Here is a 72089-nt window from a genome sequence, read left to right on the forward strand (position 1 = left end):
GAGTGGGGTTTTTGTTTTTTGTTGTTTGTTTGGAGGTGGGTGAGGTGGGGACATTTATATAAAATTTTCAAATACTTGAAAATCTAGAGGTAGACAATTGTGTTGTTATACTCAATGTGTTATTTCCTACGCTTTTTATAATAGGGCCAAGTTAGAAGTTCTACCATGTAAGCCAAATTTAAGGACACTGTTTACTAAGATGCACTAGCATTTTTAGTGCATGCTAATTTTTAGTATGCCTAACGCTAGAGACACCCATATATTCCTATGGGTGTCTCTAGTGTTGGTGCATGCTAATTTTTAGCATGCTACAGGGCAGCTTAATAAACAGGGCCCTTAGTCAATGTTTATTTTGCTGGAATTTTTTCTGATGTTCTATGTTTACTCAATTGTTTAATCTCTGAAAATAAAAAAAAATAATTAAAAACTTTGATATAACTCATTTTCTGAGCTTTTCAACTGCTTTAGGATTGATAGCATCTCTCCACACTTTCCAAAGTGTAATTAAAGACCATCAGGCTTATTTTCGAAAGTGATCGCCGACGATCTTCTGACATAAATCGGGAGATGGCCGGCGATCTCTCAAAAGCGGCGAAATCGGTATAATCGAAAGTGGTTTTTTTGACACCATCGCTGCTTTCCCGCCCCACGCCGGAGAAAGTTCAAGGGGGTGTGTCAGCGGCGTAGTGAAGGCGGGACATGGGCGGGCATGGGCGTGGCTACCAGATTGTCGGCTTTCGCGGATAATGGAAAAAAATGGCGTTAAGCAATATTTTGCCGGGTTTACTTGGTCCTTTTATTTTCATGACCAAGACTCAAAAAGGTGCCCCAACTCACCAGATGACCACCGGAGGGAATGGGGGATGACCTCCCCGTAGTCCCCCAGTGGTCACCAACACCCTCCCACACTAAAAAAATAAAAATAAAAACCTTTTTTGCCAGCCTGTATGCCAGCTTCAAATGTCATACCCAGCTCCCTGACAGCAGTATGCAAGTCCCTGGAGCAGTTTTTAATGGGTGCAGTGCACTTCAGGCAGGCAGACCCAGGTCCATCCCCCCCCTACCTTTTACACGTGTGATGCTAAGTGTTGAGCCCTCCACCCCCCAAAAAAAAACCCACTCTACCCACATGTAGGTGCCCCCCTTCACCCATAAGGGCTATGGTAATGGTGTAGAGTTGTGGGGAGTGGGTTTGGGGGGAATTTGGGGGGCTCAGCACCCAAGGTAAGGGAGCTATGCACCTGGGAGCTATTTGTGTATTTTTTTAACATTGTTAGAAGTGCCCCCTAGGGTGCCAGGTTGGTGTCCTGGCACATTAGGGGGACCAGTGCACTACAAATGCTGGCTCCTCCCATGACCAAATGCCTTGGATTTCACCGGGTTTGAGATGGCCGGCATTTTTTCCATTATCGCTGAAAAACAAAACCGTCGATCTCAAACCCGGCGAACTCTGGCATTTGGCCGGGCTAAACCGTATTATCGAAAAAAAGATGGCCGGCCATCTTTTTTGATAATACGGTCCCGGCCAGCTGTTGTGCCACCGCCAAAATAGATCGCTGGTGATGCTCGATTATGCCCCTCCGTATAATCAATTTATCATGAAAATAACAATGAATTATCATCAAGTAACTTTTCATCATATCACATATATCCTATTAAATAAAATAAATCATTCCCTCCCAAATGAATCAAAGTATATCAAAGAGTCATTGCGTGCTAGGGTTTGAAAATTCATGGTAATAATTGATTCCAACACATGCCTGCAGCCCCAACCATTGCAGACAGCTCCTAAAGATGCAAGTCCTGATTCATTCCCTGGGTGGATACAATTACTCTCTTCCAAGCCCAAAAGACAAAAGAATATCCACACATCAAAAAAATTCTATCAGAGAAGGTAGTGAAAAGGAACTGCAAAATAATATAAGCACAAACATATCTAGTGAATATAATGCTTGAAAGCACCTGAAAGCCAGTGCTCCAACTTCTGAATCACATGCACTGAAAACCTTTTTCCCCGCTGTAAATGAAGCAGTCACAATTCTAAAAGAATGAGTGCCAAATTGCCTACGATTGAAACCTGCAACAGGTAAACAGTGCTTCAAAATTACTCCAAATTGCCATCTTTTGACCATCTCAGTCATAGGCGCCTGGTATAAGAGACTTGGAGAGGCTAAGCCTCCCCTGCTGTGCTCTGAGGGGTTTAAATTGTTGATTTACCTCCATCCTCACCGCAGGAGCTGCAGTGAAAGCCCTCTAGCCTTGTGTAACCAGTTGTAGAAATTGGTTTATGGTTTGTTTATCTTACTGCTGGGAGAGCAGGGGGGGGGGGGGGGTTGGCTGGAGGTGACCTGGGTTGCCAGGGAGATATTTAACGAGGATGACTTCCTGACCTGCACTGAGGACAGATAGCAGCAGAATCGGATACTGGGCCAGCATGATCAGAAAAAGTCACCAGACAACAAAGGTAGGAAAGATAATTTTATTTTCATTATAATGTTTGGAATATGTCCACTTTGAGAATCAGGTGCTCAACATTAAAAGTTTATATTTATTTACTTATTTATGGCATTTTATCCCACATTAAACATGAATTAGGGTGTTTTGTGGCTCTACATGAGAATTGTGATGATATGATCCCTTGTTTCATATTGTTGACAGTCTGCATTTTCCGTATGGGTGGTATATTGGTGTATTAGGTTCTGCCCAGTGTAATATTTATGGTACAGTAAGGTTCTGAGAGTGTTTTTGCACAAAGTTGTGCATAGTGTTTCGCAGTTGAGCGATTGTGCTTAGAATATGCTTTGAGCAACCACTTTATTCTTTGACATATGATACATATCTAATATCTAAATTTAATAAAATGTATTAATTGTGACTTTTATTTTTATTTATTTTTTCTGTGTGTTATCAGACAATTATGGATTTAAGCTCCACCCCTGGTCCCACCCCTAACCCCGCCCCCTTTAGCCTCCCCAAACAGTTGGGCCACCGACCGCCTATGATCTCAGTTGTAAGAAGGGCTTAGCAGTGTGGTCTGGAAAAGTCTCTAATCCAGGTGCTCTGCACAAATACACTGACACCCCTATTTCAACTTGATCCATTTTGGATCTTTTAATCCTTAAATTCACTCCATTTTGAATGAAACACACATCATAAAGTAATAAACCAGTACACCACATATAAATTATTCCCAGAGCTACCAATTCAGTTATTCACAAAGTTGCAAAAAAACAGTGCCACCTCAAAGGAGAGAAACAAACCTGTGGCAGCCCTCTAAATAATTGTCACAAGGTGTCATGGACACCATGGAGGCTTCTGCACTGCCTCCCTGTACCATCCCCTATGAAAATCCTTTCACCAGCAAACAGCAAATCAGAATCCAAAGATTGTCACCTGTCGCCCCCTGCAAGCGGACTTCACGGGTTACATTCACCTTAAGATGGCATGGGCCACTCCCAGAGTCAGAAACAGGATTATCTTGGTACTCCAAGTCTATGAAAACACTTTTAGAGACATACTCCACCAGGGCATAAGGATGGCTATGTTTAATTCCAGTCAGTTTTTATAATTTCTCTGACCTGAACTGCATCATCTTTACACAGTAGGTAATAGAATCCATGTCCTGATGGTCTGGCCCTACATGGGTGTTCAGTTTACTTCCACAAAATGTAGCCTGGCTCTGTCCCAATATAATCTTCTACCTAAAGTTCAAAACTTCAAAAGAAAATCTTTACAGTGTCCCCACCCTCAAGGGCTGACCCATCACTTAAGTTTTAGCAAATCTGGCCCAGACTCTTACATTCATGTGATTATTCTTAGTTTGCTTTTCCTCAATTCAACTCTCAGTACTTCATACCAGAAACATTTAAATCATACTCTGATAGATGCAGTCCCTAGTAAATGTCTTGTCCCTCTGGGGCAAAAAAAAAAAAAATGGACACAGGGACCTTCCCCAGGACTTCCTGGCAGCAACAAATAAAAGCAAAGCTCAGCAGGCCCAAATTCTGCCCTGCTTAAGGAAAAAAAACAACAACAATAATAACTACTACTACTACTACAAAAAATAAAAACTACATCCCACAGTTCAGCATTGGATGTCTTTACTGGTGCCTCCCAAAGGAAAAAAAAATTAAAAACCCAGACCAAAGCTCAGCTCAGGCTATTGTAACTTATTATTTTTTTTTTTACAAATCAACGACCCCACTGGTAGAAAGTTTAAGCAGCCAGAACTACTGCCTTTCTGGTGCAATAGAGGCAAACAATCCAGTCCAGGTTTTATCTAGCTGCTAGCTTCTCCTAATCAAGGTCCATGCCTTATTTTAGTACAGTTCACATAATGGTTCAATTGGCTCTGGAGTCTGGGATAGGATAGCTTTCCTTTCCAATGGCTGGAATGCTCTCTCTACTCTCTGTCTCAGAAACATTTTCAGGTCTAAGCCTGAGCCCATGTGGGCTTTCAGCTTCTCCTCTGCCAGTTGCATGGGGATCCTAAGAAACAGATGGGCAAACGATCCACAAGATCCAGACCGGATGTTGTCAACCCCCCCCCCCCCCCCCCCCCCGCCCCGCAGATCACGATTGTTGTTATGCAATATATAAATAAGACCTTTTCTATCTTCATACAACATATAAAATGAATAATTAAAAGCCTGACATGACCATATTCCTGGACAAATTGGATATGGAAGAGTTTGAAGGAGAATGAAAGTGGGTCAGGTAGGAGTTATCAGGTTAAAAAAAAGCTGGATGTGGAATAAAAAAATTAACAAGGTATTAATTAGATGCTTCTGAGATAATACATTTTTGAGAAGTTTGAGGAGGGTGGTAAAGAGGATAGATAAAAAAAAAAGTGGCTATGGGCTACATCCAGGGTTTTTAAAATACCCAGAGGTGTGCTCAAAAAGTATATCACCTACTGGTTTCACAAACTGGACCTCAACCCTTTCATCTGTGCTAACGATATCACAGTCTACATCCCCTTTCGCACCACCCTGTCAGAAATTGCTACCCTCATTGATGCCTGCTTCTCCACCATAGAGCATTGGGCTCGGGTATTCCGTTTCAAGTTAAACACAGACAAAACACAGTGTCTCATCCTCTCATCCATCCACACCCCAGTAACTGATACAGTGCTCCCAGCAATGGGCTCCGCTCTTCCAATTGCCAACAGCCTGCGGCTTTTAGGAGTGCATCTGGACACACACCTCCAGTTGGACAACCATGTGCACTTAGTCTCCAGAAATATGTTTCACGCCATGTGGAGGCTCCGGCGCATCAGATACTTCCTTACTAGAGATTTGTTCCGCACACTTGTCCACTGGCTTGTCCTCTCCCACTTGGACTATTGTAGCGGAATTTATGCGGGCTGCCAGGCCTCTCTGTTGAAAAAGTTCCAGACAGTTCAGAACACTGCCGCGAGACTCATCCTAAGAGAACGACGCTTTGCACATGCTGAACCCTTGTGTTTCAAATTACACTGGCTGCCTGTACAAGAGCGTGTTGCCTTTAAGCTCTGCTCCTTGACCCATAAAAACATCTATGGGGCTGCCCCAGATTACATGCACCCCTTGATCGACCTTCCGCCCAGAAATGCCAATCCTGCTGCTCGTTCCTATCTCCATCTGCACTTCCCAAACTGTAAGGGTGTCAGGTACAAGAGGATCTTCGCCTCGTCCTTTCGCTATTGGAGTCCTAAGCACTGGAATGCACTCCCGCAACACCTTAAAACCCAAGCGGACCACTCCCTCTTCAAGAAGTTGTTAAAGACCTATTTCTTTGTCAAGACCTACTCCCCACTTTTCACCATTGACTGATGCACTTTCCTTGACCATTACCCTGCTTGATCCACCCTGTTAGATGTTTTTCATCCTGTCTCCTCCTTGTATACTTTTCTAAGTTTCCTATTTTGTGATTTTATTTAACTTTTTGTAAGCCACATTGTGCCTGCATGTGTGGGAAAATGTGGGATATAAGCAAACCATAAATAAATAAATAAATAAATAAACTCCTTATCCAAGCAGCAGCAGTGTGTGGTGAATGACATTCTGCTGTTGCTGCTGCTGCTTGGTTAAGGATTTTGTGAAACCAGTAGGTGATACATTTGTTCAGCACACCTCTGGGTATTTTAAAAGCCCCTGATGCAGCCCATAGCCACTTTTTTTTATATCTATCCTCTTTACCACCCTCCTCAAACTTCCAAAAATGTCTTATCTCAGAAACATCTAATTAATACCTTGTTAATTCTTTTATTCCACATCCAGCTTTTTTTATCCTGATAACTCCTACCTGACCCACTCTCATTCTCCTTCAAACTCTTTCATATCCAATTTGTCCAGGAAACTGTCTTTCTAATTCCCAATCTGCACTTGTCCATCAACCAACATCACTTCATCTTCATATGCAAACTGCCCTTGAACATCCTCCTTGAAATCTTCTTCCCAAACTCCTACCCCTACCACCACAATTCACTTAGAATCTACGGTCTGTGCCCCGATCGTGGCTGAACAGATTTGGATGGACTGGAGTGGGGCTTTTCAGAGGCTTCGATGACAACTTCAGAAGTTTTTGAACAAGGACAAAGCCAGGCAGATTTCTACGGTCTATGCCCTGAAAATGGCGTGGACAAATCAAGATCAGATATATATTTGAAGTATCACATCTTACCTTATGTAATGAGTTTATCTTGTTGGGCAGACTAGATGGACCATACAGGTATTTGTTGTCATGTACTGTGCGTAACTACCAGCACTGGAGCACCTGTGTACCACCTCAGACAGCCACTCTGACAAAAAAATTACTTCCCCCATTTTAAGACCCTAATCTGATTCCAATGTGGGAAAAGAAAAAGCAGATTAGTGATCAGTTCAAACCACTAGAAACTCACTTTGAATGGGCTTTGTGAGCATTGCTGCGTGGCAGCTGCTAGCGCAGTTTAGTAAACATGGGGGTGGATGAATCATGCTAGGTTTTTTTTATCTACTGTCATTTACCATGTTTCTAACAATGGTGTTCTGTTATTAAAGTGCATTAAGGGCTCCTTTTACTAAGCGGTGGTAAGCCGCTTGCTATAACTGAAATACTGCCAGGCTACAGCAGCAGCCCGGCTGTACTTCCCACCCCTACTACACCGTCATTTCCGGCGCTACAAAAATGTTTTTGCACGCTGCAGTTAGTGCCGGGTTAGCGCCTGAGCACTTACCGCCACCTCAGTGGGTAGCAGTAAGGGCTCCCCCCCCCCCCCCCGAAATGGCCACGCGGCAAGTGCTTTACTTACCGCCCAGCCATTTCCTGCAGGAAAGCGAGACCTTCCCTTTTATCAACTGCTGTAAAAGGGGCCTTGGCACTCATGTAAAACATGCACTGACAGTGCCGGCCCCCTTTTGCCACAGTTTGCTAAAAGAGGCCCTACGGTTTGGGCTTAACATGCCGTAACACAGGAATTCAACATGTGACAGCCCAAAACTAACATAGCAGCAAGAAGGAGGCATTCTCAGCATTTTCAAATTCTGGCCCTGTGGTAAAGTTGTTGGCAATATATGGGACCAGCACTCTGTACATCTGAGATATAAAATATCTCCTATTTAAGTGACTTAAGTGCTTCTGCATTAACAGTGCTTTAGTCAGTTAGCAAGCAACAACTCCAGTGCAGTTAACGCACTCCACACCTATTCTCTGCCCAGTAATTCTTCCTATCCAAAAATTTCATGTGCAACTTATTGCTCACTAATGAAGTTTTTGCCATAAAGGCAAGCTAATCTGTCCTTCCTTGTGTTAGCTATTATAGGGGCCCTTTCAAAAAGCGGCGGCTTACTGCTCACTCTTCCGGGACTACCGCTGGCCCAATGCGGCTGCCGGTAGTAGTCCCGCCCTTAGCGCACGCCATTTCCGTGGGAAAAAGACCCCCCCCCCCCAGAAATGGCTTGCACAGTGATAACCCAGCAGTAATTGGGCATAACCCGCACTGCCAGGTTACCGACAGGATAGCGCGGGAGCCCTTATTGCCACCTCAATGGTCATGTGTGTATGGGGGCTTTTATACCCACTGCAGTAAAAAGGACCCTGGTGTGTGGCAAAAACAGCCCCACCACTAGCGCAGGACCCTTTTACCCGCAGCTTGGTAAAATGACCCCACAGTCTGCTAAAACATGTTAACAGCTTGAAGCAGCTTAGTAAAAGGGTCCGTATATAATGAAAGAAAATAAAACACTGAAATCAGATGGTCATTTATATAATATTTAGATCCTATTTTAGTTAAAATTCTGAAAGCTGATCATGCCAAATTTTTAACCTTTACATATAAAAATCAAAAAGTGCTTGAAGTGTATAGAATGCAAGTTATAGTCAGAGCACTAGGTGTTGTAATTACACTAAATTCAGCTAGGATAGAGAGCTTTAAAAACTTCAGAAACATCAATTAAAACCTAGGATGTATGCAAAAAGCATCAAAAATTGATAAAAAGCCCCTCAATTTTAGGTTTTTTGATTTAGTGTTTAAATCAATCAACTGCAAACAAGATTTAATTAAAGAATATTATTTCAAAGTGTAATTACCTACTGGGATTAGAATGAACCTCTATTGCCCATAATGTTCTCCTACTGTGATCCCACACTGAAAAATGTTGAGTTTTAGATTAATATGCATCTTGTAAGTACAAGTCCTAATCTCAATCTTAAAGGACATTTAAAACACACTTGGAACCTTCTATGCAATCAAGCACAGTGTGACTACAATGTCCACCATGCTAAATTTGTGATTACATTTTTTATGTGCATGATTTAAATCGCTTTAGCAGCAGTCCAGGGAGCATTTTACCCTGCATATTAATTACACAAAGGCTTTGTCATGTGATGGTCTCAGTGGTCATGGTCTGTAATCCAGCTCATTTGAACTGTGAGTACAGTTTTTGAACATGCTGTGCACATCAAGTCTGGCTTTAAAGCTAGAATACGCTCAGATGGTTAACAGGTATGGTTCCTGCTTCAGGAATGAATGCCATTTATTTAGTGACATCTGTAAACTAATTGCCTTAAAATCTGAAACTGGAAAGCATACTTCTAAATCTATTGTTGTTTTTTTAAAAATACATTGCAAAAGTACATTTTTTTTAGGTTCTGTAAACTAATGCATTAATATTAAAATTTTAAAACAATTAAATTGACCTGCCCCAATCAATATAACAAAATGAAAAAAATGACTGTTGTTTTAATGTTATAATTTACTATTATTTCATTGTCTATTTAATTTAATTTTGCAATGGTATCGGAAAAAAGCAATAGAAACTAGCGGGTCGATATTAACTGGCCAGAAACGACTCTTGGCTATTTTGGGGGTGTTCCAGGGGCGGAGTCGGCACTTGTCCGGTTAAGTGCCAGTATTCAGCACTTAACCGGCCAATGCAGCGATATAAATAGGACCGCATAAAAGTCAATCCTATTTTTTTTGCAGTACCCTTTAGCCAGTTATGGGGTCCTTTTATGAAATAGCAGTAAATGGTGGCCTGTAGTGGCGTCGGTACATGGGTTTGCGAAGCACCAAGGCCACCTTTTCCTGCTGTCAGTAAAGGGGTCTTTTTTTTCCAAAGGAATGGTAAATGGCCGTGTGGTAAGCAAAATATTGCAGTGCAGCAATTTACAGCTGGAGCCCTTACCACTTCCTATTGACAATCAACTGTGTAACTCATAGTCTGTCAAGGTCTTAAGACCAGCACAAAATATATCAACAGGCAAATGTGTCACAGATAACATCAGTTATGCCGTGAGACTACGAGTTACTCAGCTGATTGTCAATAATCTTGCCAGATATTTGTGACCTGGATTGGCCACTGTTGGAAACAGATTGCTGGGCTTGATGGACCTTTGGTCTGTCCCAGTGTGGCAATACTTATATTCTTGACATGATAGAGGTATATAAAATATTGAATGGAGTAGAACAGGTGGATGTGAAGCGTCTGCTCATGCTTTCCAAAAATACTAGGACTAGGGGGCATTCGATGAAACTACAGTGTAGTAAATTTAAAACAAATCGGAGAAAATGTTTCTTCACCCAACGCATAATTAAACTCTGGAATTCGTTGCCGGAGAACGTGGTGAAGGCGGTTAACTTAGCAGAGTTTAAAAAGGGGTTGGACGGTTTCCTAAAGGACAAGTCCATAAACCACTACTAAATGGACTTGGGAAAAATCCACAATTCCAGGAATAACATGTATAGAATGTTTGTACATTTGAGAAGCTCACCAGGTGCCCTTGGCCTGGATTAGCCGCTGTCGTGGACAATATGCTGGGCTCGATGGACCTTTGGTCTTTTCCCAGTGTGGCATTACTTACCATATTTTTCGGACTATAAGACGCACCGGACCATAAGACGCACCTAGGTTTTAGAGGAGGGAAATAGGAAAAAAATTTTTTTCCTTTTTCCCAACTCTAAAACCTAGGTGCTCCGGTGCGTCTTGTCCGAATCCCGCCCTCCCCCCGGCCCTGTCACCACTTCTCCCTACTCACGCGATCTTCCCTGGTGGTCTAGTGATGTCGGGGCAGGAAAGAGCCCCCTCTTTCCTGCCCAGCGCGCTGCTCTCCATCCTCCTGTATGCAGCCTGACGGTCTCGGCGAGATTCAAAATGGCCGCCGAGAATTGAAGTCTCGGCGGCCATTTTGAATCTTGCCGAGACCGTCAGGCTGCATACAGGAGGATGGAGAGCAGCGCGCTGGGCAGGAAAGAGGAGGCTCTTTCCTGCCCCGACGTCACTAGACCACCAGGGAAGATCGCGTGAGTAGGGAGAAGTCTACCTTCGGACTATAAGACGCACCCCCCATTTTCCTCCCAAATTTTGGGGGAAAAAAGTGCGTCTTATAGTCCGAAAAATATGGTATGTACTTATGTAATAATCAGTGCTTTTTTTGTAGAAAAAAAGGTGCCAGTACTCATTATGGGCGTGGTCACCACATATGGCTCCGCCCCATGATAGCCACACCCCTTATACCAGCCATGGTGCATATAAACAGATGTCATTGAAAATATTATACTAGTATAGGAGAAAAAAATAACGTGATTTTTTCATTATAAATCATTTCTGTAAGCTGTTACAGCTCCAGTATACCCAGTGCAAAATAAGACAGCAGATGTAAATTCTCAAATTTGACATATTCCAAACACTAAAATGAAAATAAAATGATTTTTTTCTACCTTTGCTGACTTTGTTTTTCTATCCATATTGGTCCTAGTCTCTGATTCTGCTGCTCTCTATCTGTTCTCTTAACTCCATTTCCACCCTAACCTGCCCGCTATCTTCCGGTGGTGCACCCGGCTGTGCTCCCTGTGTTGCAAAACTTTTGTTTACCCGAAGTCGCAGCGAACTGGCAGTGAAAGCAGCAGGCAGGCAGGCAAGCTCACCTCCTTGTTGCTCGCATCCCTTCCCTCTCAGCGCATCCCGCCCTTGTGGAAAGGAAATTACATCAGAGGAGGGCAGGATGCGCTGAGAGGGAAAGGAAGCGAGCAACAAGGAGGCGAGCTTGCCTGCCTGCCTGCTGCTTTCACTGCCGGTTCGCCGTGACTTCAGGTAAACAAAAGTTTTGCAACGCAGGGAACACGGCCGGGTGCACGAATGGAAAGGAGTGGGCAGGTGAGCCGGACCGCACAAAAAAAGCACTGGTATCAATATACATCTGAAATACAGAACCGTATCGAGTCTTTTAGGTGTGCTCAATAAACACTTTGTACAAGGATATTCTGTCTTCCTCATGCTCTTGGAAGCATAGGCGGTCGGTGGCCCAACTGTTTGGGGAGGCTAAAGGGGGCGGGGTTAGGGGTGGGTCCAGAGGTGGAGCTTAAATCCATAATTGTCTGATAACACGCAGAAAAAATAAATAAATAAAAATAAAAGTCACAATTAATACCTTTTATTAAATTTAGATATTAGATATGTGTCATATGTCAAAGAATAAAGTGGTTGCTCAAAGCATATTCTAAGCACAATCGCTCAACTGCAAAACACTATGCACAACTTTGTGCAAAAACACACTCAGAACCTTACTGTACCATAAATATTACACTGGGCAGACCTAATGCACCAATATACCACCCATACGGAAAATGCAGACCGTCAACAATATGAAACAAGGGATCATATCTTCACAATTCTCATGTATAGCCACAAAACACCCTAATTCGTGTTTAATGTGGGATAAAATGCCATAAATAAGTAAATAAATATAAACTTTTAATGTTGAGCACCTGATTCTCAACGTGGACATATTCCAAACACTATAATGAAAATAAAATTATCTTTTCTACCTTTGTTGTCTGGTGATCATGCTGGCCCAGTATCCGTTCTGCTGCTATCTGTCCTCAGTGCAGGTCAGGAAGTCATCCTCCTTAAATATCTCCATGGCAACCCAGGACACCTTCAGCCAACCCCCCCCCCCCCCCCCTGCTTTCCCAGCAGTAAGGTAAACAAACCATAAACCAATTTCTACAACTGCTAGAGGGCTTTCACTGCAGCTCCTGCTGTGAGGATGGAGGTAAATCAACAATTTAATCCCCTCAGAGCAGCTGGACTCCACACCTGATCCATTCTGCTGCAGCAGGGGGAGGCTTAGGCTCTCCAAGCCTCTTATACCGGGCGCCTATGCTTGGAAGGGTCATACCCTACTCCTTCATTCTTCATTTGATTTACACATAAGGACTGATGTTTCTCCACTTCACATGGTTGATCGCCTTCTGTTTCTGCAAAAGCATGGCCTCAGATCAAAAATGGATCCCTGGCAGGAAAATCAGGCTTTTGGGTGCCAGAGCAAAGGTCCAAATATTTCTGCAAAATCACAGTTTCAGATCAAAAATGGCTTCCTGATAAGAAAGCAAAGTCTCTCAAAACATCGTCACTTTCTTTAGCACTTCCTTTCTGCAAAAGTTTCTGCTGTATAGACAAAACAACTTGTTTCCTCTTTCAACTGGCCAAAAATTGATGCCATGCTATAAAAGCAAGGTCTCAGTTTAAACCTTTTTCAATGGTTCCCTTGCTGCAAAAGTGGGGTTCCAGGTCCAAACATTACTGCCATGCAGTAATGTTATAAAAGCAAGGTCTCAGCTTTAGTTTTTTTTCAATGGTTACCTCACTATAAAAGTGAGGGTCTAGGTCCAATAATGTACAGTCATGCTGTAATGTTACAAAAAAGCAAGGTCTCAGCTTAAAACTTCTCAGTAGGAGCTGAGATTTAAAAGGCCAGTGGCAGGAAAACCATCTGGATGCCCGATGATCACATCACGAGCTGGGCCTTTATAAGGTCTCTCCTGCACTGCCTTTGCAACTGGTCGTCTAACTTCTGCCTGGTGTGAGTTGCTATGCTTGGTTTCTGTTCCCTTCTGTTGTCATGATCCAGGCTGCTCTTGTTCCAGTCAAAGTCTCCAGCCAGCCTACCCTTGTTCCAACCGAATCTCCAGCCAGCTTGCTTTTGTTCCAGTCAGTGTCTTAAGACAGCCTGCCCTTGTTCTAGTCTGAGTCTCCAGCCAGCCAGCCTGTCGTTGTTCCAGTCTGTCTCTCCAGCCAGCCTGCTCTTGTTCCTGCTCCCTTAATTGGACTGACTTCTTGGCATTGACTCCGGCTTGTCTCTACTCCTCTGGATCACCACCTATCCTGACTCTAGCTTGCCTGACCGTGCCTTGAACTTAGCCAGCCCTGACCACCAGTATTGTTTGGACTTTCCTGGCCCTCTCCTCTGGCAGGGTTCTTTGCACTTTCTTGGGCCTAACCAGTACCATTGTTGGTATCCAGTCCAGCTCGTCTGTCACCAGTTGGGGCCAACTTAGCCCCCAGGTTAGATAGGCAGCGTAAACTCGGCTGCGGCACAAGGGCTCACCCTCCCTGGTCCATGACAAGGCCTCAGCTTAAAACTTTTCAATAGTTCCCTTGCTACACATGCAGGGTCCCAGATGCAAAAATTATAGTTCCCTTGAATAGAACCATGATCTCAAAAAATATTAATACATGAAAGCATGGTCTCAAATCAAAAAGCGGTTCCCTTGCTACAAAAGTGAGATCCTAGATCCAAAACTTCATGCATAAAAGCATGGGCTCAAATCACAAACAGGAAGATAAGCCATGACCTTCATAACTCGGATAAAGGATGCTTGAAGGTGTATCAGCTGCAAAGCACGATTTCCTCACTGAGATGCATGGTCTCATCTCAAAAAAGGCTCAAAGATGGCTTCCTTGCAGCATGTACAGCTGGAAAACAGGAAGAGGAGCCATACACTTCTTAATGCCAATGTAATGATGTCACCGAGGGGGGGAGCTGTCGTATATGCCAGGTGGTTGGATTAGTGAAGTACACATAATCGAGACTGTACTGTAATTGTACATCTAGTTTTTGACTATCCCCAATTTTGTTATATCTTGACCAGTTCATTTTAACTGATTAGCTAAAATTTCCACATCGCTAGAATTCAAAGTACCCATGCCTGCCCCAGGCCTCCCAACAGAGTATCATACCATTCTCATTTAAATAAACAATGGGATGCCGGGCAAGGCTGCAAAAGTGACATTAAAATATGGAAGTGGTATTCCTCTGGATTCTATATAGCACGACTGAAATTTCATATGCAAATCTGGTTGTATTCTGGATTTATGTGTGCAATTTAATTTTTAACAAACCAATTAGCACTGATAATTACTGAAGCAATTATTGACACTAACTGGCATTAATTAGAATTTAAGTGCACAACTTGCTGGGTGTGTTCTGTAAAGTGGTGCATGTAAATTTTCAGACCTTAGTTTGTTTCATTGTACCCCTAATGCAAATTGCACTGTTCCATTTTTAGGGTTTATAGGTAAATTAGACAACTTTGTTACTGTGATTTACAAATTCTTATGCGCACTGCCAAAAAGGGGGCATGGCCATGGGCATGAAATGGGTGGACTATGGACATTCTGAATATCTGTATGCACGGTTATAGAACACACCTGCTCCATGCATAACTTAGGCTCCAGTATTTATACCAAGTTTTATTTGATATTTATTTATTTTTAGATTTGCTCACACCTTTGCAGACACGCCTAGAGTTAGGCACAGGCATAGCCTCTAGGCTTACTCTATAAACCAGCTAGGCGTATTATATAAACTGCACCTAAATCTTGGCATGGTAGGCAGAATACACCTAAGTGAAAATATTTTTGGTGCTGATTTCTCAGGCTCCATATAGGGAATCTAGTCCACTAATTCACAGGTGGAGGGGATAAATGTCATACTGTTGTAAATCACAGTAACAAAGTTGTCTAATTTACCTATAAAACCTAAAAATGGAACAGTGCAATTTGCATTAGGGGTACAATGAAACAAACTAAGGTCTAAAAATTTTCCAGTTTCACACTTCAGCTATATTTATTGCTCCTTTGCTTACACTGTGCATCTCTCTCTCTCTCTCCATATATATAGAGATGCCATCTCGGAGCTAACCGTCGTTCAGTTACCTGTTGGCTGTATGATGGCCCGATTTTGTTTCCGCCAGTTTTCTTTGTTGCTGCAGCGTCCTAATTTCACCCCTTTTCACCAGTTTTGGTGGGCAAAATCATGGGGGAGCTCTGACCAGCATAGCTCACTTCCTGCGTGTCGGTGGACCGGCTGTCAGCCCGATCGCGTTGACCCTGCTTGTGTGGCCAGTTCCGTTGCTCTTGAGGACCCTCGGGAAATCCGTCGGCATTTGTATTTTTTGCGGGAGATTTGGACTCTCTTTTTGTTGTTTCTTGGTAAATTTTTAACAACAGGCTCTTTCTCCGGACGTAGCCAGCTCTGCAGTTGGAAGGGCCAAGGGTGGCCGGGGGAGGGGGGGGGAGCAACATTTGCCTCTCTCTCCTCCCTCCCTTCGTGTGGGCACGCTAGGCATACCTTTCTGGCAGCCAGAAAGCAAAGTAAAAGAGAATTCAGCAGGAGGCCCAAGCCCACATTTTGGGAGCCAGTTGTTAAAGTAGCCATGGAGGGCCCTACTTTAACAACCGGTTCCCAAAATTCTTAAAAACTTAACAACCGGCTCTTGCGAGCCTGTGAGAGCCTGCTCCAGCACACCACTGATTGTAAGCCACTTTGAGTCTGCTTCATAAATAAATATATATATATATAGAGAGAGAGAGAGAGAGAGAGAGAGAGAGAGAGAGAGAGAGAGAGAGATTTATTCCAATATTCCTCTTAAAGAAATTTCCCAAACAATTGTGTGAAGTAACAACAATGTAAACTAGTAGGATTGCTTATTTTCAATTGTTCCTTATCCTGATTATTCCACATATGATAGTGACTACGTATAAACAGAGTAGAGTTACAATGACTGCAAGTAATGTTAGCTATGATACATGGCTTGTTTGCTCTGTAAAGGAAATCATTTTTCTGCCTTGGTTGAGTTTCACATCTCCTTATTGCGTATAGTGAAATCTTCACAGGCTGCATCTGGGATTGGTAAACAGCCAAACAGGCTCATTTTTGAAAGAGAAGGACGCCCATCTTTCGACACAAATCGGAAGATGGGCGTCCTTCTCACAGGGTCGCCCAAATCAGCATAATCAAAAGTCGATTTTGGGCATCCCCAACTGCTTTCTGTTGCGGGGGTGACCAAAGTTCACAGGGGCATGTCGGAGGTGTGGTGAAGGCGGGACTTTGGCGTCCCTAACACATGGGCGTCCTCGACCCATAATGGAAAAAAAAAGGGCATCCCTGATGAGCACTTGAACGACTTTACCTGGTCCTGTTTTTCTTACGACCAAGCCACAAAAAGGTGCCCGAACTGACCAGATGACCACCGGAGAGAATCGGGGATCACTTCCCCTTACTCCCCCAGTGGTCACTAACCCCCTCCCACCCACCCTGAAAAAAATCTTTAAAAATATTTTGTGCCAGCCTCTATGCCAGCCTCAAATGTCATAATCAGGTCCATCACAGCAATATACAAGACCCTGGAGCAGTGTCAGTGAGTGCAGTGCACTTCAGGCAAGTGGACACAGGCCCATCCCCCCCTACCTGTTACACTTGTGGTGGTAAATGTGAGCCCTCCAAAACCCACCACAAACCCACTGTACCCACATCTAGGAGCCCCCCTTCACCCGTAAGAGCTATGGTAGTGGTGTACAGTTGTGGGTAGTGGGTTTTGGGGGGATTTGGGGGGCTCAGCACACAAGGTAAGGGAGCTATGTACCTGGGAGCAATTTATGAAGTCCACTGCAGTGCCCCCTATGGTGCCCGGTTGGTGTCCTGGCATGTCAGGGGGACCAGTGCACTACGAATGCTGGCTTCTCCTACAACCAAAGGGCTTGCATTTGGTCGTTTCTGAGATGGGCATCCTTGATTTCCATTATTGCCGAAAATCAGAAATGACCAAGTCTAGGGACGACCATCTCTAAGGATGACCGTATTATTGAAACAAAAGATGGACGTCCATCTTGTTTCGATAATACGGGTTTCCCCACCCCTCCACCGTTTTGCGAGGATGTCCTCATCAAAACTTGGGCATCCCTTACGATAATGCCTCCTAAAGGGTGTCCAATGAGTACACCTATGACAACAAGGCACAATAATGCCTGAAATTATAAAAGGTGCATATCATTCTTTTAAGTAATAGCTATCTTTATTTACACATGTCCACTTATCCTCTCCTTGTTGTAGTATCTGCTCCAACTGCAATTATTTCAGCTGTTTTTAGATTTGATTTATCAGGATCTGTGATTTAAATCTGCTTCGTCAGTCATGGCCATTTGAACCTAGTCCACGGTCACCTCGATCTGAGGTAACTTGTGGTGCTGTAATTTCTTCTGTCTGGGATATCATGATATTCTGAACAATTAGCTGGGCAACTTTATCCTCATTTCCAATACTCACATGTGTTTTCCTCAAATTGATCTGAACAATTTTAATTTCTCTTTGATAATCTACATCTGTTACACCACCAAGTACATGAATGCCTTGGACTGCCAAACCTAATCATGAAGCAGTTCCAGGAGGCCCACTAAGAACATAAGAATAACCATACTGTGTCAGGCCAATGGTCCATCTAGCCCAGTATTCTGCTTCCAACAGTGGCCACTCCAGGTCACAAGTACCTGACAGAAACACAAACAGTAACAACATTCCATGCTACCAATCCCAGGGCAAGCAGTGGCTTCCTCATGTCCATCTCAGTAACAGACTATGGACTTTTCCTCCAGAAACTTAAACAAACCTTTTTTAAACCCAGATAGACTAACCATTGTTACCATATCCTCCAGCAATGAGTTCCACAGCTTAACTATGCTTTGAATGAAAAAATATTTTCATGTAATTTCATTGAGTGTCCCCTGGTCTTCGTACTTTTTGAGTGAAAAATTAATTTACTTTTACCCATTCTACTCAGGATTTTTTAGACTTCAATCATATCCCCCTTCAGCTGTATTTTTTCCCAAGCTAAAGAGTCCTAATGTCTTTAGCCTTTCCTCATATGGGAGGAGTTCCATCCCCTTCATTATTTTGGTTGCACTTCTTTGAACCTTTTCTAAGTCCACTATATATTTTTTTTGAGATACAGCGACCAGAACTGAACTTGATACTGAAGGTGAGGTTGCACCATGGAGCGATACATAGGCTTTATAGTATTAGTGGTCTTATTTTGCATCTGTTTCCTAATAATTCCTAGTATCCTGCTTGCTTTTTTGGCCGGTGTTGCAGACTGGGCAGAAGATCATCATATTGTTTGCAATGACACCTAGATCTTTTTCTTGAGTGCTGACTCCTAAGGTGGACTTCAGCATCAGGTAACTATGATTTGGATTTGCATTTGTGCACATTAAATTTCATCTGACATTTGGATGCCCAGTCTTCCAGGTTCCTAAGGTCTTCTTTTAATTTTTCACAATCCACATGTGTTTTGACAACTTTAAATAGTTTTGTGTCATCAGTAAATTTAATCACCTCACTCATCATTCTGATTTTCAGATCATTTATAAATTATGTTAAATAGCCCCTGTCCCAGTACAAATCCCTATGACACTCCACTATTCACCCTCTTCCACTGAAAACAAATGGCCGTTTAACCCTACCCACTGTTTCTGTCCAATAACCAATCCCTAATCCACAGAAGGACATTGAGGGGCATAATGGAACAGAAACACCTATCTCCATGGGCGTTAATCTCCGAGAACGGGTCCGTGAAGGGGCGGACCGAACCGTATTATCGATAAAAAATAGACGCCCATGTTTTATTCGCCAATGTGTGAGCTGGGCGTTTTTGCTTTTCAGCGATAATGGAAAGGGAAAGTGCCCAGCTCAAAAACGAATAAATCCAAGGCATTTGTTCGTGGGAGGGGCCAGGATTCGTAGTGCACTGGTCCCCCTCACATGCCAGGACACCAACCGGGCACCCTAGGGGGCACTTTTACAAAAACAAATAAACAGGTAAAAGAGCTCCCAGGTGCATAGCACCCTTCCATTGTGTGTTGAGCCCCCCAAATCCCCCTCAAAACCCACTGCCCACAAGTCTACACCATTACTATAGCCCTAAGGGGTGAAGAGGGGCACCTACATGTGGGTACAGTGGGTTTGGGGGGGTTGGACGACTAATAAGCATTAAGCAGCACAATTGTAACAGGTAGGGGGATGGGCCTGGGTCCACCTGCCTGACGTCCACTGCACCCCCTAACAACTGCTCCAGGGACCTGCATACTGCTGCCTGGGAGGAGGGTATGACATTTGAGGGTGAAAATAAAAAGTTGTGAAACATCATTTTTTTGTGGTGGGAGGGGGTTAGTGACCACTGGGGGAGTCAGGGGAGGTCATCCCCGATTCCCTCTGGGGGTAATCTGGTCATTTAGGGCACTTTTTGGGGCCTTATTCGTGAAAAAACAGGGTCCAGGAAAAGTGCCCTAAATTCTAGCTACAAACGCATCCATTATCGGCGAAGGGCGCCCATCTCTGTTCGGGTGATAACCACGCCCCAGTTCCGCCTTCGACACGCCTTCGACACGCCCCCGTCCACTTTGTCCGCATCCGCGACGGAGTGCAGTTGAAAGCGTCCCAAATTCGGCTTTTGATTATACCGCGTTATTCGTTTTTGTGAGATAAACGCCCATCTCCCGATTTAGGTCGGAACTTGGGCGTTTTTCTCGTTCGATTATAAGCTGGATTGACTCCTATCCCCTGACTCTTTAATTTTCTCAGGAGTCTCTTATGAGGAACTTTGTGAAAAGCTTTCTGAAAATCTACATACACTACATCAACTGGCTCACCCTTATCCACATGTTTATTCACGCTTTCAAGGAAATGAAGTAAATTGGTAAGGCAAGACTTCCCTTGGCTAAACCCATGCTGACTCAGTCCCATTAAACCATGTTTATGTAAGTGTTCTACAATTTTATTCTTTATAATATTTTCCACTATTTTGCCCAGCTTACAGATCACTAACAGCAGATCTGCATTTTCATGTTTGAGTTCTTTCAATCATGGGGTGTATGCCATCCAGATGATTTATCATGCTTTAACATGTCAGTTTGGCTCAGTACATCTTCCAGACTCAACAAGATTTATTTCTGTTCTTCTGCATCTTCACCCTTAAAAAACATTTCTGCTATAAGTAGATATCTTACATATTCTTCCGTGAAGACCGAAGCAAAGAATTCATTCAATCTTTCCGCTATGGCCTTGTCCTCCCTAAGTACTTTTTTTGCTCCTTCATGATTTAACAGTCCCACGGATTCCCTCATAGACTTTTTGCTTCTGATATACCTGAAAAGGTGTTACTATGAGTTTTTGCCATATTCTCTTTTAACTTTCTTTATCAATGTGTTGCATCTAGTTTGACAGTGCTTATGTTGCTTCTTATTTTCTTCATTTGGATCCTTTTTCATTCTTTGAAGGATGTTCTTTTGGTTTGAATAGCCTCTTTCACGTCACCTTTTAACCATGCTGGCTGTCATTTGCTCTTCTTTTCACCTTTATTAATACGTGTAATACATCTGGTCTGGGCATCTACATTGGTATTTTTAAACAACGTCCATGCCTGATTTAGGTGTCCTTTAGCAAAAATGTGGTAGAATGTTTAGTGCACGCTAATGATTAGCATGCACTAAATGCTAGAGATGCCCAAAGGAATGTATGGGCATCTCTAGCATTTAGCACATGCTAAAAATGCTAGCGTTACTTTGTAAAAGGACCCCTTAAAGTCCTAACTTTTGTAGCTGATCCGTTTAGCTTCCTTTTAACCTTTTTCCTCATTTTGTCATAATCGACCTTTTGAAAATTAAATGATACTACAGTAGATTTCCTTAATGACTTCACTCCAGATATCATCTACATTTGATCATGTTATTCCCAGCGAATCCAACATTGTTACTTCTTGTACCATGCCCTGTATTCCACTAAGGACCAAATCTAAAATAGCTTCCCCTCTTGTTGGTTCTTGGACCAGTTGCTCCAAGAAGCAATCGTTTGTTACATGTAGTAATTTTGCCTCCCTAGCACACCTTGATAAAACATTTATCCAGTCAATATTGGGGTAAATGAAATCAACCATTATTATAATGTTGCCCAATTTGCCAGCTTTTCTAATTTCTGTAAACATTTCTTCATCTGTCTGTTTGTTCTGTCTTTGCGGATGATAGTACAGCCCTACCAGTATACTCCTTCTCTTCACACATGGAATTTCTATCCACAAGGATTCCACACTGCTGTCTGTTTCATGTAGAATGTTTATTTTGTTTGACACAATTCCTTCTTTAACATATAGCGAACCCCTCCTCCAAATTTGATCCACTTTATCAAATTGCAATATCATTTGTACCCTGATAACACAGTGTCCCATTGATTGTCCTCCTTCCACCAGGTCTCTGAGATGCCTATTATATCCAGTGGTGTGCTAACAATGTCTAACAATAGGCTTTCTCAACAACACATTCCTCTCCCCTCCCCCTCCCAAAGGCATTCTAGGCATACCTTTGCTATCAGGGATGCCGAACCCCGCCGACAAAATAAATGAACTGCCACCACTCCACATTGCTTGTTTCTGGCAGTGGCATACCAAAGGGGGGGGGCGGTGGGGGCGGTCTGCCCCGGGTGCACGCCGCTGGGGGGGTGTCGTGTGCCTGGCTGCTACGTTCGTTCTGTGCTCCCTCTGCCCCGGAACAGGTTACTTCCTGTTCCGGGGCAGAGGGAGAATGGAAACAAATGAAGCAAACAGGTGCACGGCACCCTCCCCCCCCCCCCCAGCGATGTGCACCTGGGGGGTTCTTTCGCCAGGGGGTGTCCTTTCGCCTGGGGGGTCGCGCTGCACCCAGAGGGCGGGGCGCATCCTCGTTCCGCCCCGGGTGTCAGCCCCCCTAGGAACGCCACTGGTTTCTGGCCCTAAGCAGCATGCCAGGACTTCTTGTGCATGCTCAGCATGCTGCTCAGAGCCAGAAACAAGCAGCGAGAGTGGCGGCAGTCCATTTATTTGGCTGACAAAGCTCAGCATCCCCCTTCAACAAAGGTAAAAGGAAGTTCAGAAGGGTACCCAAGCCCAACTGGAGGAAGGTCACCCCCCACCCCCATAGTTTTGCCCTTGCTCAAATGTAACTTGTATCTGAAATATAAACCAGAAACACATTCAGCATCTTCTACTTCACATCCACGAGCCTTCTCGCTGCTGGGATTTATCAGGGCAGCAAGAGAGTTTTCTGGGTATATATAATCCACAATCACATAATACATAATCTCAAAGTGGAGATATATAGTATTTCAGAAGACTTCCCAGTGTTGGGACTCAGTTTGGTAGGGGGAAAGTTTTCTGGGTGTGTATAATTCACAGTCTCAGAGAATGATTATAGTAACTAGAAAACAGTTTCAATCTGATTTTTTTTTTATTGGCCAGACTGGTTTATTATATGGGGAAATAATATCTTAATACCCAGCTTCTGACAAATCTCAAATAGTATTCTGTATTTCATCATATCCCCTAGGCGTTCTATATTGTTTCATCCAAATGATTTTGGTTACAGCTGGCAACTGAACTGGATGCATTTGTAATTCACCCATAATTGTAGGTCAAGCATGTATATGCAATGGTCTCCCAAATGAATATTGCCCATCCTTTAAATTTAAAACCAACCCCTTCAAAATGTCAATTCCAATTATACATTCTTTGATAGGTACAATTAAAACAGAATATTCCCTCATGGACAATTGGTCAATCTGCATAAGTAGTTTAGTGGAAACTGCTGGTGATATCTTTCCCCCAAACCATTTATACTGTTTGAATTTCTGTGGATTTCCACATATTCAAACCTTTTCCTCATCTTCTACGATATTTGTACTCAGCCACTCTGACAGCAGCTCTTTTTGCCACCTGGCATTTTTTAGTTTTATCAAAAAACAACTTATTCTGACCAGGGGCGTAGCCAGACACCCAATTTTGGGTGGGCCTGGGCCCAAGATGGGTGGTCAGATGAACTCCACCTTGTCCCACAAGTAATTTGGTCTCTCTCTCTCTTGCCTGCATGCCATATGGTCTCTCAAACATCCCCCTTTTAAATAGCAGATTTTCACTGGCAACGAGCAGCAACTAATACACACTGCACATGTTGACCCCATAGCCTTCCCTCTTATGCAACTTCCTGTTTCCGCATAGGTGGGAATACATCAGAGGGAAGGCTGCAGGGCTGGTGCGAACAGTATGTATCAGTCGCTGCTTGTAGCAGGCAAAGATCTGCTATTTAAAAGTTATGCAGGAGGGACAGTTGGGAGTTTTCGGCTGGTGCGACTTGGGAATCCCTGCCAGCCACATTAGAGATGTGCTGCTATTGGGTGGGCCTGAACCCAAAGTGGATGGGCCTGGGCCCACCTGGGCCCACCCTTGGCTAAGCCACTGATTCTGACATTGTACTTATTCACTTCACATAGCAGCTTTTCTAGCTCCTTGATTTGCTTAAGTTCGTCTTTTCTGTCCCATAACTTCTCGTAAGCTGTTAGCAGCACCCAACCTCACCTACAAACACATTTTGTTTTCCCTTTTCAATTAGTATTTTTTTTTTTTTTTTTTCAAACATTGAGACACATGTATTGGTTCCCCATTTTCTTCAGTATTTTTTCAATCCTCACATAATCCACCATTCTCTGCCCATGTTAAAGCTAATTCTCTTTCTACATTCCACCCTAGAATACATTTCCTAACTTCCGCCCCCTTAGGAGGCATTTCAGTAGCTTCTGGTTTTCCCCTCTTAAACATTGTATCCAGTCCAGGACACATGATGTTTTGACCTAGAACAATGCCCAGGAAAGAGGAAGATGCACACAAAATGTTTCAAAAGATAAGATGTAGTTTATTTATAACTAGCCCCAAGCTTTTAAAAGCAAATGCAATATATATATTTGAATATATAAAAGCAAATGCAACGTATATATGTACAGCTAATAAGAATAATAATAAGAAGAAGAGGCGCAACATTCTGATGCAGTCACTATATTCAGTTCAAGCTGGGAAAGTCCCTCTGTTCAGTGGGTGAAAGTCAGGAGTGATATTGCAGGAGTGCTCAGTGACTTATCAGCCCCGGAGCATGAGACTTCAGCTTCTGGAACCTTGCAGCCCAACTAGATAATAGTGTCTCTTCCTCACTCACATCCTGCCTGCCTGGGTCAGCCGGCAAAAAACCCAGACAAGCATGCATTGCTTAATTCCTTTAATGGGTCTTCCTCTTGGTGAGCATAAAGTGATCATGCATATCTGACCATGCATGGTCTGACCTAAACAACTTATATAACATATAGCAATAGAGCAAGGCAAAGATGCTAAAGTCAAGTGAAGGACAGCAGATGTTCTAAGCGTCAGCTGACCTGCTTTCATAGTGTAAGCTAGCGGGCAATGGACAATAGTCTAGACTACTACCACTACACTCACATCCAGAGTGAATTATAAATTGCCATTCTTATATACATGTTTCACCCCTCTCATAATTGTATATACCTCTACCATATCCTTTTGTCTCTTTCTTCTCCAAGGTGAAAATCTGTTCACCCTTTCTTCTCAGGGAGAGCTATTCCATCTCCTGTATCAGTTTGGTTATCCTTTTCTGTACTTTCTTTAATTTCATGGTATCTTTACTCAAGGTGTAGTTGCACCATAAACCATTTCAGAGGCATTATAATATAAATGTGTGAAAAAATTGCTTACATTGCTGGTGATGGCTATTCAGATCTTGGGGGTAATGATGGTAAAGTCAGGTCTGGAGGGAGAGTTGATAGGATTGTGACTGCAGTGGGAGTTGAATTGTCAGAAGTGGCCAGAGTCACAGTGGTGCGAGAGAAGAGGCTGCTAGTATCTAGCAGAGAGAAAGATAGATTTGAGGCCTGGAAATTTTCATGGGTGAGCTACTGAGATCAAGACCGCACTGCAGAGGTGGTGAGAGAAATGAAAAGGAGATCATGTGGCAAGCAGAAGAGAAGCCAGAGTTGCTGACGCTGCTGGGGCCACAGTGGAGAGTATAACTAGTCATGGCATATGGAAAGTAGCCATGGCCTGGTACAGAATATGTGGGGCAGATCTTTCAGAGGCAGTGGAAGCCTTGATCAGGCTCATGCTGTTGTCTGAATGAATTAAAGGGGACATTTTGGATCTGTATTAATTCTGAATAGCATTGGGTGCCAAAGGGATACTGAAAGGAGCAACAGGAGCCTAGGGCAAACCCCTGCTGCAGTTTTGGGTACTGCAGAGGGGAATGAGTAGACTGCAATTGCTTCTGATGGGACAGACCACCCAAATCACAGCAGCCAGGTTGATATTTGGTAAAACACAATTCAAAAGTGCTAAACCCCTCTGTGAAAAGCTGCACTGGCTCCCAATCAAAGAACGGATCATCTTCAAAATTTGCACTTTGGTCCACAAAAGTATCTATGGAATAGTCCCAGGATACATGACAGACTTCATAGATCTATGAACCAGAAACAGAATCGGATCATCATGATCATACCTTAACCTACATTACCCAAATTATAAAGGACTTAAATACAAAACAACCTATGCATCCTGCTTCTCCTACATAAGCGCACAACTATGGAATGGCCTCCCAAAAGCTGTGAAAACAATCCATGACCACCTAAACTTCAGGAAATCACTAAAAACCAACCTCTTCAAAAAGGCTTACCCACCGACCCACCGTAAATCCCCAAACCCAGCAACACAACACAACCAATGATCGTAATGGACAACATACAACCTCCATTCCCTTTGACCCTCATGATGCCTGATACACATCTACCTCATCCGACCACATTATAACCTTGTATTTGTTATCAACCGACTTGGCGATCGCCTTTACGGCACGATGTAAGCCACATTGAGCCTGCAAATAGGTAGGAAAATGTGGGGTACAAATGTAACAAATAATAATAATAAATAATAATATTGCTTGAGAAAGCAATAGGAAGTTTAATAAGATGAAGGAGGGAAGGGTAAATTGTGTTCATGGAGCTGATGGGGCATTAGAGTTCCTTATCTTGGCATGAGACCATAGTGCTGGAGTTTGTGCTAGGAGCAGGAACCTCAGGGCTAGAAGATTCTAGAAGCAACAGATAGACAGATGGTAAATGTGCACACAGGAAAAGAGAAACAGCTGATTGGTATTGCCAGCTGATAACAGAAAATTTGGGGATAAACAAAGGGAATCTGGGGGATTAAATCAGAGAATAAAAGGGGAGAAAAATTATCCCTGTGGATATAATTCATATTTATTCCAGTATTATTCATGTTGCTGAAAGAGAAAGTTGTTTAGCTCTGCAGTGTCTGAGTAAATATTTGAATATTTTGTTATTTTAGATAGGTGAGAATGGGCTTTTTTAAAAGTTAATTTATGAGTAAACTGCAAGAGATTACTTGCTCTATTTGTGAGTGTAGAAAATTTAGTAAGAGGTCATATAAGGATATTTAGTAGACTGGACAAATTCACATGGTGGGATGGACTCAATCATCCACTAAAATTGCCAAAATATCGTTTTATGCCTGAGAAAAATAAAAGCCCATGAAGCCAAATTTTTTCCTACAATTTGATCATTTACGTGTCTCAGAAATTTTGTAGAATAAAGGCCACAACACTGTACATTGTAAAATGTAAGAATTGATGGACATTTTGGGTCCTACATGAAGTTGATCATGTGGACTATTTCTCCAATGTAAGTATGATAATTACTGTAAAGCCTAGGAAGTTATTATTAAAGATTTCTCCTTTTTTTGATTTCAGGTGTTTACAGTATAGTCGTTGATGTATAATCTTTCTTGTGTTCATTAGCTTTAATGGTTCATTGACTTTTAAAGTTAGTTTTACAACTGAAGGGTATAAATGAAGACAGACATGCTGATTTGTGATAATAATCCATTTAAATGGCAACATGATATTCTTCTGCCTTCATAAACCTACAAAAAGTACATTTACTCATTTCCTAATGCTGAAATATAATCTTGTTTCCACACAAGTATGGAAATCGCATTACGGATTAATGAACAGATAGGTACTGTAAGTTAAAAAGGTGATGAAATACAATAGAAAGGCAATGAGGAACAAAAACTTAGCCCTTTTATTTGATGTATGAATTCCTTATTGATCATGGCCAGATACAGAATGTGATATGGTTCTAAGAGCCTTTCATAGCTCATGGGGGTCAACTTGCTAAATTTGCGTGCTAAATTAGCTTAACGTCCATAATAAATGCCATTGTAGTCCCTAAATGGTCGATATTCAGCACGGTTTTAGCGGACAGAAGAGGCCTCTGCCCGCTTAAACCACATTCAGTATCCTGGTCACCAATATTCAGAAGTGCTAGTGTTGACACTGAATATCAGCTAGTACCCACATAACTTCTTGGTCGGCAGTTGACCCCAGATATTCAATGCCAGTGCCCGTACATGGCCCAGCATTGAATGTCCTGGGTTACGTGTGCCTGTGACTAGGGCTGTACTAAATATTCATGTTTGATTTGATTCAGCCCCAAATACATTATTTGTATTGGACTGAATAGTGATTTAAATTCGAATACGAATAATCTGGGGCTCTACTGTGCTAAATCCTACTGAAATAAACACTTGGGGCTCCTTTTACCAAGTGATGGTAAAAGAGGCCTTGCAGTGGTGTTGGCGCATGGGTTTACCACATGCCGAATCCCCCCTTTTACCACCGCTGGTAAAAGGCTCTTTTTTTAAAGGAAGGAAATGGCCATAAGGTAAGTGAAATACTTGCCATGCAGCCATTTCCTAGGGGAGCTATTTAGGAGGTGGTAAGGGCTCCTGCAATAGCCCAGCAGGAACTGGGTAGCACTCGGCGCTGCCTGGTTACTGCTGAGCATGCCCCCCATGCTAGAAAAGGCAGGAATTGCATACATTGGGGGGTCAGAACTCCTGCTGGACTCCCCCGGGAGCCCAATGGTAGAGCCAAATTGCCACAAGTCAAGCCCCTTGATCTCTGATTTGTAAAAGGGCCCCTTGATCTCTGATTTCACTTTGCTTCATTTATTATGTGTTATGTTAAAGCTCAACACTATTCGTATTTGGTATTCATATTCGGCCAAATAATACTTTCCATTATTTATATTTGCCTGAATAGTAAAATATGCTATTCATACAGCTCTACCTGCAACTGTCAGAAGCCTAAAAATTGCTGACTGCTGTGGGCTGAATATCAGTCCTTAAGGTTTTGCTATGCACATCAAGGCCCCTGAGAATGTATGTGATAGAAATCATTCCATCTAGGCACATGCTAATAAGCATAATGATGTAAATAAATGCATAATGAGCATGCAAAAATTATCACTTTAGTCACTAGATCATGTACTAATTTGCAATTCCTTGCTAGTACTAAAATGTATCAGACACTTTGGTGTGGCCATTAAGTTCTAGTTGTAAGTATTTTAAAAGAATCCTGATGACCAAAGGCAGTCTGCAGGGGGGAAAAATTGAGGCATTTTTTTTGGCTTCTGCAGCAGGAAATGCTACAGTATAAAAGAATAGAAATGAGCAGAAAGGAAATGAGAAAAGAAGAGAAACAGGAAGAGGAGAGAGAAACGAGAATAAGAAAGAGGAGAGAAAAAAAAAAGAAATAGAGATGAAGCAGCAGAGGAGAGAACAAAAAGGTATCAGTGTGCTTGAAATTTCATCCCAACACAACTTATGACTTGTAACTGTTCTACCTTCTTCTATATAACCAGACCTAGCTGCACACAGGGCACATATATATAGGCACCCGGAGAGTACCTATGTGACACCTATTCTATAATGAAAAGAAGGCTCTTGTTCTTTATGTTTATTTCAAAAAACGTGATATACCGCCATTTGTAAAGCAGTAACAAGGCGGTTAACAATAATAAAGCAATTCTCCCCCCCCCCCCCCCAAATAAAAACTTAATAAAACTTTAAGAGGAGAATACTTGTTTGGAGAGCCAGGTTTTGAGGAGTATTTTGAAGGCAGGGTAAGAGGATTCTGATTGCAGTTCTAAAGGAAGTGTGTTCCAATGTTTTGGTGCAGCATATGAAAAGGAAGTTTCTCTGGTGACATCCAAGTGTATAACAGAGGGAGGGGAAAGGTACAATAAGGGGTGCTGAGAAGAACGAAGAAGGTGAGGTGGGTGATATAACTGTAGCAAGTTAGAGGTATAATCAGGATCAGAACTTTGTAGGCCTTTATATACCAACGTTAAAAGCTTAAAATGTATGCTTGCAGATACTGGTAACCAATGTTCAATCCTCAAAAGAGAAGTCAAGTACAAATGCTAATAATAATAATAGATATCTGAAAACAAGGAATTACAAAATTCTAAATCAGTGATGATCAGTGACAAAATGAGAGAATGCATGCAAGATCCTGGAAGATATGGGTTGCATGATTTAATATGATGGAGGGGAAAAAAAGGAAGCTTGAAAAACCTTGTCTATATGATGTTTAGATGTTAGTTTTTGGTCTGCTTAATCATGTACTGATGCATTTTCTCACTTCTAGTGGCATGTTTTGAAACTCTGGCACCTAAAATGATGATGGCATTCGAGAGAAGCCAGAGACATTTTGGCACATTATCCTGGAGTCTTCAGGAGTTTGCTAAGTAGATCTCATGGAAAAAGTACATGGGAGACATGATGCGCGTTAACAGAGATTTTTGTTTTCCTTTTATGATGCTGGGGATTGCCTAGTAGTTGGTCTATACAGCAATGGATGGATTTTGGTTTTCTTGTGCATGCAAAAGTTGTGGGTGTTCTGTATGGCGTCAGACTAATCCTATATTTTCTTTTTTGTTGAAGTTGTGTGGTTTGAAATGTGAAGAGTGGAGAATGATGCAGTGAAATTTGTGGATACTAATTTTGCATGGGAATCTAGTAATCTTAATGAAGGCTTTAAGGCATATTTGTGCTTTAGATTATCAGATCTTTTTTTCATTGGCTTTTCTTCAGTGCCTTGTGTATAGGGGAGTTAATGGCTTCTAAGAAGTTTGCTACTAGTAGCACTGGATTGAGGCATGATAGTGTATGGTTAGATGATGTTGCCATCTATTTGTACATCTGTCAATTCAAGATGGATCAATATGAATGGGGTGCCTGGATTAGGTTACGCTGAGTAGAGAACTTGGATACTTGCCCAGTGCATTGTGTGAAAAACTCCTTGTGTGATCTGGCTGCATTTTATTTATTTATTATTTCCTAGCATTTGGATGCTATACCTCTTACACATTTTCAATTTGCTGCAGTCCTCAAAAAGGTCTTGGCACATGTAGGGTTTGATCCTGATTTATATAGTACTCATTAATTTCACATTGGTGCACTGTCCTTTTCTGCAGCATAGGGTTGCTCTACTGCAATTATTCAGCATATAGGGTACTGACATTCCAATAAATATAAATGCCATGTGGGTTAGCCTGTGGTTATTTTTCCTACTGGTAGGTGTTTGTCAGCTTCTTTTACAGTACCACTACATCCACAGATTTGTGTGTGCATATATGGCCATTCTTTTATATTTTAGGCTAAAAAGCAGGCAGTGAAGTTTCATATTGGTGTATATATGGGACTGGCTTCCATGGGATACAAGTGCATTGAGATCAGCTGCTGCCTACCCTGTTGCAAGGCAAGTGTTTTTCTTCACCACAACTGTTGATGATTCACTTGAGGGGGGGCAATGATAGTTGTACTCTTAAAGGGGATGAGTTGATTTGCCAGATTAAATGAATCAGCTGGCTAGGGGTTACAGTGCAGTTTGGGTTGTGGCAGCACAAATGAGGCTTGTGATTGACACCACTGGCGTCTTCTTATAGTGGGGAGAGTAGGTAAGGTGTGGATGAGATGCCTATGTTAGGGAGACCCCTGTCTAAACAAGGGGTATCTTAACATGGCTGAGCCCCTCACTCAGCCTGGCTAAGTGTGGTTGTGAAGCGGACAGTGTAAAAGTAAAGTATGAAACTGTAAATTTCCCAGTGTTATCCCCTTTTCCATTCCCTGCCTGTCACCATCTGTAACTGTGTCATCTTTGCATTGTATTGTTTCTTCTTGAATTCATGTAAGCCACATTACGCCTGCACTTGTGGGAAAATGTGGGGTAGAAATGCACCAAAATAAATAAATTTAAAGACAGGAACTGAGTTATCAGCTCACGAAGGGAGTGAGTGGGTGGAGAAATATTTTTGGAATTGTGTAAAATGTTGGATATGTTAATAAAGACGCTATTGCCATGTTTTTGCCATTGCAAATGTTTTGAGGCCTTCTTTTGGTGTGAAGAGTAGGGTGAAGTATGGGCACGAATGCCTATGATATATACATGCTCCAAATGGATGTGTTAATTTATATCCCAAGTCATGCATTGTATGCCAACAAGCAAGCATATATGCAACCAGACTCCATTTAAATATATGAAAAATGTATTTACATCAAATACGTCAGCATTGACATTTTTTAATATTTCATTTACCCGTCATCTTTTTTTTTTATTTTTAGAGAACTGGAGTATTGTTTTCAGTACCCTGCCACAGTTCTTGAGGTGGAGGTAGTGCTGAATATTAAAACTGCTTAATGTTGAGTCAGTGGCAAATATTGAAAAAAAAAAAGCAACCACACTGCTTTGAGCTTTCTTTCACATTAAGCTGCATTTAATATTCATTTCACATTTTTTTTCTATTAATTAAAAGTAAACCATGTATTGTATGCTACATTATCCCTCTAACAGCCCCATGTGGAGATCATGAAACGGAAGACTAATAGTGTAGACTTTAGCATTTAGTTTTAACCAGGATAATTTACATATCCATTAGAAGAGTCCGAGGCATGTGTAAATAAGCAAAACTCTGAGATATCAAGGCCCTTGCTTAGTTTGCTGTGGATTGGAGAGCCGTGGGCTGTGTATTTATCCCATCAGTCACCTAATTTAATGAGACTTATGCAGCATCTGCAGAAGAGACAAAACTTATTATTAAGGAGAGGCATTTGGCAGTAAGAAAAATTTGTTTGTTTGATTTTTCCTTTTTATTCTATTACCCTAAGTAGCAAAGGTGGTTCTGCTCACCATTCATTAAAGTTTACCTTCATAACTTATCAAAATGCATCCATATCAACAATTTTTGCTGAGATTTCAGAAATTAGAAACTGATTATCATTTAATATAAATGCCATATATTTTAGATTTTGCAAAAAATGACTTTTCTGCATTCAGTGCACCAATTGGACAAATGTTTAGCCATATAAGAAAACAGTGCAACATGAACGACGAGGACCACACCTTAACTGATGTGCACTTGCTATGCAAATTATGTGCATTTTATTTCTTTTACTTTAACAATCACGTATGTTGTGTATACATAGGGGATATGTATGTGTATACTTTGCATATACCCATGCATTTCAAATTACTATTTTCTAAATCAAGTATTTTAATCTGTCAGAGAAAGTCAACAACCTTCTGTTACTTAACAGTACTCCTGAAGATGATCAGTTAAAATTAGAAGCCTCATTTACAAATTTATGTGAATAAGTTAATCACGTGGAATAGCATTTTCAAAAGGACATCCAAATCAGAATAGGGATGTCCACTTCAGAACATCCCAAACGGACATCCATTTCACATGTATTTTTGAACAGGAAATACATCAAGATTTTCTGTTCAAAAATATGTGAGATGGGCATCCATGTGCTAGAGACGTCCAGCATGAGCAGCCATTTTACAAACTGGAATGTCCAAATTATGAACAGGGGAAAACAAGGGACATAGACATCTGTATGGCAGCATTCCTAGAAAATGGCCACACAGAGATCTATGCAGAGCAGAGGGGCAGCCTGGTGGTTAGAGTAGTGGACTGTAAATCAATGGACCTAAGTTCAAATCCCACTTTAACTTTTTTTTATTTTGTAATTGTGAGTCCTCCAGGAACAGAAAAATACCTACTGTACCTGAATGTACACTACTTAAATAGCCTTCAGGCTTGCAGGTGGCTTATAAATTTAGGTACAATAAGTATGTTTTTTTTGTTCCTGGAGGGCTCACAATAAAAAAAAAATTAAGTTAAAGTGGGATTTGAACCTAGATCCCTTGGTTTGCAGTCTACTACACTAACCCCTAGGCTACTTTTCAGACTTTCTTCCTCTTTTAAGAATGTCCATGATACCTGAAGCTGTCATTGAGCCTTGTATTCCCCTTCCCCTTTAAATTTCATTTTCAAGGATGAAGGAGGGGGCCAGCAAACATTGGCACTGTCATGCCGTAATCCTTCCAGTGGACAGCTGCTCAATCAGAGCATCGTTGCGTTCCCTAGATGTTCCTGAACCAGGAGAAGGACATCCTTCTTTCTAGACTTGGATGTTTCTTTCTCTTTGGTAATCACTGTTGGAAATTCTGATTTCAGGCCTTCCCTAGTTCCATTCAAAATACACTCACAGCACACCCTATTTGGACGAGCAGCAGTGTTGGATGTCCAAATACTGCCTTTGCAAAATTGGGATGTGGACATTTCAAGCATATGGACGTCCATTTTAGCATTTTGGGATGTCCATATGCTTTGAAAATAAGCACCATAGTTGCATAAATAGTCTCCAAGGATAATAACAGGTTTTGTACTGTTTAACACATATTAATATGCATGTACATTAATTCACATTCATACATTAAACACCTTAGTAAATGAGGCTAGACATGTCTGTTTTTGAAGACCTGCGAAAGACAAGGAATGTGCCCTAGAAGGACAAAGTATGACAAAGAATCTGCAAGGAGATAAATGTTCCTGATATAGTCACAAGAATTGTAGAAACTTCAAAAAGTAGAGGTACGATTTAAAGTATGGTGCCAAAGAAAAACTCTTCACCTTGCTGGAGCTGAGTCAGAGAATAGCAAAGCACCAGAGTATTAAGGAAAAACAAACAGGGGCGAAACTTAACTTACGCTTATGTTTCCTCGCGTCTACACCGTCTGCTCCTTAAACGCCCAACAGGAATCCCTGTTTCAAAACATCTTCCTCAGTGACAACAGTGCTACGTTCTCAACAGTTCCTTCTTTGGAAAAACACTTGGGAAAACTATTTTAGTATACTTTTGATTGAACTTTAGCTTGTAGTGTTCCTTAGAGAAGGGTTATAGGGATTTTCATTAAAGATTTTCACACTTGTCTTTGAATTTATTAGAATTTATTGAATTTATATATAAGACATAACAAATTTTGAAGGATCACAGATTAAGGAGTATTGATGATGTATAGAGTGTGGCAGTGAGCAGTTGTTATGTCTAGACTCACTGAAAGCTCAGCTCGGCTGTGGAAACAGCCTGTACTGAATTCTCTTTTTGTCTCCCTTCTTTAATCTAATCTATTACAAGTGTGGAATTCTTGTTGGATCTCCCTATATACCCTATATAGGGATTGAGTATAGTTTATTTTTCCTATTTGCATGGAAGCAGGCTGTTTGTTGTTTATGTATATATATTAGACATTGTTTATACCAGCTTGTATTATCTGTAATTAGATGGCACTGTGCCCTTGAACTACAAATCCAAGTAATCCTGCAGTTCCTCACATGTCCAATTCTCTGTATCTTATGGGACTCTTTCTGTTGACTTGCCTTATTCTGTGGGCATTCTGGGCTAGTTGCCCCCCCCCCCCCCCTCTTATCCCATCAGGTCTGTAAGAGTTAGTCTGCAGCATTCTCCTCTGTGAACTGAAAATGCCTATGCTATATTTTGCTGTATGATCCCCTTGAAGTTGCTGTTACACTATCAAGCTTTCAACAGTGTACAATTAAAAACAGCATCTCTACTCAGTGTATTATTGAATTATTCCCAGCTTCTCTCTTGCATGGGGAGAGAGCAGGTGGAGAACAGAATCCCAGTTTGCAAGGCAAAAACTCTTGTCCAGCACATCTGAACTGTAAGTTATTTTTCCTTATTTGATTACTGCATTAAAGAAGATTTTGGTTCAAGAGTTCTGAATCGTCTCATAGTGATGTTCTGTACTCTAGTTTAAGCTGCATGCCAGTCACACCCAGTGAAAGGACAGAACATCCAGTTTCTTCCCATACATCTTTTGGCACAAACATCATCACTTTCCTCGGAACTGCTTAAAGTCTTTTTATGTTCTTAGTAAGATATGGCCTCCAAAATTGAACACAAAACTTCAAGAAGATATATATGACAAAAGGGCTCTGGGCATAGGAAGAGGTAAATGCTTAGCTGGTGCTTCCTGGAAAAGATGCTCCTAGCCAAGGGCAGAAGAGAGATCCCACACCCCAAGACTCATGTTGAAAACTGACAGATGGGCTGTATTGGTATTCTGTAAAGACTGAACCTCTATGAGTAGGACATGAGTATACTTAAGGAATATGTTTGTTGATACTGAAAGAATGCTCAGAAGCAGCACAGGCAGACTGAAATGGAATGGAGGTGCAGTAGGAAGTTGCTGCTTATCATGCTTGGAAGCATGCCCAGGTCTTGAAAGAAGAGAGCATCTTTCATGGTAAAGTAAATGATTCCTTTTGTTGTGCATGTGAGGAAAAGTATATAGCCCCAGGGTGGTGAAGGTTGAGCTCCTAAGAGCAGTACTGTAGGAGCTGGAAGCAGCTGTTGTTTTTGGACCATTAAAAATGCTGGAACTGCTGAGAAATGCAAAGACTTTCAAAGGATGATTGTTCTTGTTGATATGTAGTGTTAGGAACTGCATATATACTGGGTCAATAATCTGAACTCTCATTATAGGTTTGGTTGTTGGGACTCCAATGAGACAGGTTTGATTAACACTGGGATTGGATTCTGGAAGCAAGTATCAAAACCTGGACTGGATTCTTAGAGGCATGTTCCTTTTTTCTTTCTTTCTTTTTTTAGTTCAGACATTTTATTTATTCTATATAACTGATAAAGAGAAAAACATTTAAATCGTACATTATGAATCAGCATAAATTGTTCACAGATTTAATAAAAATGAGAACACTAACAATATTATTAAGAAAATACAGTAAATGAATGGAGTCCAAGTAAATTAAAAAAAAAAGAAAAGATTGTAAACAAAACCTACAATTCCAGAAAATCTGAATCTGGTAATTGCCCCAAAAAGTATGTTAAAAAAGGTATTATCGTGTCTCATGCATTTCTCATAAGTTGAGTTCTCTGTACCATTAAATTTATACAACTGAAACTGAGACATATAACTCTGTATAGCAGAGTATATTGTCATTCCTTCAGGGTTGCATTTCCCATGTTTCATGGAATTTCATGTATTAATCTAGATATATTCATGAGCTCTGCAGAAATGCCCAAATCCCTACTCCAGTGTTGTGTTATAGAATTAAAGTCCTTCACTAGGGAATCCTCTGCAATTTTTTTATGCCGAACAGAAATATCCTCTCTGACTATGTCAAACAATTCCCTAAATTTAGTGCCCACTCCTCTGCTCAATGGCAATCTATTCATAGATTGAATGTAGTGGGACAATTGTTGATACAGAAATTGTTCTGCTACATTCTGTTCTCCACCATTACACAATAATGCATAAGATAACACTCATTCCTCTGTTAAACGGGGATCAAGTTGTCTTTGTAACGGGTAGATATGCACCAACCAACATTGTCAAAGCTCTGAGAGTATTACAAGTGGGTAACTTGGAGAGGGAATAAGCTATTATTGGTAGTCTGGGTGCTGAAATGTTCAACAAAAGAGTATGGGATTTTATTTATTTATTTATTATCGGAGCATATGGATTTAAGGTTTTCTTCCATTAAAGCAGCATGTATTGGATCTTTCTAATCTTTGGTTCATCTTGATTCCTTCAGATATATATCTATCAGGGATACCTCTGTGGCATTGATTTTATTTGTCCTTCAATGCATTTTTTTGAAGAAGGAATTTACACATTTCAACCAACCCCTTTTCTATGTATGGCCTACAGTGGTGGAGAATGCTTGGCTTCTGCCTTCATTGTCAGACACCTCTTGGTACCACTGGATGCTCTGTTCTATTAGCATTGCTGCACAACAGTTTGCCAATTAATAGCATTAAATTGATACTAATTGGCATTGGAATTTACATGTAGAACTGTCTAAGTGTATTCTATATTGTGCTATGTGTAAATTCTAAGTCATATAGTTGAAAATGGGGCTTGCCCATGGGTGTAGAATAGGAGGGTCATGGGTGTTTCTAAAATCTATGTGTGTTGCTATAGATTACACCCAGTCCATGCCTAATGTAGGCGTGGACATGTAGGAGTAAGTTTGGTGGCTGGGAGTGTATGTATGAATGAGCAGGTTTGGTTATGTAGATGTTTTAGGATTGTATGTTTTTTGCCTTAGCAGATTGAACGGGTATGGCTTCCCCTTGATGAAGCATGTATTGCGAAACAGGCAACCTGTTGGGGTTTGTGAGCATGCCGGTGCCTACAAGATAAGTGACATACAGCCTTACCATTAATATTGTGGTGTTATGCTATGAATAAGTAGTTATATACATTCAAGCATTGGATGGTTGGGGGTGTAGTCTGTGATTAAAACATTTTCACGGATTGAGGTTCACCATGAGGGTGAAGTGACATCAGTCGTGGTGATTATATGACACTTCTCCCATACCATATAACTGAACTTGTAATTTTCCTCTACTAGATTGTTTTTTGAATTTGCATTTTGGAGTAGAGAAGTGCCAGAGGATTTTTTGATATTGTAGGCATCAGCATTTATACCAGGTTTTACTTGGCATAACTGCCCGCAACTAAATTTAGTCACGTGGACCGGTGCTCTGCGTATTCTATAAATCATGCAGAAATTTAGGATTCTATAAAGTACATCTAAATTAAGGCATACTTCATAGAATACACTTAGGCGAATTTCATTTCAACGCCAAAATTTTAGGCGTGATATATAGAATCTAGTCTATGATGTGGCTCATACTGGATCCCAATGTCTTATAACCAAACTTTGCAGCAGTGCGGTCTGATCTTCCTCTTGACCTAAACCTGTCAAATAAATGTGGTAAGGAGTGCAAACACACACACACATTGCTTTAGTGGCTCAAGGTTTGGGATGGAAAGCAACACAAAGCATGGATTTCAGTAACAGGCTTAAACAGTGACAGCCCATGTGATACTTCGTATAGTTTTTCCAGCCTTACTCTGGATATATCTGTATGTAATGCAGATAGGAAGAGTAATTTTTTTTAATTTGTTTTTACCTGGACAGGCACTGAGAGGTACATGGAGCTCTATTGAGCAATTTGACCAGTTTAAAGTGGTAAGAGACATTGAAGTATTTGAAATGTTTTTTTTTTTTTAATTGAACATTCACTGTATGAGATATGTCATTTTGAGGTATTAGCCTCAGTAACTATGACACTTAATGGTAAATAAGAACATAAGCATTGCCATACCAGGACAGACCAAAGATCCATCAAGCCCAGTATCCTGTTTCCAACAGGTAACATCGTTGCATTCAGTGACATGTATCAGTAAAGCCAGGGAGACTGCCTTCTAATGTGGTTTATTGATTGAGTCTATAATCTGAGCATGATTAGGGAAGATGATGAGATCCTCATGGCAGTAGGTTTTGGGCACATGCTAATATTTGATGTACTGTTGAATCTGCCAACTCGTCTGTTTCTGGCTACTGCAACAGACATGGGTGCTTCCAATAGTCCTTTACTTAACTTTCCAAAGTGACGGCCCTATATCTGTCTTCCTTGTCTCATGGTTTGCTTAACACTATTTTGTACAGGGAGTGGGAACTCAAAGCAATCTATTCCATAGTGTATTTGAGTACCAAGTACATAAGCCAGCATGAAATAACCAAGTACATCATCTGCATGCTCTCCTCAGTTCATTTCCATTACCATGACTGGTCCTACATATCTGTTTCTGCAGTATCCCTGTTGGACCAAGAGAATGGTGCAGTGGCTTCAGCTAGGGCAGCAGATGACAACAGGTGGATGTCATAAAGGAATAGTACCCTGAGTAGATGAATCTTATCATTCTCTCTGAGGGGCACACTGGAGGGGAGAAGGTCCAATGCATAGGCGGTCGGTGGCCCAACTGTTTAGGGAGGCTAAAGGGGGCGGGGTTAGGGGTGGGGCCAGGGGTGGAGCTTAAATCCATAATTGTCTGATAACACACAGAAAAAAATAAATAAATAAAAATAAAAGTCACAATTAATACCTTTTATTAAATTTAGATATTAGATATGTATCATATGTCAAAGAATAAAGTGGTTGCTCAAAGCATATTCTAAGCACAATCGCTCAACTGCAAAACACTATGCACAACTTTGTGCAAAAACACACTCAGAACCTTACTGTACCATAAATATTACACTGGGCAGAACCTAATACACCAATATACCACCCAAACAGAAAATGCAGACCGTCAACAATATGAAACAAGAAATCATATCATCACAATTCTCATGTAGAGCCACAAAACACCCTAATTCATGTTTAATGTGGGATAAAATGCCATAAATAAATAAGTAAATAAATATAAACTTTTAATGTTGAGCACCTGATTCTCAAAGTGGACATATTCCAAACACTATAATGAAAATAAAATTATCTTTTCTACCTTTGTTGTCTGGTTGTCCGATTCTGCTGCTATCTGTTCTCAGTGCAGGTAAATATCTCCCTGGCAACCCAGCCAACCCCCCCCCCCTCCCCCTGCTCTCCCAGCAGTAAGGTAAACAAACCATAAACCAATTTCTACAATTGGTTACAGAAGGCTAGAGGGTTTTCACTGCAGCTCCTGCTGTGAGGATGGAGGTAAATCAACAATTTAAACCTCTCAGAGCACAGCAGGGGAGGCTTAGCCTGTCCAAGCCTCTTATACCGGGCGCCTATGGTCTAATGTCTTTGGCCTCAGTGCTGCTTCTGTAGCATATATGGGGACATTGGGCATTTCCATGTGGCTGCCTGTAGGAGGTAGCAGAATGACGGGCTATACACTGAGGAAAATAAGAGGGGATTGAGTGCTAAGGACCCAATCTTTGTACCTATATCTCCTTATTTAGGAATGAATACATCGTTTGGAACATGAGTGAGATAGACCATAGAGGCCGGTTACTGTGAAAAAGATGACTAAGAGATAGTTTTGTTGCTGGATAGAGGGCCGTGAGTGAGACAACAAAAGTGCAGAGGTGTGTATGAAACTGGCTATTTGAGGGAAAGGAAATGGGACTTGTTATACTGCATTTCTGAGGATTTTGCAACTACATTCAAAGCAGTTTACATATATTTAGGTACTGGGGCAATGGAGGGTTAAGTGACTTGCCCAGAGTCACAAAGAGCTACAGTGGGAATTGAACTCAGTTCCCTACAATCAAAGTCCACTGCACTAACCACTAGGCTACTCCTCCACACTGAGAGGTCCCTGTGAAGTAGGGCATGTGAAGAGTCATGTTTTGAAAGCTAACACTAATTTGTTTGTGGGCAAAGGTATTATGCATTGGTTTTGGGAGTATCCTGCAAAGAGTGGCATGTGTTTCATTAAAGCTGTAATGTATGGAGTGAGAAGACGGTAGAGTGTGTCAGGATTGCGGGAGGTCAAAATTATTGCTGGACATACTTATATTAATATGAAATCAGTTTGACAATATTAAACCACCTTCTGACCTCGAAGTGTAGTGATTAGCTGTAAGAGGTGGATAGGAATAATTAAGGCTACCGTTGCATATTCTGCCTTGGAGCATTATTATTATTATTATTTATTGCATTTGTATCCCACATTCCCCCACCTATTTGCAGGCTCAATGTGGCTTACATAGATTTGATAACATTGTCATAGCTGGATATCATATACAGTTAGTTATGTGTAGTGATTAAGGAAGGGGAGAGGGGAAAAGGGAGAGAGTTGTTAAGGTAGTTATAGAGGGTGTACGATCATAATTGAGTGGACTTAGTGAGGTTATAGGTTTTCATTGTAGGCCTTGTTGAAGAAGAATGTTTTCAGAGATTTTCGAAACATAGTTGTTTCTTTGATTGCTTTCAGGTCTGTAGGTAATGCATTCCTTATCTGTGTGCTCTTGTAAGAGAAGGTAGTGGCGTGCTTCAGCTTGTATTTAAGTCCTTTGCAGATGGGGTAGTGCAGGTTGAGAAATTTGCGGGATGATCTTGTGGTGTTTCTTGGAGGTAGGTCCATGAGGTTTAGCATATAGATTGGGGCATCTGCATGAATGATTTTGTGTACAATCGTGCAGATCTTGAACACAATGTGCTCCTTAAGTGGAAGCCAGTGAAGTTTATCTCTTATGGGTTTTGCACTTTCATATTTGTTTTTTCCAAATATGAGTCTGGCGGCTGTATTCTGGGCAGTTTGGAGTTTTTTGATTGTCTGTTCTTTGCACCCGGCATATAGTGCGTTGCAGTAGTCCAAATGGCTTATTACCATTGATTGTACCAGGGTATGGAAGATGTATCTTGGGAAGAAAGGTTTTACTCTTTTAAGTTTCCACATGGTGTAGAACATCTTTTTCGTTGTGTTTTTCACGTGGGTATCAAGAGTGAGGTTTCGATCAATGGTGACTCCGAGAATATGAGCTTCAGATTCCAGAATCTGCAGAATTTGTGATCTCAGGTTATATATTTCAAGGTGGGTCATGAAATTTGTTGTGGTTAGTGCACTGAGTTCTCTCTTGCTCCTCCTCAGCAACCAGGTCCACTCTTTCAAATCCTCTATATTCAAAGGAGGGAGACAGAGAGATCACTGTGAATGAAACATGATTCCTTAGGGCAACATGTCATCTGAATGTGCACCCAAGAACACAGTGTAAACAGAAGATCTGAAATATGTGGGGGAAGGATGGTCAAGCAGAAGCTAAGAGAAAAGCTGTGCAACAGGATACAGGGTTGTTTTTTTTTTTTTTCAGATATTGGATGTTTCAATATAATGGAAATCTTGTTAAAATGTGTGCAACTACTCAGCTATGCAGATAGAGGCTAAATAATATCTGTATAAGAATAGTTAGGTGGAATGCTCTCACTGCTCCAACAGTATCAGGATACCACTGGAACTTTTTAGAGAGAATTTTTGGCAGTACTATCCAGGTGGAAGACAATTCTGTAAACTGAGTGATAACATTTACAATTTGTATGTTTAGAATACTAGCATAAATATGCATATACGTGTACTTTCACATATATATGCTTGCCTGCTAAGCACTATTCTGCAAAATACCAAGATTCTCTCCCTTATATGGAAGGACGACGCCTAGTGGTAGTACCACAAGATGATCGGCAGGAGTAATTGGTGTCATTTTGAATCCTAGCACCTACCTGGATGGCAACAAGGAGGATTGCAGCCACTTGGGGGATCACTGGCTACCAATGAGGGCCCCAAGGGTGAGTCCCTGGGGTGAAGAGTGGGGGTACCAGAGGCTTCAGGACAGGGGTGTTTTTTTCCCAGGGGTGGGGTTTATGTATGTGTGTGGGGGGGAGGGACTTCTAATGTAGATCAGGTGTCCAAGGGGCTTTTTAAGGTGAATCTGAGGTCCTTGGGGAGTTGGATGCTTTTATAGCCTTTGACAGTGTGATGGGGGATGTCAACATGTTGGAACACTTTATTTCCTGCTGGCCCTGCCTGTACTACAGGCAGGGGCAGGCAGCATAGGCGCTCCCTTCACTAACTTTACTCTAACACTGAGGGACAGCATTTTTATTCTGATAACCTTGTGGAGGAGCAAGATTTGCTACTGTACACAGTCCTTACACCTTCAAGACTCCTGACGTAGGTGCTGTGCGCCGAAACATAGCCAGTGTCGGGACATTGTTTGAAGATTGTTTCCTAAGTTGTATGATTAAAGGAATCTTGTCCCATTTTCTGAAGGCTCTTGGTGCTTTCTTTTGCTACTTGGACTTTGTGTTGTGCTTTGTACCCTCTCCTTGTTGCGCTGGGATAACTGCAAACCCAACCACACTTTAGTAAAAGGTCCCCTGGGTTTTTACATTTGTAACTAAAAATTAAGTGCTTGTATTTTTGTTCTCCATACCCCCCCCCCCCCCCCACACACACCCCAACTCCTTTTCCCTGTTAGTCTTCAAACCTCCTTCTCCAGTTGCATTCCTGAATGGTTCCACCATTGTCTCAAGGTCTGCCGGGGTACCTAAGTATCATTCCTGTTATGATAGTAGCAGCAGTCTTTGTTCCTTGGTCTGAGTATACCTCATCAGCTTATTCTAAAAAAAAAAAACACCTTTCAGTATTTACAAGGTTCTTTGTGATAGGATCTTTTTTCACATTTAAGTAAAAAGATAGATGTGAGATGTTGCTCAATCATTTTGCTAATGAAATAAACGAAAGAAGTTTTATTGTTAAGTTCAGCAGAAAGCACCAGTTTGTTTTTTATTTAAAGACAATATCCTTTAATCTTAATGTAAACTGGAAATAGTAATTTTGTAAAAGACAAGTTATCTTACAAAAGAGATAACATAACCTTATATTTACTGCAGACCTAATTGGAATAATGTAAAAACAATTCACTTCCTTTCTCTTTTGCACTGAGAAGAAATGATTTGATACTTTTACCACTTTTAAAGTAGAAGTCTCATTTAAATCAGTTCAGATGTGTATTTGTGAGCATGCAATCAGTTTGTATGGGTGCCTAAATATTAGGGTAGATATATAACTCCAGCCCCCATTAAACCATGCTATTCAGACCAGCCCTTTATAGAAACATGCTTCGCGCTGATTCCCACGCCCTAACCTGAAACCAGGTGTAAGTGCTGGCGACCGAGTTGGACATGCTGAGTCTTTATTCTTGTCACAATGGTGACTATTTCCTTGTCTGTGCTCACCTCACCCTCTGGTGGCCAGAACTGGTGGCTGCTATGGACTGTCACATGTTCCAGACTTCAGCCCAGCCTAGTCCGGTCCGGATCTTCCGGGCTGCCAGACTTGCTTTTCTTTTTTGTGCCTGAACAGCACCCGTAGCTGCCTTGTGATTCCTGCAGCTGAACTTCAGCTGCTGATGGGCTTTATTAACCACTTGGAAACTTCTGTGTTTGCCTTTGCATCGTCTAAGGTCCCTGGTATGTTGGTGTGCTCTGTGCACTTCTGCCTAGTCCAGTTTCTAGTCTGAGTTTCTTGTCTGGTTCTAATTAGTTTGTGTGTAGTTTAGCTTTGGTTTTATTGCTTAGTTCCTAGTCTTGTTTCTGGTCTGCATTCCTCGTCCAGTTCTTGGTTGTCTGTGTTTCTTTCTTAGTGGCTGCTTGGCAGCTTTCAATCCTTGTTCTTGAGCCTGTCTGCTTTCTACCTAGTGTGGTATTGTTTGTCTGAGAGTCCTTGTCTAGTATTCTGCCTAGCCTCCCTTGTGTATTCTAGACCTTGAGTGTATATCCTGTTGGTATCCAGTTCCCGCCCTGTCCTGTAAGTCCTGCTGGCCGCCTGCACCCAGGCTCAACTCCTGGGGAACGGCGGTCAAGCACAGGTGAAGTCTAGTTGGTCCTGCTCTGCCTTTTCTAGCTTGTTTGCCTCGGCTACAACTCCAGTCCGGGGTTCCAGTCCTGTTCTGCCTTGTCTTTGGTTTTGGGGGTGGTTTTGCCTGCTACTGCCGCTCCATGGCAGAGGTCCAAGGGCTCACAAACCCAGTGTTTCTGTGAGAAGCCTAACAATTTTGTAACAATGTGTGCAATGTTTTGGAATGCCCCTTACATGCCAATGACCATGCTTCCTTTTGATTTACACATTTTGGGATTTGGGGGCCCAGCGTTATAGAATAACATGAGCCAGATGTGCACGCAAAACCTACTAGTTGCCAATAAATGTCAATAATTAGTTTTTAGCTCCCAGTTATTGAAAATTGATGACTCATTAAGCAAATTAAGTTGCACGCGCATCTTGGCAGCATGCCCAAATTTAGACATTTTCATTTTCTAGACAACGGATGTTTTTGTTAGTCTTGAGAAGTGGATTTGTGAAAGCACATTGATTTTCATGGCGTGCAGCGGTTCCTTAACTCTTAACATGTCTATACTGCATGCCTCTCTGCTGGACAAACAGCTGTGGATTTGTTTGACCATTGTTTCAGCCATCTTGCTGTGGCTAAAGCAAGATGGCTGGAATGTCTGTCAAACAAACTCAGATGCAGCACCACCTGGACAGCTGCAAGAGCCATGACATCAGCTGCAGAAGCCTAAGAGAGCAGATGGCATGGGTATTTGTTGTAACTAATGGACTTAGAAACATAGAAACATGACGGCAGATAAAGGCCATATGACCCATCCAGTCTGCCCATCCTCTGTAGCCCCTAATTCTTCCTGTTTCTAAGTGATCCCACATGCTTATCCCATGCCTTTTTAAATTCTGGAATAGTCCTCGACTCTACCACCCTTTCTGTGAAATAATACTTCCTTAGGTTACTCCTAAGCCTATTCCCTCTTAATGTTGTCATATGCTCCCTCATTCCAGAGCTCTCTTTCATTTAAAAAAGGCTCTCTTCCTGTACATAAATGCCCCTGAGATATTTAAACGTTTCTATCATGTCTCCTCTCTCTCCCTCCTCTCTTCTAGCATATACATGTTGAGGTTCAAAAGCCTGTCCCTATCATTTTTGCATTCAAGACCGCTTACTAATTTTGTAGCTGCCCTCTGCACTGACTCCATTCTGTTTATATCTTTCAGTAGGTGCGGTCCCCAGAACTGCATGCAGTATTCCAAATGAGGCCTCACCAGAGACTTGTACAACGCCACTATCACCTCCTTTTTCCTGCTGGTCATGCTTCTGGTTATGCACCCCAGGGGCATAGCTACGGGTGGGCCTGGGTGGGCAGAGGCCCACCCAATCTCGGCTCAGGCCCACCCACAGTCTTTGTCTGTCCCTTCAATCAGTGCGGCGCCAGTAGGCTGCACTTTCAATTCAGGCACATGGATGGATATACAGCCGGAAGCAAACAGCTATCCTCCACTCTTACGTGCCTAATTTTTATTGTCTGCAGCCCTGTGGTGCCTCAAATGGGGAAGTACGCACTTTAGTGTCCGAAGACAAAACACTGGCGAAAGGGCTTTTGCATCTGCAGAGATTTTCTGGTTCCAGGCAAACTCGCACCCTTTACAGATGTGTCCCAGCTGGCGTGCAGTCCTCCCTGAAAGTGTAAAATTTCTAACCCTCAAATCTCTGAGGAACTTACTTCACACAGGTTGGTGACAAAAGTCTTCCAAAACTTTGTGGCTCATCATTAAAGCTGTTAAGGGACTATTAAAGTGGTAATGAAGCCATTAGCAGCTTGCAAGACAAACCAGCCCTTTGGCCCCTTTTTTTGTGATGTAGTTGAAAATAAGCCATAAATATCCTGTTTTCAAAGTCTTCTTCCCATGTCTAAAAACAGTAATGGGGGATCTAATAATAAAAACTTGAAAAGTTCCTAACCTGCCTTTAAGAAAATACAAATGCAACCTGAATTAGAACAATGCAAATCTCAGAGCACCAAAATCTTTATTTTAGTGCAAGAATCTAATTCCTCAGGGGTTCTTTATCTTATTTTAGATTCTCCTATTTATCTGCATTGTCGTTTGGAAATGCTGGGATAGGATGTCACCTAATATTGAACATCGAATATCATAGCAAAATCTTCACAGAAACATAACTTTCATTTTTCATTAGACAATTAGATTTTTGTTTCTTAAATGTTTTCTTTTTAAATATATAAAAACTGCAGTTTCCCTGTCTGTCCATTTGTAAAAGAAAAATAAAAGTTAATAAGTAGTTTGTAGAAGAACCGAGGTGATACCGCTTACTTGGATTGAGTAAAGTCTGCATTTAGCTCTGGAAAAGAACTTTTTCTTTTTTTATATACATTGAAAATGTCATATTGAGGCTTAAAGACACTGTGGTTTTGTTGTTGTTTTTCTGGACTTGTTTTGTGCACGCCTTCAAGATAAATTCTGATGCCAGAAAACGCTTAAATATTTTTAATGGACCCCACCCTTGCGAATTTTGTTTTAATTTCTGAATTTTCCCGCCTCATTCTCATGTGGCACCTGCCCTGCCCCCCTCCCCATGCCTCTGCGGCACACACAACAGAATCTGCTGAGGCTCTTCTTCCAAGCCGGGTCTCCTCTGCAGTACTGTGCTGTAATTGCACCACTCACTGTGCCAGCACTGAGCTCCTTTAGGACCCGAACTCCCTCAGCTGGAGAAGTTGGATTGGGCCCTCAGTGATCACCCTTCAGCCCCAGGCCTCAGTCAACACTGCACCATAGCCATAACAGGCACACACTGGAAGGAGACAGCACAGTAAGTTCTCAGCACCACTTGCACACTCACTGGCTGCATACTGTGAATATCTATAACTTCTTTTGAGAAACTCAGAGCCCAGGTATACAAATGTTTTATATGCTTCTGGGTGGGGGTGGGCTCTTCACTGCCTATGCAAAAAAAAGGTATATTTAATGTTAGTGGATTTTTGGGTGGGGATGGTCTCTGCAGTGCTCCAGAAAAAAAAAAAAAAGTTTTATATTAATGTTGATGGATTTCTGGGGACAGGCTAAATGCCCAGGTTCAATTTTTTAAAAAGTTGTATTTTTCATGTTGGGTTTTTGGGTGGGGACGGCTGGTGTGCTTGAGGATGAGGGGTAGGGGAGGTTGGGAAGGGCAGGGGATATGCCAGACTATGGGGGGATTGTTAGGGGGTAGGACAGGGCTGATGCTAGGCTATAGGAAGAGGTGGGGGTTAGGGTAGGGCTCATACCTAGCAACAGGGATGTATGTTGGGGAAGGGAAAGGCTGATGCTGGGCTACGGATAAATTTCATTGCTCTGATTTTATTGCAGGATCCGATCATGTGTTGAGATATTTGCCATTATAGTGGCCTTATGTCTGGTGAAGTTTACAATATGGGATAATGTAATTATATTTTAAAATATTGTTTTTTTTCCATTAATTATGTATGTGGTTTATGTTGATGCAGGTCAGCAGTTGAGCAGGCTACTTAGAAACCCATCATCAAGTGCATTCTAAGGCATTAGTTTGTAGTATCCCAAGAAACACTATTCAAACCTATATACATAGTGCCCACCCTTATTAGCTCTGGGCCCACCCAAAATGTCAGGTCTGGCTATGCCACTGATGCACCCAAGCATCCTTCTGGCTTTAGCCGTCGCTTTTTCTACCTGTTTGAAAGCTTTAAGGTCGTCAGACACAATCACCCCCAAGTCCCGCTCATCCTTTGCACACTGAAGCACTACACCCCCTATACTGTACCGTTCCCTCGGATTTTTATGACCCAAGTGCATGACCCTGCATTTTTTGGGATTAAACCTTAGTTGCCAAATATCGGTCCATTACTCTAGCTTTGCTAGGCCCTTCCTCATGTCATTCACACCCTCCAGGGTGTCCACCCTGTTGCAGAGTTTAGTATCATCCACAAAGAGTCAAACCTTACCAGACAGCCCTTCCGCAATATCACTCACAAAGACGTTAGAGAGAGCCAGCCCTAGGACCGACCCCTTGGTACTCCATTGACGACATCCTTTTCTTAAGCGCAAGCTCCATTTACCACCACCCTCTGTCTCCTACCATTCAACCAATTTTTTACCCAATCAGTTACTCTAGGTCCCACACTGAGGGCACTCAATTTATTTATCAGTCGCCTGTGCGGAACCGTGTCAAAGGCTTTGCTGAAATCCAAGTATACCACATCAAGCGCCCTTCCCACATCCAACTGTTTGGTCACCCAGTTGAAGAAGACAGTCAGAGTCATCTGACATGACCTGCCACTAGTGAAGCCATGCTGCCTCGGGTCCCACATTCCATGTAGTTCAAGAAATGTCACAATCCTCCTCTTTAGAAGTGTTTCCATTAGCTTACTCACCACCGAGGTCAGACTAACAGGTCTGTAATTCCCTACCTCCTCCTTACTTCCACTCTTGTGCAAAGGAACCACATTCGCCCTTCTCCAGACGACCAGGACCACTCCAGTTTCTAAGGAAGCATTGAAGAGGTCCGTCAGCGGAGCTGACAGAACTTCTCCAAGTTCCTTAAGCACTTATATTTTATAATGTATGAAAACAGGGTTGGTAGATGGAGAGAAGTTTAGGATAGAGGATTGCAATGTACAAATAAGGAACTGACCCGAGTGACAGAGATAACTGTGGAACCGTAATATAAAGTATAACTGTGTTCCAGTCCTAAATGGAGGCAGGTGTGCAATGGTATGGCCCATGTCCTCAATGCAACATTACCTCAAGGTTTCTTTTCTATGTCTGTGAAAGGATATGTGCAGGCTTGGGGGGGGGGGGGGGATGGTTAATGCTTCACTATTAACCTTTAAGTATCCACAACATGATTCAAAGGTGCAAAGGAGAGAATAGCATAGGCTAACACTAACTTGACCTCTAACTTGACATCCTGATCTCAAGTGGCCAGTACCTCTCTTTCAATTGGTGTAGGAGTTATGTGGCTGCCTTGAACATCTTTATTATGGGCAGCCTGCAGACACCTGTAGAAATATTTTGCCATGCCTACTCTGGCTAATGGGTGGAATGGTTGGTGCACGTCTAATATATTATTGTTTTTCATTCATGTGGTCAAACCCATACCCTTATATAAGGCTGCACTGGCTTCCTGACATTTCTTAATTGTCCTCCATTTGAATCCCACATCATACCACCTCTGCACCCTTGTGGTTCCTATTCTTCCTTGCTACAATGAAGAAGCAGATTTCTGAGTTGTGAGATAACTAACAGTTCTGCCTGTGGACATGAATGATCTGCATTCCACACCAGAGGCAAATCCTTGCTAAACATGTAACTATTCCTGGTCCCATATATACCTACTATCTTCACTGCACTGAGATCACATGAACCCAAGATGTATGATTGCCATAGCACTGTTGCACTGATGCTTTGCCAAATTATGAGAATGAATGGATACCAAATATGTTGGAATCCTTTGACTAATGCAGTGGTTCCCAAACCTGGTCCTGGAGGCACCCCAGTTCAGGTTTTTAGGATATCTACAATGAATATTCATGAGAGATATTTGTATCCATTGCCTCCACTGCATGCAAATCTGTCTCATGATTATTCATTGTGGATATCCTGAAAACTTGACTGACTGGAGTGCCTCTAGGACCAGGTTTGGGAACCACTGGACTAATGGCTTTCTACAGCTGCACTGCCATCATGCTTCTCTGAGAGTAAGCGTTCATTTATCTTTCATGCATACGCACCTTCACATGTGGCTCACATGACCCTTCCAATAGCCATGCCACAGAAAGCTCTGAGGGCTGGACAATTGTGATTGAGAGCCAATGACTGTTGGGACTGTTGGGAGAGTTGGGTGTTGAGGTATCTTTGCGCAAGCTATAGGTTAGAACTATTGAAATGTTCTCCAATTGAGGTGTGGTCTTCATACTTCACATGAGGCTTTCACACATTATGAATATTGCTTGTGGGTTCTATTGTTGTCCACCTTTGTAGAGGTGGTGAAGGGGGTGCCTTAAGTGCAAAGCCATAAGGTCTAGGGTACAGACTTACACCTGTTAAGAGCTCCATACAAGAGTTAGGGTACCTAACAGTTATTTGGGTTCTCATGTAATACATGAGGAGTGTCAGGCCTATGCCTTCATGGTGACTTATGCTTGGATGACTTGTCTCAGATGGTATGTGTACTCATTGAACTGCAAAATTCAATGGACCAAATTCTATATATGGCACTCCTTTTCAGATCCATGTACGAGATGTGCACATAAATTATAATTGTTTCCAATTAGCACTGATAATTGATTATTGGTACCCAATTATGGGCGCTAATTGATTTATTTAATTAAATTGCTCATGGAAATTGGGTGCCTGCTCAAATTTCCACATGCAATTTTGAGCACCATATATAGAATCCGGAGGCATGTTGTTAATAGTAGGATACACCTTAAAGCAGTTGATGGAATCATTGATATGGCAGGATATGAACCTGCACATGTGCTCTTTCTTTTAATGTTGTTGCCATGGGAATGCCATTTCACAGACCATATGTGTTCAATGTGACCAGGCGTCCATCCAACAGGCTCTTTGGGGATAGTTTGCAGGTCCAGGGTTGTTGTGGCTCACCAGATGGCAGACTGTCACTTATTCAGTCATGATCCACAGGTTGTGTAAAAATTAGAGCTGTACTGAATAGCATATTCTACTATTCGGCCAAATAGAAATAATGAAAAATATTATTCGGCTGAATACTAATACCAAATGTGAATAATGGGCATTGAGCTTTAACATATAATAATAATAAAAGAAGCAATGTGAAATCAGAGCTCAAGTGTTCATCTCATGCTCAGGCATCAGATGGTAGTTTTTACATGTGTGCGCATGCTAAAAAATAGTTTTTCATTTTTAGCTCTGGGGTGGAGAGTAGGCATGTTCTGTGCTAATCGGTTAGTGCATCTACTTTGCCACATGCTAACCGATTAGCATGTGGTTAGCACGTAAACCCTTATTACCTACAGGTGTCAGTAAGTGCTCACAGACTAATGGGGAAATTAGCGCATGGCCAGTATTCCTGAAAAAAAAATCAGCCATTTCCCAGCAGCAATAAAAGTGGCCTTAGTAGGTGGAAAAGACCTGCTCTGAGGATAGAGCAGGTCACTTTTTAGCACTGCTTAGTAAAAGGGTCCCTAAGACTTTTTTTTTTCTATAATATTTCAATAGGATAAACAGAAAATCTTACTGCATGTGACTGTTACGGGCCCTTTTACTAAGCAGCAGTAAAAAGTGGCCTGCGGTAGTTTGCATGTGAAATTGGCTTACACTGGGCCATTTTTTTTTTGCCACAACTGGGAAAAAGGGAGCAGTAAATGGCCACTCACTACAATTAAAAGTAGCATTCAGCTATTTACTGCCTGAGCACTTACTACCACCCATTGACCGAGCAGTAAGGGCTCACGCGCTACTCGTGTGGTAGTCAGGCAACGCATACCAATGTGGCCTCACTGCCGATTACCGCTGGGAACCCCCCTCCCCGCGGTAGAAAATAGAAAAATATTTTCTACTGTGGGAAACAGCGCGCACCAACTTCAAAACTACCACAGGGCGTCTGCGCTACCCCTGTTGTAAGGTCAATTTGGCACATGCTACCTGCATGCTAGCCCTATCACTGCTTAGTAAAAGGGTCCCTTAATGCTACTTCCTCAAATTCTCTTCATTATATTTCATTTATTTTTTTTTCTTTATGCATTTATAACAAAATTCACTACAAAACAAATGAATAAAGCAATCTAACTAACATTGGGGCCCCTTTTACTAAGCTGCACTAAAAAGTGGCCAGCGGGACTTTCCCACGTGCTAAGGCCAATTCTAGTGTAGCCATAAAATGGTCTAATTTTTCATTTTGCCTATTAATGGGCATGTGCTGATTTCCCCATTAGCATAGGACCCCTTACCGACACCTATTTTCTAGGCAGTAAGGGATCCCGTGCTAATCACACGCTAATTGGTTAGCAGGCAGTGATGCAGCTGTGCTAACCGATTAGTGCTGGGCACACTTAATTTCCACCCGAGACCTGCCCCAGTGCTGAATAATATTTTCTATTTTTTAGCACATGGTTAGCACATGCTGACCACAAAGGTACCGCGGGATGCCTGAGTTTAGTAAAAGGGCTACAGATAATTACTTTGGGTGTCTTTTACTAAGGGGTGCTCACATTTTTAGACGCCCTAAAATTGTGGCCATGCTAAACGTTAGACGCTAATGCATTCCTAAAGGCATCTCTAACATTTAGCATGCCCCCAATGCATGCTAAAAATGTGAGCACGCCTTAGTAAAAGACACCCTTTATTTTCTTTGATTAAGAAGATAATTATATTTAATTTAAGGGAAGTTTTTGGGACCCTTTTACCAAGCAGCGGTAAAAGGTGGTTTGTGGTGGCGTTGGTGCATGGGATTGCCGTAAGCCAAGGCCACCTTTTACCGCAGCGGGTAAAAGGGCATTTTCCCAGTAGAGGCAGTAAATGACCATGCACTGCTTAGATGTGGCACACAGCCATTTATTTCCAGAGCCCTTACAGCTTCCTATTAGGAGGTAGTGAGGGCTCAGGTGGTAACCCAATGGTAATTGGGCAGCACACGTCTACTCCCCGCCCACCATTGCTAGAAAATAAAAGCTTTTTTCTGGGGCCGGAAAAGGCATGCTGCAGAACCAGAACTACCACTGACTTCTAAGAGAGCCCAATGGTAAGGCCGATTCACCACGCACTACCCCGGTGGTAGTCCTACCGCTAGTTGGTAAAAGGACCCCTTTATTCGTTATGAAAAGGAATTTTATTTGGAATTCTAACCTGTTTTTTAAGAGTAAAAACTTACTTCAGTCTGTTTGCTACGCATATCTCATAGAGATTCCTGAAAAAAGTCATCCTGTTCTGTATTATTTCAAATATGTTTGGAATAATCATGAATTTGTGCAAGAATTTCTATGAGAATCAAGGCTGTATTTTTTAAAAATATTACTCTATGTATAAATTTAAGGCTATGCATTAGGTTTTTGCTCCAGTCTTATAATTCTGCACATCTAATTTCTTGAAACAACATGCAAAGTCAATTCAAATTTCACACTGCGATTAAATACATTCACTGAAATTAATATCAGACAATTAAATAGGGCCTTATGCAATATTCTTGGTGTTAGTTCAGCACCCTAATTGCCTTAACTGTTTTAACATGACTTATGTTGTCAATTTATTTAGTTAGAATTATTTTTCTATTTCTTTTCTTTTTCTTAAATAGTGCCTGTTTACTTACCAATATTTGGCTTTGCCTAATGATATGTACCGAAGACAGTGCTAAGTGGAACATCAGCTGTTTACATCAGCTTTAACAATTAATGCATGTTAATTTTTAATTACACTGATTGTACTACAGGCGAATGTATGTTTTTTTCCCCCACAGAGCAGATGTAGCAGTCAGTTTTGCTGGTGAACATGCAAATCAATTGAATGCTGATGCTCCCAGAGTTGTAGCAGACATTGCCATGAGCTTTAGCTATCCAAAGGAAACTTTTAATGCCCGTGATGGCTCCTGGTTTTAATTGGAAAATGATAAGTATTGATATTTTCAGATATTAATGTTTTTTATTTTTGTAGTTTGGCATGAAAGGTTTTTAATTCATTGAATAAAAACATATTATAGTACATTTATATTTATTTAATGCTTTCTATGCCACCTTTTCCGATTAGCGGATGAAAGCAGTGTACAATTTAGAATAAAATAACATCAAATAATATAGACAAGAATGCCAAATGTTTGATAGAAAAGGGAATTCATACACACATCAACGCTAAAGGTTACTATAAAAGAATGAAGATGAGAACTTTTGAATTATGCAGCCCCGGCCCTGATAAATTATAACCTGAGGCATTCTAAGCCTGTTCCAGTGACCTTACAGCTAGTCAAATGTTTGAAGTATCCAAATGAATATTCAACAGATAAATTTACTTGTTCACCAACCTGTAGCTCAGGAGCATTGCAAGTGGCAAACACTTCCTGTGTGACACACCCCAAGTGCTCTTGTCACACTACCGCCCTGCCCATTTCTGTGACGTCAGTAAAGAAGCTAATAAATGGGGTGCAATTTTGATGCACCTTGCTTCTTTTGCACCCTGTGAGGCCACACTGGCTGTGCAAAACTAGCTATAGTCTTGGTATAATCTTGGGCCTGTTTCTTTATTGTGTGTATCCTGAAAACCCAACTGGCTGTGGGATCCACAAGATCTGTTTCAAAGCCCTTCATTAATGGAATTCTGGATCTGGCTCACACCCCTTTTCAGTAGTAGCTCAAGGCAAGTTACATACAAGAATAGTATGTATTTTCTAGTCTCTTGAGGGTTTACAATGTGAGTCTGTACCTGAGACAACAGAGGGGTCCTGCTTGCTGCTCTAATAGGAATTGCCATCATATCTGAAGCTGTCATAGAGCCTGGTATATACTAGCACTGTTACATCTTAGGAGGCTGGAAGGGGGTCAGGACCCCTGGGGGAGTAAGGGGAGTTATGTCATAATCCCTTCACTGGTCATTTGGTCACTTAGGGCAACTTTTGGTCACTTAGTTGTGATTGAAACAAGTCTAGCCAAAAACATATTAATGTTGGCGCTAGATGTTTTTATTTTGTTTTATTATTGCAGAAAAATGTCTGTCTTTTGATTTCATCTATGTCTTGCCCATGTCCTGTCCAATACAAGCCCTCAGCACACCCCCTTGAAATTTGGACAAACTGGAGCAAAACGTCTAAAATCACGGTGTCAAAAATTGCAACTTGGACGTTTTTGAGAGAAATATGTCCTGCCACCACTAGTACACTAACAACCCCATGGCTTTCTATGCATCATCCGATACTTCTCTGAAATGCAGAAGGTTCATTTTTATTTTGTTTTTTAGTAATATATTAAAGAGGAAGCTGTTGACATGGGCTACTCTAAGGGGTCCTTTTATTAAGCTGTGTAGGCACACAGACGTGTCCTACCTCATCAGTTATGAATTACCGCCCAGCTACCATGTGACCTGGGCTGTAATTTCATTTTCTATGCGCGCCCACTGCACGACCCGGAAAATTTCTGGTGTGTGGCACTAACCAGGCAGTAATCAGCATTCTACGCATGCTGACGATTACCGCCCAGTTAACGCGTGAGAATTTACCAATAGATCAATGGGTGGCGGTAAGGTCTCATGCCCAAAATGGATGTGTACCAATTTTTATTTTGCCATATGTCCATCTTCAGCTTAAAAAAGAGGCCTTTTTTGAAGGTGTGCTGAAACATTGACCTTGCGTGCTCAATACACGTGTCTACACCAGCGCAGGCCATTTTTCAGCGCACCTTAGTAAAAGGGCACCTTAATGTGTTATTTTACAGTTAACCTGGGTTATTGGTAACTAGGTCTCATTGCGTAAAAATGGTACCTGTACTAAAATAGCATGAGTTGGTGGTAAAAAAAATAACATGTCTTTAACGGCAGCCCATTTTGATTATTATGCCCATAAATCAGGGTTTCCAGGATAACAATCATATATATACCCCTTATATATGGTACAATGGCAGGTTAAAAAATCACTTGGCCATCACATGCTTCAGTAGGAAACAATAGTCTCATTGCACTTGCATATTCATGCTATGTTAATGCTTTGTCTCCGTCAGATAGCTTTTTGGAATCTTAAAGGAATCAAGTCCATTTGAATTCAATAGATTGGGGAAGAAATCTCTTTGCATCTCTTGTTCTCCTGAGGAATACACAGACACTACATATAATAAAGAATATACATAAACATAATACTCCTGATAGAGTTGTTACATTTGGAGACAATCATCTCAAGCATTCTCCCTTGAATGAGTGCCAGCCTCTCATCCCTCTCATCCATGTTGCATTGACTGCTTGTGGACAGCAGATGGTCCAGAAGTTGGATGATTGATGCCATGTGTATCTTCTGCCAGTCTGTGGATAGAGCCAAAACACAGGGAGTAATATTATAAAGCATTTTCCTCATGTGACGTTTGTCTTACACATGGAAATGACTACTATAAAATTGTGTAGGGGTATGCCTGCATACAAGTGCAGATATCAACAAAAGCATAAATACTTTTATATGATCTGTGTGTAGCTTGAGTAGAATTTAAGCAAAGTTGCAATATACAACTATGTTGTGAAGGCAAGTTCAGTTACCAACTTGGAACTTTTCTATATCTTTCTGTGAGAGTCTGCCGAAGCATAGGAACACTGAAGTCCCACGAAAATAGCCCAACACACAGAAAGAGTGGGAAGTACCTAAATCATATATATATATATATATTTTTTTTTTTTGTTGTTGTTTTGTTTGTTTGTTTGTTTGCTTTTTTTTTTTTGTTTGTTTTGTTTATTAGAGCACTTTATTTGCACTGTTTTGTCTGTATTGTATATCATTTTTTTTGTATTTATTGCATGTATATACAATATTCTGATTTGACATATCTCTTTTACAGACCATTGTTTTTTCTCCTTGTACCAATTCATGATTACTCATTTGTGATTCACTTATTTTTATATGAAGGTCATTTTTTTCATTTTCATTTTTAATCTTTATTATTTAATTGTATTGATTTATTTTTTAGTCTATTTTTTAATCTTCTGTTTGTGGGCATAATTGATTTTAGTATGTTTTATTATTGTATTGTTTTTAATATAGATTCCTGAAGCAGGCTCATCGCCAAAACACAAGTCTATGTCGAGTCTCTGAAATAAAGGTTTTATCATCATTAGAAGTCTCCGCGTTGTTCCTGCACAGCATAGTCTACTTCCCACTCTATATCTTCCTGCATCATGATTTGTCTCTGTTTTTTTTAAAAATTATTATTACTTCTACACTCATCAGATCAAAGGATGGGTATGTATAGGCCATGGATGTAAACATCAAAGCAAACCAATCGTAGCTAGAACTAGTCAGAATGAAGTCTTATCAAATGCTTACTTCATATCCTGGAAGTCCTTTACTTTATAAGGAATGGAGAATGAAAGCCAGGTTCCTACTTCTCTCACTGATATTCCTTTTGAGCTTGGGCCAGTCACTTCATTCTCTATTGCCCCTGTTACAAGTTCGATTGAAAGTCCATTTGAACAGGGAAATGCCGTAATTATGTACTTGTTTGAAAATTCATCTTGAACTCGGATTTGGAAAGGCAAGTTTTTATATGGATGAATTTCTTCATAAAGGCAGTTAATAAATCCCAATAAATAAATGAATAAATGCATCTAAAATCCAAATCCTAAAACAATTATTTTATAATCAGCCTTAGTTAAGTAAAATATACATAGGACATGGAGTGGATAATTAGGGCAGTACACAAGTCACGGCTCCTGGTGAGAATAGAACTATTGATAATGAAACCGTGACTTGTGTACTGCCATTCTCCATGAGAACCTCTCAGATCAAAAACATTATAAGACAACACTGGCCTATTATGCATTTGCATGGGATCCCTACAATGCCTCGTTTTGCCTATACCAGATCACGCAATCTTGGGGAAATGCTAAAATATCGTGGATGTGACTTTCACTTTAATGCAACAACTGTCTTTATTGTCGTTATGCATGGGTCACCTAATCGTTCCATTATACTGCAGAATAGGACTGATTGTGATACAGCACAGGTCATTTATGGTATCAAATGTCCTTGTGGAAAATGGTATATTGGACAAACCAAGAGGAAAATTAAACAATGCATAGGTGAGCACCTGAGTAATTTGCGCACCCACAAGAGGGAGGCCCCACTTGTGGGGCATTGGGACCTGGTAGGGCATCGTGAAGAAGATCTGTTATTTGTTGTATTATTCCATCTTAAACAACCACGAGGCAGTAATGTGGTGGCTAATTTACTGAGAAGGGAGGCGCAGTACATTTTCAAATGGCAGACCACTTTTCCCAAAGGACTTAACAAGGTGATTGATTGGTGGGCGGTGACCCACATTTGAAAATGTAAGCAGTTTGCATATTTAAGAACTTAGTGCGCATGCACCGGCGTTTCAGCCGCCAAGAGTCAGGATTGCTGACTGCTGTCACCCTGGTTTCTCCATGAAAAGCAAGTAAACAAAATTATTTTATATGATTGTAGGAGCGTTATTAAGCTAAAGGGAGTGATACAGGCATATTCGTATATTTTTAGCTACATTTTTTTTGTGTTTTTAGATCTCGTCCTTCTGATGACGCCTCAGGGCGAAACGTGCAATGCATGTCAAGAGCATGAAGTTAGCCACTACGGGCTGAGCACATAGAAGCACTGGGCACTAACACCAGCATATTTATAAAAAAGAAAAAAAGAAAAAGACGATATAAAAGCAATACATGGACAACATTTTTCTTCCCGCTGATACACCTAGTACTTGGATATAATATATCGTACACCCCTGTTGAGGAGATAAGTGACATCTTTTCCTTGAAAAAGAAATGTTTTTTCTTGAATAAGAACTGTGTTTATGATAAGGAATTTTTTACATAGGATACCTACAAGAAGAGAGGGAGGGACCAATAGTGCAATGATGGTGGCACGGGTGTTTTGATGATACAAGCTGTCCTAGGGCTTAAAACTCAAGCACTAGTATCTGAGCACTATTATACACTATTATACATGCATATATCACTATACAGTATTTGATATAGAAGTGAAATTGATATACTTTAATAGTAAGGTTTCTAGTTTTTTATATATATTTAAATATTAAGTGGAACCTTTTGAAGTGAACCCCAGATTTTTCTCTATTACTTACTTAGGAGTAATGTCAGGAAATTCTTTTTCATGGAGAGGGTGGTTGATGCCTGGAATTCCCTCCTGAGGGAGTTGGTAGAGACAAAAACAGTGATGGGATGAGCACAGAGGAACCTTATTTCGAAAATAGATGGTAGAAAACAAAAATGTAAAAAAAAACCTTAACTGGCTGCAGAGGGTGAATGTATGAGTGACACTTGGATGGCTACTCTGACTGTGAAGAACTAAGGCCAGTGCCAGACAGACCTTGTAGGTCTGTGCTCTGTACATGGCAATCCAGTTTAGGAAAGGCTGGAAAGGGCTTCAATGGCAATTTCAGTAGCTGGAACCGAGGGCATTGCTGGGCAGACTTTGGTGCCCAAGATGGATTTGAATAGGCTGGAGTGAGCTTTGACAGCAACACCAGTAGATGGAACATAAGGACAGAGCCAGGCAGACTTCTAAGGTCTATGTCCCAGAAACGCCAAAGAAAGACTCATGATAGAGTATATAATATCACATTCATTGATGATTTCATCATGAACTGATAATGAGTGTGACTGTTGGGCAGACTCGATGGATCATTCAGGTCTTTATGTGCCATCATTTACTATGTTACTATCCTCCTTATATGCGAAGGAGAAGGGCGGCCATCTTCCGACACAAATCGGGAGATGGCTGGCCTTCTCTTGATGCCGGCCAAATCAGTGTAATCGAAAGCCGATTTTGGCTGGCTTCAATGGCTTTCCATCGAAGGGCCAGCCAAAGTTCAAGGGGGTGTGTCAGCAGTGTACCGATGGCGGGACAGGGGCGTGGTTAACAGATGGTCGGCCTCGGCCGATAATGGAAAAAAGAAGGCTGGCCCTGATGAGCATTTGGCCGACTTTACTTGGTCCCTTTTTGTTCACGACAAAGCCTCAAAAAGGTGCCCAAACTGACCAAATTACCACCGGAGGGAATCGGGGATCACTGCCCCTTACTCCCCCAGTGGTCACCAACCCCCTCCCACCCCCCCAAAAAATTTAAAAACATTTTTGCCAGCCTCTATGCAAGCCTCAAATGTCATACCCTAATCCATCAGAGCAGTATGCAGGTCCCTGGAGCAGTTTTTAGTGGGTGCAGTGCACTTCAGGCAGGCGGACTAGAGAGTTGCACGGGGACAGAAATCCTACCCATCCCCGCCCGTCCCTGCTGGAATCTTACCCGTCCCCACCCATCCCCGCTGGAATCTTACCCATCCCCACCCATCCCCGCAAAAATTTAAACCATCCCAACCCGTCCCCACCCGTCCCCGCAAGAATTTAACCCATCCCCACCCATCCCCGTAAGAATTTAACCCATCCCCGTAAGAATTTAATAGTACATAAAAGAAAGTTCCAGTCAGCTCCCTTTCTGGATTTGAGCCACAGCACTGTAGGCAAGGAAGGAATGGAAGTTGGAACTTGGAACACTCTGGTGCGCACATGTAAGATTTGTCTCTGATTCACTGGCAGTGTGTGCTGAGAGGCCGCCACATGCACGCGCCAGTAGGTCAGGTGACATCTGATTCTCGTGCCTGTGTCAGAGCTGAGGTCTGTGCACCAGCCTGGGAGCAAAGAGGATTAATAGTAACATAGTAAGTGACAGCAAATAGACCTGAACGGTCCCATCCACTCTGCCCAATAGTCACACTCATGATCAATTCATCATTAAATCAACGAGTGTGATATTATATACTTGATTATGGTCTTTCTTTCGTGTTTCTGGAACAAAGACCACAGGAGTCTATCTGGCCCCATCCTTATGTTCCAACTGCTGGAGTTGCCATCAAAGCCCACTCCAGCCTATTCATGTTCTCATTTGTGGGACACAGACCGTAAAAGTCTGTCCAGCACTGTCCTCATGTTCCAGCCACTGAAGTTGCTGTCTAAGCCCTTTCCAGCCCATCCTACACCAGATTGCCATGTATGAGACACAGACCATAAAAGTCTGCCAGGTATCAGCCCTAGTTCATCACAGCCAGAGTCACCATCTAAGCGTCACTTGACACATCCATACACATGCAGCCATTTAAGGTTAGGTTTTTATAACTTCCATTTTCTAATTAGAGATCCTCTGTGTTCATCCCACGCTTTTTTGAATTCCGTCATCATTTGTGACTCTGCCACCTCCTTAATGGAAGACTTTCCACATTTATGCTGTTAAAGCAAGGAAGAAGAGGAGGAGGAGACAGCACTCAAATAAATTGGTATTCGGTAGATGAGAGGCTGGTGCAAGTGCAGCTTACACTTCCACGGGAAGCCCACAGAACTGGTTCCATCCCCGCGGGAACCCCGCAGGAACTGCCTCCGTCCCCGCGGGAACCCCGCAGAACTGCTTCCATCCCCGTGGGAACCCCGCAGGAACTGCCTCCGTCCCCGCGGGAATCCCGTGGGTTCCGCGGGATTCCCGCGGGGACGGAAGCCGTGCAGCTCTCTAAGGCGGACCCAGGCCCATCCCCCCTACCTGTTACACTTGTGCTGGTAAATGTTGAGCCCTCCAAACCCCCCAAAACCCACTGTACCCACATGTAGGTGCCCCCTCTTCACCCCTTAGGACTATGGTAGTGGTGTACAGTTGTGGGGAGTGGGTTTTGGAGGGCTCAGCACCCAAGGTAAGGGAGCTCGGCACCTGGGATCATTTTGTGAAGTCCACTGCAGTGCCCCCTAGGGTGCCCATTTGGTGTCCTGGCATGTGAATGGGGACCAATGCACTACAAATGCTGGCTCCTCCCATGACCAAATGCCTTGGATTTGGCCGGGTTTGAGATGGCCACCATTAGTTTCCATTATCAGCGAAAAACAATGGCGGCCATCTCTATCGCCGGTGATCTTTAAGGGCGGCCCAAATGTTGAGATTTGGCCGGCCCCGACTGTATTATCGAAACAAAAGATGGCCGGCCATCTTGTTGCGATAATACAGTCGGGTACGCCACTTAACGGGGCCGTCATTGGAGATGGCCGCCCTTATAGGTGGCCGGCCCCATTTGATTATGCCCCTCCACGTTATCTTGATATCTCTGGAGATTATTGCATTATAGCCAGATATTCAATGCCACTATCTAGACTGCAGCTGGTGCTAAATATCTGGGAATATTTTTTAATGCTGAGGCCAACCAAGGAATTTAAATATTTGTCTGCAAGTTTTAAATTTCTTGCTAAACTGCATGTAATCAACCTTCATTCCCACATCTATTAGAAGTGCATTCCACGTTGGTGAAGCAGATCCCTGCAAGATGCACTTATGTGTACTGGAAAGCCTAAGATTTCCCTTAAACAGAATGCTCAGATAGAATTCTATTTGGGATCTCAAAGTTCTAAAGGTTTGAGAAACAGAACATCTGCTGACCTCTAGAAGGCATTTATTTTGGCCCTGTATATTCAGAGAGTTAAACCTCGGGCTGCTTATTACCAAAAGAAAACTCTCCAATCCTTAATCCAATTCTTCATTTAATACAGTTGATAATAAGATAAACAAACTAATCACTTATGGTTGCTTTGAGCCAGACTAGGGATCCTGTACATAAAGAGTGAGTCTATGTCTGTGATTAGCCCCTCTCCTGCAGGCAGATAATCCAAAGCAAACGCCGGCGCTAGAGGCTGTTAGCGCCATACTAGCACCAGCGTTTGCTACCGCTCTTAGCGCTCTTAGCGCAAGTAGCTTGCAAATGCTTGCTAATCAGTGCTTAATGCATTCATCCCCAATGATCAGCATCCAGCGCGCCAAAGATTGGGTCACTGGCCGTGACAAACCCTACGCCAGCTCCGAGCTGGCGTTAGGGTTTGCAGATCATTGGGGAGGAATGGTGAGCCCTGTCCAGTATGCATTTGCATGCTGGCAGGCCCTCATTCCCCCCTACAGCAAACCTAACAGCGAGGGCAGTTGAGGACGTCCAAAATTTGGACGTTTCTGTGACGGGGCAGTTGAGGATGTCCAAATTTTGGACGGTTCAGCAATAGGCAGTTAAGGACGTCCAAACTTGGATATTTCTTTGAGAAAGACGTCGTTCTCATAGAAACATCCAATTTTGGAAGTCCTTAACTGCCCATTGCCGAACCATCCAAAATTTGGACATCCTCAACTGCCCCGTCGCTATACCTCCGACAGCCCCTTGAAATTTGGCCGTCCCTGCAACAGAGCAGTTGAGAACGTCCATCTTCCGATTTAAAGATGGGTGTCCTTCTCTTTTCATTGGTCTCTAGCCCAGACCTGTCAAACAAGTGCGAGAGGATTGTGCTGAGCGAACTTCTACCCCATAATCAGAGATAATTGTGCTGCTTAAATTTGCATGCATTATCTCTGATCATAGGTCTGATAGCGCCCCGCACTGTTCCAGCGCTATTTTAGAGTGCTGTTTGGAACAGCGTAGGGCTTTTGATCATCTGCCTGCCAGAGAGGAGAAACTGTCAGTAGTTAGTAATATGAAATAATCTGTAACCACTACAGCAACTGCAGCAGCACCAGTGCAGATAAAAAATCACTATGGATTATTAACTCTGAGAGGAAAAAAAAAAACAAGCAGCAGTTTACTACCTCAACATGAAGAGTTCAAGTTCTCTACACACTGGATCTATTATCTAGGCACAACTCTAAACAGATTGCCAGACCTTTCCATTTTTTTAACCTCAGGAGAGCAATCAGAGGGAGGGGTAGATGCTCTTTCCAGCATGCTTAGAGGCAGGCAGTAACACAAAGCTCCAAAAGGCACTGAGAGCAGAACACAGATGTTCATAAAGGCTAATCACAGAGGACCACAGATATGCAGGGACCCGGTCCATTATGCATAGCTTGATAAATAAACACACAATCTCTTACACACAGATAGCACAGGCTGCCCCATGTAATGTCTGGGATTTCAGTCTCTAAAGGTATTGGAAACTGAACATATCTTTTTAGATATTGAGGACCAGCATAGTACGGTGTTCTAAATACTACCAGGATGTGTTTAATAGTAACTTCATATGTACTAAGCAACCAATATAATAAGCAGGTATCTCTATCCCTCTCTTTTTCCACCCCAAATCAATTTAGCTGCGGTGTTTAAGGCTAATTGATGCTGGGTCAGCTTAAACAGAACAAGAGGGCACTCAATGAAAGTAATGACCAGTAGAATGAAAGCAAATTTCATTACTTTACATAACAGTACTTATATTCTGCAATAACCTATGCATTTCCATGTAGATCACAAAACAAGAAGACTAGACTATTCCTAGGGCATACAATAAATTCCACAGCAGAATTAATATATCAGATTCATAATATAAAAGCAGAAGTCACATTCCAGTTAACACAAATTTGTGAAATAAATTAGTTTTTAGCATTTTTCTAAATTGAAGATCATTCAACAATTGAAGGTGGAAAGGCATTCCAAAACAAAGTCATGTGATACAAATAAAAAGGTTTTCAGAAACTCATAAAACCTAATCTTACTTACTGTAGGAAAGAACCAGGCACACCCATTAAAGGGGGGCCAACCACAACCGGGCTGAAGGCCAGCGAAGACAGAAGTGTGGGGGGAGGGTACAGGGAGGGCCTAGCTAGAGAGCAGAGGTAGTAGTGGGAGGGAAACAAGGGGTAGCAAGGGGAGGGGGCAGGAAAGAAGGGGAGGAGCAAGGGAGGAGGAGAGAGGAATTTGAACTGCACAGGAAGTCCTTTTGAATTTGGAAGCAGGAGAAGAGCAACCCTGGGCAGCAGCTCCTGAAATTTTTACAGGCACATGTTTTGTGTCTGCCCTGGGCAGAGCTTGTGCAGAGTACAGCTAAAGAAGCTCTTACAGCAGAGCACGATATTCCAGCAAATTGAGAACAAATTTTACGGTATGTAGACATTTAAAACTTTGTGCAGCTGCAAGGCATTTTAGCTTTCTCCTGCCGACCCCCATTTAGCTTTTCCAGGATGGCCGGCCATCTCAGGTTAGCTGCCTATCTCACGGCATTACGCGCACTAGGCTAGAGTCCCACATACGCTGCCCATGGCGCATGGCAGATGGGTTTGCCACAGCGCGGTTGCCGTTTTTGGCCGGCCATGCAGTGCTCGCAATCCGCAGTGCATAGCATGGCACTGAGGCACGACTCGGAAGACCCTGTGCACAGTACTGAACCGAGGCGCAAACGATCTCAGGGAGACGAAAACACCTTTAATGGTACGTCATTTTTGCTCTTCTCCTGCCTCAGCGGCACACCGCACGTTAAGATGCGGTGATGGCTGGCCACTAATACTTGGCCGACAGTTACGTACTATACGGCAACGGACCTTTGAGCCCCGTTGTGGCTGGCCACGCCGTGTTATCAAATTCGATAAATTAATGCGGAATAAGCCGTCCATGCCATTACGGCGACGGACCTTAAGCCCCGTTATGGCCGGCCACACCAGATTTTCGATGTAATGCAGCAAAAATGAGTGCAGTATAAGTCGCTCATGCTGTATAAGCCGCCCAGGCCACGCAGAGCTATACAAGCCCCATTGTGGTCGGCCACACCGTGTTATCTAATTCGGTAAAATTTAGTGCGGTATAAGTCGCCCATGTTGTATAAGCTGCCCATGTCACGCAGCACTACGGCCATGCCATGTTTTCTACTCGGTCGACTACGCTTCATCCTAAACGTTACTTACCGGCGCCATGTCTGTATGATTGGCCTGCCATGCGATATTTGAGATGCGGGTTTTTGCAGAAACGTCCACATTGCGATCCTCGCTAGTCAGGGTCTTCTCTTGCGGGCCACTTAGGGGGAGTCCCAAATTGGCGGGACATGCGCTTCACTACGCGTTGTAATTGCCCGCCCATACAGTCGACCATTAACCTACAGAGGCACGTACGGCAGCGGTGAATTTCGATAGGGTGGCCATTTGCATGAGTGCCGATTGTAAAAACGGTGGCCACTTTCAATACACCACCCATTCCGACTAGCAGTAAAATTTGGAAAAGGCAGCCAGTTTTATGGCACAAAAATTCACTAGAATGGACATTCCAAATACAAATTTAACCCCAGCGGCCACCTTGGATGCCGCACGCATGTGTCTTTGACACACGGCATAGGCTGGAACAATTGATATCATACCGTTTGGTGCCAGCATAGCGGGACACAGTACTTAGGGGCATCAGACAAACATATCGGTTACAGTATGCTACTCTCAGCTGCCGTTAGGACCAGGTCCACGGGGGGAAGGGTTGGTACAACAGTGTTAGTCCTAGAGGGCCATGTGCACTTAGCGGCCATTTTGACTAGAGCGGCCACGTGGACTAAAGCAGCTAATTTGAAAATGGTGGCCATTTTGATAGAAGGACCACCGGTCTTACTGATTTATCTGACAGATTTACAGGGGCCCGGCCATTTTAATTTTAGCGACCCATTTTGCATACGGCAGCCGTTTTGACTACCAGGCCAAATTTGAATGTAACAGCCATCGCCCGTGGGGCTTTAGGCCGGCCATTTAAGGAAGGGTGCACTGCGCAGACAGCACGCAGTCGGATATACAGTGGGGGAAATAAGTATTTGATCCCTTGCTGATTTTGTAAGTTTGCCCACTGACAAAGACATGAGCAGCCCATAATTGAAGGGTAGGTTATTGGTAACAGTGAGAGATAGCACATCACAAATTAAATCCGGAAAATCACATTGTGGAAAGTATATGAATTTATTTGCATTCTGCAGAGGGAAATAAGTATTTGATCCCCCACCAACCAGTAAGAGATCTGGCCCCTACAGACCAGGTAGATGCTCCAAATCAACTCGTTACCTGCATGACAGACAGCTGTCGGCAATGGTCACCTGTATGAAAGACACCTGTCCACAGACTCAGTGAATCAGTCAGACTCTAACCTCTACAAAATGGCCAAGAGCAAGGAGCTGTCTAAGGATGTCAGGGACAAGATCATACACCTGCACAAGGCTGGAATGGGCTACAAAACCATCAGTAAGATGCTGGGCGAGAAGGAGACAACTGTTGGTGCCATAGTAAGAAAATGGAAGAAGTACAAAATGACTGTCAATCGACAAAGATCTGGGGCTCCACGCAAAATCTCACCTCGTGGGGTATCCTTGATCATGAGGAAGGTTAGAAATCAGCCTACAACTACAAGGGGGGAACTTGTCAATGATCTCAAGGCAGCTGGGACCACTGTCACCACGAAAACCATTGGTAACACATTACGACATAACGGATTGCAATCCTGCAGTGCCCGCAAGGTCCCCCTGCTCCGGAAGGCACATGTGACGGCCCGTCTGAAGTTTGCCAGTGAACACCTGGATGATGCCGAGAGTGATTGGGAGAAGGTGCTGTGGTCAGATGAGACAAAAATTGAGCTCTTTGGCATGAACTCAACTCGCCGTGTTTGGAGGAAGAGAAATGCTGCCTATGACCCAAAGAACACCATCCCCACTGTCAAGCATGGAGGTGGAAATGTTATGTTTTGGGGGTGTTTCTCTGCTAAGGGCACAGGACTACTTCACCGCATCAATGGGAGAATGGATGGGGCCATGTACCGTACAATTCTGAGTGACAACCTCCTTCCCTCCGCCAGGGCCTTAAAAATGGGTCGTGGCTGGGTCTTCCAGCACGACAATGACCCAAAACATACAGCCAAGGCAACAAAGGAGTGGCTCAGGAAGAAGCACATTAGGGTCATGGAGTGGCCTAGCCAGTCACCAGACCTTAATCCCATTGAAAACTTATGGAGGGAGCTGAAGCTGCGAGTTGCCAAGCGACAGCCCAGAACTCTTAATGATTTAGAGATGATCTGCAAAGAGGAGTGGACCAAAATTCCTCCTGACATGTGTGCAAACCTCATCATCAACTACAGAAGATGTCTGACCGCTGTGCTTGCCAACAAGGGTTTTGCCACCAAGTATTAGGTCTTGTTTGCCAGAGGGATTAAATACTTATTTCCCTCTGCAGAATGCAAATAAATTCATATACTTTCCACAATGTGATTTTCCGGATTTAATTTGTGATGTGCTATCTCTCACTGTTACCAATAACCTACCCTTCAATTATGGGCTGCTCATGTCTTTGTCAGTGGGCAAACTTACAAAATCAGCAAGGGATCAAATACTTATTTCCCCCACTGTATAGCTGTGAGCAAGGAGGGTACAGTTTACACAGGCACCATAGGATGCACGCAGCGATTGGGGAAGCCGGCGTCACCACAATCAGTTATTATGAGGTCATTTTGCTTTAAATTGTCTATTCTTTTAGTCTCTCCATTGCAGTAATGTCATTGTAGTGTGCGAAGGAGACCTATGCACCAGCAAGGCCAGCCAAGCGGCCCACCAAAACTCCGCCAGCTAAGACGCGGAGTGCTGCGGCCCCAGACCTTAGACGTCACAGTGGACCTACACCACAAGCACAGACGGTGCGGGGGCCTGCAAGGGAGGTAGCAGCACCGCAGACTCCACCTCCATAGTTGCGGGGCTACCGCCAGTACTGGCAAGGGGTAAGTCTAATGACAGCACCACACTCCTTCCAGCGCAGACGCATGACATAACTAGATATGCAGTACGGGACGATAAGAACGGGTAACGGAGCCCAATATGGCAGGACAGAATGCGGTTGTGGCACCGGTCGGTGCACAGGGGACCAGTCAGGATGTGGGAGTACTTAATCACAGGAGTGATGCATTAGGTACCGTTCTCACAATACAGGTGGATTGATATCTTCTCCCTCCTTGTGTGGGAGTTGCATGAGGAGGGTACCGTAGGCAGGGATAGTGTAACAGATAAGACCCCAAGATATTCGGGTCCTTCATGGACTGGTCGTAGGCTGTTCACATACTTAGGACACTCAGCTGTTCACATACTCAGGACACTCACTATAGTGAAGGAAACGGAAAGGGGCCCGGACTTGGTGTGGGATATGGAATACAATTTTAAAAGCGCATGAGATATTTAGGGGACAGGCATGGCTTAACTAAGATATTAAATTTACAAGAAAGCAGTGCAGACAATCCATTCATATCGGGTCAGCACCAGTGGTAGTCCTGTCAGGCAATGCCGTCAGGACAAAGGCAGGACGGAGGCAGCGGACATTGCACCTAGCACCCGACACGCCCGCGCGGGCAGGCATGCTGCAGGGCAAGGCAGGCTCCCCAGAGACAGGGAACAGCAATCTAGTAACACGGGACAGGGTACTGAGGGAGCTAGCGCTCCCCCCATCAAGCTTATGAGACAGGAGAAAGCAACCTATTAACTCAGGACAGGGTCCGGAAGCCATCAAGCTTCAAGGTTAGCCCATTACCCTGACAGAACGGGTGCATCACCACAGGTTTCCAATCAGGTTGCATGATTCCATATTAGAGGACAACACCACAGTGACAACACTCCCCCAACAATGTATCCTCGTTTCACATGCATCGACAGATAGCTGCAGGCAAGATTACCAAAGAACTATTGCTAGGCTGCATAGCGGGGCTGTTTGAGGACCCGCCCTTCAAGGCAACAACAGTGTCCCCGCTAGGCATAATACCAAGGAAGGAGCTGGGGAAAGGTAGGCCCAGTCGTAATTTGTCCCGCCACATAGGAACATCAGTAAATGACTACATTGACCATAGCAGCTGTACAGTACAATATGCATCTGTAGACAATGCCATTCAAATAATTTGGCGGCAAGGCAACTAGGCACATTGGGCTAAGGTGGACGGAGATTCGGCTTTTCGCACCTTGCCTTTACACCCACAGCCCTTTCCCTTGTTAGGTGTCAGGTTCCAGGAGAGGTTTTATTGCGATAAATGTGTCCCCATGTGTGGCCACATCTAGTGCGCATACTTCAAAGAGCTTAGCATGTTTGTGCATGGGGTAGTGGAGCAACTAGCCCCCGCTAGGTCTCTGGTTCTCATCTGAAGGACTTCCTGTTCAAAGGCCGGGAATCACAAGAGTGGACGGATGTGTTATAGGTCTTTATCCACTTGGCACAGAAATTGGACATCCCATTAGCCGTTGAAAAAACAGTAGGCCCACGGCGAATCCTTACGTTATAGGTATTGAATTGGAACTAGATGTTCCAGACTGCCGGCTGACAAAATTGATAAGCTTGCCAGAGCGGCGAATACGAGGTGACACTGTAAAAAAGCAAGGCTGAAGCAGGTACAGGAACTCCTGGGTCCAGTAGGCTTCGCAATAAGGGTGATTCCCAATAGCTTTAGCAACATCGGGAACAAACAAAGCGCATTTTCATCTCAGACGTACACAGGACATCAAGCGAGATTTAGCAGGTTCTTGGCCCATGGGATTTCATTTTGGCACGATTCACCCACTCTCACGGAAGCCCTGCATTTTCTTTACAGATGCGGCAGATTTACTTCCAGGGAGCGTGGTGCGCAGCAAGCTCGGGTTTCAGCAGGGACCACGTAGGATATCATGTTTCCTGGGGGGACCTGGCATATCTCACAAGTCAATTGTAATTCCCTCAGACAATATGGCAGTAGTTGTCCGCCATGCACTTCCCACAAGTTATGTGCGCAGACAGATAGTTCCACAGTGATTACAGCTAAACATATACCAGGCAGGGAGAATGGTTATAGTGGATGCTCTTTCTCGTTTTTAGAGCGCAGACCCGGAAATGGGACCCGATGCTGCGATAGTTAACAGATACCTCGCGGACAAGATACACAACCGCACATATAGTCAACACTTAGAAGAGAAGGGTGGTACTGATATATTCCCGGCCCCCGGCATGTATGAAGGGAATTAGCAGAAACCAGGTCTCAATCATGTTCGCAGCCATCAGTTTTCTCGCCAAAGCGGTGGCTGTTCAAAATCCATCTAGGTCATTTGTTGTCACGAGACTGATGAAAGGATGGGGCAGGCCGGGAGTACCCTACCCAGGTAAAAGAAAACCCAGTACCAGCAGGGAAATGGGCTGTCTCTTTGCATCATTAGAGGAGATAAGTGACACTGAGTTTGAGGGCCATCAAGTCAAATGTGCATTCTCATTAGTTTTGCATGGTGCTCTGCGAGTCAGTGAGTTGGTGGCTACGTACAAGCATGCCCACCATGGCATGTCCCTCTTAATACGTGACGCGGCCATTACAGCCGCGGCAACTGACCTACTTATTCGCTAATCAAAATGGATCGGAACGAACATGCCCTGTCCTGAACCTTCAAGCCGACTTAAAACAAAGACCAAAGACCAGCCTGCTGATTCATACACTATGTACAGTACCCACTCATTTAGGATTAGGGCAGCTACGGCAGTGGCAGCGCTAGGAGTGTCCATAGAGGCCATCAAAAGACTGGGCCGATGGCGACCTAATGTATACAAGCGCTACATCAGACCCATCTAGTGTATACAAGCGGTACATTGGACCCATTAAGGCATCCACAGCAAAGTGATAATGGTTGCTTGCACTGTGCTAACATGTCGCTTCCCATTATATTCTATTACAGGTATCCATATCCAGAATGAGCTGCAGCGGATTTGGATATGCGGTCACTCATCACTTGTATGTACATTAGGCACAGGGAAAGGCGGTGGGCGCATAG

Source organism: Microcaecilia unicolor, chromosome 7, assembly GCF_901765095.1.
Source record: "Microcaecilia unicolor chromosome 7, aMicUni1.1, whole genome shotgun sequence".
NCBI classification, from domain to species: Eukaryota; Metazoa; Chordata; class Amphibia; order Gymnophiona; family Siphonopidae; genus Microcaecilia; species Microcaecilia unicolor.